The sequence below is a fragment of the Triticum aestivum genome, chromosome 5B, assembly GCF_018294505.1.
Source record: "Triticum aestivum cultivar Chinese Spring chromosome 5B, IWGSC CS RefSeq v2.1, whole genome shotgun sequence".
Classification (NCBI taxonomy): Eukaryota; Viridiplantae; Streptophyta; class Magnoliopsida; order Poales; family Poaceae; genus Triticum; species Triticum aestivum.
The window spans coordinates 95835198-95907286 of record NC_057807.1 but is presented as its reverse complement, the minus strand read 5'-3'; positions in this window follow the sequence as shown (position 1 = coordinate 95907286).

Genomic DNA, 72089 nt, shown 5'->3' with positions numbered 1-72089 from the left:
GAAGGGAATCCATATCCGACGCACCCAAGGACCCGCTCGACGAAGCGGGAAGATCATCCTTGGGCGGACTGCAGGGTTGTATGCGGCATTAGAAAGACACCATGTGGCGAAAAGAAAAATCATGAAGTTATTCGGGAGTCCGGATACTTACGATCTCGCCAGGGGCTTGGCCCTTGGAGGCCAATCCTCGTCGTCGTCGCCGGCGTTGGCAGAGCAGTCCGGGGGAAGAGTCCTTCCCTTCTTGGACCCTTCGGCCTCCCTCGTTGGGGAGGCCTTCCTTTTCTTCCCTCCCCCCGCTGGGGGAGAGGCCTCTTTCTTCTCCTCCTCGCCTTCGTGGGAGGAGTCCGCCTCGGAGCACCGGACGATAAGTCCGATGACACCTGAAAACGGGAACTCTTTCGAGTGCCCGTGGCCTTCTTCTTGGCCTTCTTCTCCGGCACCACGTGGGGTGCCGGAACCAGCAGCCCCGTTAAGCGGGCGTCCGCTGGGTCTTCTGGCAAAGGGGCCGGACAGTTAGTCTGCTCGGCCTTCTTCAGCCAGTCCTGTCAAAGGAGAGGGAGTTTAGATCCCGCATAGAGTCAAACTATGGAAAACAAGTGTCCCGTAAAGGGTAAAATCGCTTACCTCGCTAGCCGGACGCTGCGAGCTGAATCCGCGATCTTCGGTAGCGGATGCGGGAGCCTCGGCGCCCTTAAACAGCACCCTCCAGGCCTCTTCGTACGTAGTGTCGAAGAGCCCGCTCAAAGTCTGGTGCTGCGCCGGATCGAACTCCCACATATTGAAGTCCCGTTGTTGGCACGGGAGAATCCGGCGGATGAGCATGACCTGGACTACGTTGACAAGCTTGAGCTTCTTGTTCACTAGCTTTTGGATGCAGGCTTGAAGTCCGGTCAGCTCCTCCGAATCACCCCATGTCCGGCCACTCTCTTTCCAGGAGGTGAGCCGTATGGGGATGCCAGATCTGAATTCGGGGGCCGCTGCCCATTCAGGGTCACGCGGCTCGGTGATGTAGAACCACCCCGATTGCCACCCCTTAATGGTTTCCACGAAGGTGCCCTCGAGCCAAGTAACGTTGGGCATCTTGCCCACCATGGCGCCTCCGCACTCCGCTTGGCTGCCCTTCACAACCTTCGGCTTGACACTGAAGGTCTTGAGCCACAAGCCGAAGTGGGGCTGGATGCAGAGGAAGGCCTCACACACGACGATAAACGCCGAGATGTTGAGGATGAAATTCGGGGCCAGATCATGGAAATCCAGGCCGTAGTAGAACATGAGCCCCGGACAAAGGGATGGAGTGGGAAGCCCAGTCCACGGAGGAAATGGGAAAGGAATACTACCCTCTCATGGGGCCTGGGGGTGGGGATGAGCTCCCCCTCGTCGGGGAGCCGGTGCGCGATGTCGCTGGACAGATATCCGGCGCTGCGCAGCTTCTGGATGTGCCCCTCCGTAACGGAGGAGGCCATCCACTTGCCTCCCGCTCCGGACATAGTTGGAGAAGGTTGAGGTGAGATGTGCGGACTTGGGCGCTGGAGCTCGAGTTCGCGGAGATGGATAAGCAAAGGAGGAAGAAGGCGTAGGTAAAAGGGTAGATCTTTATCCCCTTATATGGGCGGACGAAACCATGCGTCCCCACCGGCCTGATAAAACTCGCTTATCTCCCAAGCGCCGCAATCAATGGCGCGGTTGGGTTACCCACGTCCGTATTGATGGGAATCCCGGAATAAGGGGAACACGATCTCTGCTTCGACAAGACGTGCCAAGGAAACCGCTTCGCTAAACGCGCTGAGGTGGTACAATAAAAACAATTCGAGTAAAGGCTTGGTGGTGGTGTGACGTCACGCCACAAAATACGTCAGCAGATTGAACTTGTGTAAATATTATTCTCTCTACGGTGGTATGTGGAATTTATTTTGCAGAGCCGGACACTATCCTGGTGTTCACAATCTTCTATGAATTATTCGGAGGAGGAACCCGCCTTGCAATGCCGAAGACAATATGCGCGCCGGACTCGTCGTCATTGAAGCCTGGTTCAGGGGCTACTGAGGGAGTCCTGGACTAGGGGGTGTCCGGATAGCCGAACTATCATCATCGGCCGGACTCCAAGACTATGAAGATAGAAGATTGAAGACTTCGTCCCGTGTCCGGATGGGACTTTCCTTGGCGTGGAAGGGAAGCTTGGCGATACGGATATGGAGATCTCCTACCATTGTAACCGACTCTGTGTAACCCTAGCCCTCTACGGTGTCTATATAAACCGGATGGCTTTAGTCCATAGGACAAACAACAATCATACCATAGGCTAGCTTCTAGGGTTTAGCCTCCTTGATCTCGTGGTAGATCTACTCTTGTAATACCCACATCATCAATATCAACCAAGCAGGACGTAGGGTTTTACCTCCATCAAGAGGGCCCGAACCTGGGTAAAACATTGTGTCCCTTGTCTCCTGTTACCATCCGCCTAGACACACAGTTCGGGACCCCCTACCCGAGATCCGCCGTTTTTGACACCGACAATGTTCCTTTTTGATTTCTACCTCTGCTGATTTCAGCATTGAAAATACCTCAGGAATAGTTTTCACCATCCCCTGCATATTGTAGTTCATTACAAAGCTCTTGTAGCTAGGTGGGAGCGACTGAAGGATTCTGTCAATGACCGCTTCATCCAGGAGGTTAATGTCCAGCTGGGACAAGCGGTTGTGCAACCCAAACATTTTGAGTATGTGCTCGCTGACAGAACTATTTTCCTCCATCTTACCACTGTAGAACTTGTCGGAGACTTCATATCTCTCGACCCGGGCATGAGTTTGGAAAACCATTTACAGATCTTGGAACATCTCATATGCCCCGTGTTGCTCAAAATGCTTTTGGAGCCCCGGTTCTAAGCTGTAAAGCATGCTGCACTGAACGAGGGAGTAATCATCAACACGCGACTGCCAAGCGTTCATGACGTCTTGGTTCGCTGGGGCGGGTGCTTCACCTAGAGGTGCTTCTAGGACATATGCTTTCTTGGCAGCTATGAGGATGATCCTCAGGTTCCGGACCCTGTCCGTATAGTTGCTGCCATCATCTTTCAGCTTGGTTTTCTCTAGGAACGTGTTGAAGTTGAGGTTGACATGAGCGTGGGCCATTTGATCTATAAGACATTTTGCAAAGGTTTTAGACTAAGTTCATGATAATTAAGTTCATCAAATCAAATTATTTAATGAACTCCCACTCAGATAGACATCCCTCTAGTCATCTAAGTGATACATGATCCGAGTCAACTAGACCGTGTCCGATCATCACGTGAGACGGACTAGTCATCATCGGTGAACATCTCCATGTTGATCGTATCTTCTACACAACTCATGTTCGACCTTTCGGTCTCTTGTGTTCCGAGGCCATGTCTGTACATGCTAGGCTCATCAAGTCAACCTAAGTGTTTTGCATGTGTAAATCTGGCTTACACCCGTTGTATGTGAACGTTAGGATCTATCACACCCGATCATCACGTGGTGCTTCGAAACAACGAACTTTCGCAACGGCGCACAGTTAGGGGGAACACTTTCTTGAAATTGTTATGAGGGGTCATCTTATTTACTACCGTCGTTCTAAGCAAATAAGATGCAAAAACATGATAAACATCACATGCAATCAAATAGTGACATGATATGGCCAATATCATTTTGCTCCTTTGATCTCCATCTTTGGGGCGCCATGATCATCATCGTCACCGGCATGACACCGTGATCTCCATCATCATGATCTCCATCATCATGTCTCCATGAAGTTGTTCGCCAATGATTACTTCTACTACTATGGCTAATGGTTTAGCAATAAAGTAAAGTAATTACATGGCGTTATTCAATGACACGCAGGTCATACAACAATTAAGACAACTCCTATGGCTTCTTCCGGTTGTCATACTCATCGACATGCAAGTCGTGATTCCTATTACAAGAACATGATCAATCTCATACATCACATATATATCATTCATCACATCCTTTTGGCCATATCACATCACAAGGCATATGCCGCAAAAACAAGTTAGACGTCCTCTAATTGTTGTTGCAAGTTTTTACGTGGCTGCTATAGGGTTCTAGCAAGAACGATTCTTACCTACGCCAAAACCACAACGTGATATGCCAATTTCTATTTACCCTTCATAAGGACCCTTTTCATCGAATCCGATCCAACTAAAGTGGGAGAGACAGACACCCGCTAGCCACCTTATGCAACTAGTGCATGTTAGTCGGTGGAACCTGTCTCATGTAAGCGTACGTGTAAGGTCGGTCCAGGCCGCTTCATCCCATGATGCCGCCGAAACAAGATAATACTAGTAGTGGAAGTAAATTGACAAAATCTACGCCCACAACGAAATTGTGTTCTACTCGTGCATAGAAACTATGCATAGACCTAGCTCATGACGCCACTATTGGAGATCGTCGCAGAAAATAAAATTTTTCTATGCATCACCAAGATCAACCTATGGAGTCATCTAGCAACGAGAGAGCGGAGTGCATCTACATACCCTTGTAGATCGCGAGCGGAAGCGTTCAAGAGAACGGGGTTGATGGAGTCGTACTCGTCATGATCCAAATCACCGATGATCCTAGCGCCGAACGGACGACACCTCCGCGTTCAACACACGTATGGTTGGGAAGACGTCTCCTCCTTCTTGATCTAGAAAGGGGGAAGGAGAGGTTGATGGAGATCCAACAACAAGCCGGCGTGGTGGTGGAAGTAGCGGGGAATCTCGGCAGGGCTTCGCCAAGCTCAGCAAGAGGGAGAGGTGTTGTGGGGAAAGAGGGAGGCGCCAGGGACTAGGGTGCGCAGCCCTCCCTCCCCCCTCTTTATATAGGGGCCCTGGGGGGCGCCGACCCCCTAGAGATCCAATCTCAAGGGGGGGCGGCGGCCAAGTGGGGGGACTTGCCCCCCAAGTCAGGTGGGGCAACCCCCACCCCTAGGGTTTCCAATCCTAGGCGCAGGGGGAGGCCCAAGGGGGGTGCACCAGCCCACCAGGGGCTGGTTCCCTTCCCACTTCAGCCCATGGGCCCCTCCGGGATAGGTGTCCCCACCCGATGGACCCCGGGACCCTTCCGGTGGTCCCTGTACAATACCGGTGACCCCCAAAACTTTCCCGGTGGCCGAAACTGGACTTCCTATATACAAATCCTCACCTCCGGACCATTCCGGAACTCCTCGTGACGTCCGGGATCTCATCCGGGACTCCGAACATGTTTCGGGTTACCGCATACTAATATCTCTATGCCCCTAGCATCACCGAACCTTAAGTGTGTAGAACCTACGGGTTCGGGGGACACGTAGACATGACCGAGACGACTCGCCGGTCAATAACCAACAACAGGATCTGGACACCCTTGTTGGCTCCCACATGCTCCTCGATGATCTCATCGGATGAACCATGATGTCGAGGATTCAAGCAATCCTGTATTCAATTCCCTTTGTCAATCGGTACATTACTTGCCCGAGATTCGATCGTCGGTATCCCAATACCTCGTTCAATCTCGTTACCGGCAAGTCACTTTACTCATTACGTAATGCATGATCCCATGACTAACCACTTGGTCACATTGAGCTCATTATGATGATGCATTACCGAGTGGGCCCAGAGATACCTCTCCGTCATACGGAGTGACAAATCCCAGTCTCGATTCGTGTCAATGCAACAGAGACTTTCGGAGATACCTGTAGTGTAAACTTATAGTCACCCAGTTACGTTGTGACGTTTGGTACACCCAAAGCACTCCTACGGTATCCGGGAGTTACACAATCTCATGGTCCAAGAAACTGATACTTGACATTAGAAAAGCTTTAGCAAATGAACTACACGATCTTGTGCTATGCTTAGGATTGGGTCTTGTCCATCACATCATTCTCCTAATGATGTGATCCCGTTATGAATGACATCTAATGTCCATAGTCAGGAAATCATGACTATCTGTTGATCAACGAGCTAGTCAACTAGAGGCTCACTAGGGACATGTTGTGGTCTATGCATTCACACATGTATCACTGTTTCCGGTTAATACAATTATAGCATGAACAATAGACAATTATCATGAACAAGGAAATATAATAATAATCATTTTATTATTGCCTCTAGGGCATATTTCCAACAACTGGTACATACCCTCAACCCTGAGGGTGAACTACTCCCTCCTCGTCATGGATAGCGCCGGGATGATGAAGATGCCCACCGGTGATGGTTTCCCCCTCTGGCAGGGTGCCGGAACGGGCTCCCGAGAGGTTTTTGATGGCTACAGGGGCTTGCGGTGGCGGAACTCCCGATCTATCTTCTCCGTGGATGTTTTTAGGGTACGTGGGACTATATAGGTGAAAGAGGTCGGTCAGGAGGTGCTCAAGGGGCCCACGAGACAGGGGGCGCGCCCAGTAGGGGGGCGTGCCCTCCTATCTCCTAGCCTCCTCGAGGCTCTTCTGACGTGAACTCCAAGTCTCCTGGGTGATATTCTTCCAAAAAAATCACGCTGCCGAAGGTTTCATTCCGTTTGGACTCTGTTTGATATTCCTTTTCTTCGAAATACTGAAACAGGCAATAAAATAGCAATATGGGCTGGGCCACCGGTTAATAGGTTAGTCCCAAAAGTAATATAAAAGTGTATAATAAAGCCCATAATCATTCAAAACAGATAATAAAATAGCATGAATACTTCATAAATTATAGATACGTTGGAGACGTATCAGAGCCCAAGACGGCATCATCGCCAGTACCTTTGGCAGCCGAAGACCAACTTTAGTCAGGATAACTTGTACTAGATATTCCCCTTCAAAATGGTTGTTGTTGGCTCCCTTCCCGCTCAATTATTGGGTAGAGGACCAGGGCCTCTATAAATAGGACTAACCACCACAGAGTAGAAGGGGAGAGGACTCATTAGACCGAGAGGCGATCGAACTCACCCTCGCAGTTCATCGCACCAGCTCAAGAACACCTCGCGCGAGGCTGTTCTTCCCTTGTATTGTTCGTCATCAGCCCCAGAGGCAATCCACCACACCACACACTGGAGTAGGGTATTACACCACAACGGTGGCCCGAACCAGTATAAATCTTGTGTCCCTTGTGTTGTTCATCATTTAGCTTAGATTCTCATGAGGCGATCGAACGTGGATCGGTAGGGGGAAGATCTTCGTGCGCACCCTAGAGCTTGAACCTTAAGGGTCTGCCGGAACCCAACATCCGACAAACACCAGGGCAGTGGACGACCGCGAGGCCTAGGAATGGGATGACGCAGAGTCGGGGAAGACGCGGTAGTGGATGCCCACGCGGAGAGGAGTACGAGGGTTCACAAGTTCGGCTTGGGTGTGAGGCTGTCATTGCCGCAGAATAACAGGGGGTGTGGGTGAGTGGAGGGATGGCCTGGCCAGCGGTGGGAGTAGTAGGGGGCGGTGAGGCCGCCGCGGTAGCACAGCCGGCCACGGGAGGCAGGAGCAGGCGGCACGACCAGTGCTGCTTTGGGAGGCTGGAGCAAGAAGACGAGAGGTTGAAGAAGCACGATGGCCGTTGGATGGACATCGTACGATCACTGGAGCTAGAATCGTTCATATTGACTAAGTTGACAAAGCCCTCCATTCCCGTCAACTTAGTAGGCCCACATGTGAGCCTCCCACTATGCTGGGTCCCAGCTAGCAGGGGGAGTATTCAATTTTTTGTGCGTAATAAGGAGGCACTTCCTTGCGTGCGAATATATAGCTGGTGGGTCTGACCTGTCAGCGGGGGGAACGTTTTTTCATGAAATACAGAGGCACTTCTGGTGGGTCCCAGATGTCAGCTGGTGGAATCATTATTTTGTGCATAATAAGGAGGCATTTCCTTGTGTGCGACCGTGGACCCAGCTATCAGCCTCTCCACGTACAGTCACGTCCGATGGAAGTCGTTCCTTGTCCACGTTGGCCACGCCGCGCCAATAGCACCAGGGCGATGGACGACGGCGAGGCCTAGGAAGGGGACGACGCGGAGCCGGGGAAGACGCAGTAGTGGATGCCCACGTAGAGAGGAGTATGAGGGTTCACTGGTTTGGCTTCGGTGTGAGGCTGTCGTTGCCGCATAATAATAGCGGGTGTGGGTGAGTGGAGGGATGGCCTGACTAGCGGTGGGAGTAGTAGGGGCGGTAAGGCCTCCGCGGTAGCACAGCCGACCATGGGAGGGAGGAGCAGGCGACACGACCAGCACTGCTTTGGGTGGCTAGAGAAAGAAGACCAGAGGTTGATGATGCACGACGGCCGTTGGATGGACATTGTACGGTTACTGCAGCTAGAATTGTTTATATTGACTAAGTTGACAAAGCCCTTGGTACGTGTCAACTTAGTAGGGCCACAGGTCAGCCTCCGAAATGGTGCACCCCAGATGTCAAGGGGAGGAATCATTTTTTGGGCGACTGATGCTAGAATATCCGAGATTGAAGAAGAAGCACGACATTCATTGGATAGACATCCAACGGCCACTGCTGCTAGAACCGTGTGTTGACTATAAGTTGACAAAGCCTTGCATATGCGTCAACTTCTTGTTTTAGGGGACACGTCAACTTAGTAGGCCCACAAGTGTGTGGCAAAGAACTTATAGCCCATTTGCGATTTGTAAGAATGTACAACCCATTTTTGAATTCTAATGGAATTTACTACATCTCATTTATAGTTTGTTAAAAGTACAACCCATTTTCTAGCTAGGACAATGATTAATAATTTCAACCAACCGTTCAAAACAGAATTCAATAAAATTTCCACATTTTGATGGGATCTAAAATATTTTTATACCGAAATTTCTAGTCAGATTAAATATAAATTTGTATTACGTAAAAATCTAACGAAATATTGCGCGTGCAACAATTAAAAAATAAAATTTTCCAAATCCAAAAATAATATTTTATAAACTAATTACGTGTTTGGTGCATTTTTTATAGTTACTGCCCAGTTTTTATAATTACATCCCATTTATTATTTCTTAAAGCCCATTTTCCTATTAAGCCTAATGCATCCCTCCTAGGTAAGATTTGCCATCCAGCGGGGCAGAGAATAACAAGTTGACCTTGCCTGAGTATTCCTTAAAAAAAGTATAGCTGGGCTAGCCATTTTCATCTTGAAATAAATTAATATCTGGGCTGGATATCTGGCCTGGGCTAGACGGGCCATAGCCCACCCAGTTAATACCCTGCTCTCCTCTGAACAACAACGAAAACATCGCTCAAGAAAAACTCTACAGTGCTCATGCCTCAAAAACACAAATACTGCTCGAGCTGCTTGGTTCCAGCTGACGGCCGCTCCTTGTGCAATTGTCTCGTTTATATTGACTACATAGGTTGACAATGGTGTGGGACCGTGATGTCAGGAAACCAGGAGGAAGCAAAAAAATATAGTTGTACATAATAAGAAGGCACTTGCGTACGTACGGCTATGGCTCTAGTGGGTCCCTACTGTCATCCAGTCAAATTAAAGTCATCTCCTGAATCCTCATGTTCGTTGACCATGTTGACAATGATCGGTGCTACGGCGAACGCAACAACTCGAAGGACGACGGAGAGGGCCTCGCGGGCCCTACGGATGATCTGATACAGCGCACGCTGCTCATTTAGGAAGCCAGGATCATCGGACACCCATGACCACCTTTGAGAGACTGAGACGAAATGAAATGGTAAGGCCGCGCTTGGGAGCTCTGGTTTATTTCACACCTGTATAACAATGCGTAAAATACAGGCATAATGAAACCAAGGGCCCGAGGTCTGTAAGTAAAATCGGTGGGTTACGCATGTAATTTGAGAGACCAGTGTATATTTTACTAGTCGAAATCGACCAACCAAGCGCTTCGCCCGAGACCATCTGCTTTTATTTACAAGCCTTAGTTTTACAAGCGGTTTTGGATGGAAAACGAAGATCCAATCATGGTCTAAGATGATGAGTTGGTCGAAAGATCATATGGTTTCACGTCTAACCTACCCGACTTGTCATATAGGCTATGAATGAAACATAAGACGATGAACTTCTTAAGCACGGAAACAACAGAAGAGGATGATCTTATTAACAAGCAAATCACTGGAATTAGATCAACATGCAAAACAATATGAAGTATTATTCTCAGGAGGCACGGTGAACAGCTCGTGATGCCGCATGCCACAACATTCCAACCTCAACTTTGCAATCAAACACAAGGCCTGGCATTACATAGACAATTGTCAGAACAAACTCTTAAAATACCTTACATAAGTCAACACAGAGTAACTACTTACTTCTAAACTGAACACAGGAATAGGAAAAAAGATCGACGCTGCTCACAGCAAAGGGCATCATACTCAAAAATATCAAATGCATGTCTTCTGGTTAACATGAATGAGCAAAATTTGACAAGGTTTTCCAATTCCAATATATTAAACTAATGCCTTCTTGCTAACATCAATGATTAAACTTTGACAAGATTTTCCCATTCAAAATACATAATGCCAATGATCGTGGAACGGGCAGGGTTTTTCATCAGTTCGTCAGCTGATAGTCCGGTGGTTCAAGGTGATGACGAATGATTAGAGACCCATTCGATGTATTGTGCATGATGAAGTATTATGGAGGACACAAACCGTCTCAACATTTTGTGCAGTTCCACTAAAATCAAGCTGAGCATCCCTGTGGATTTCGTATTTATATGCTGCAAAAAACAAAGACACATCAACACACACATGAATATTGGCCCCATTGTCAACCCACCAATCGGTGGACTAACAAACTGAAAGTACGGTAAACAGATTACCATACCCAGATACCCCATCATTGTTTCTTAGAATGACATTGATAGACTTGGAGTCCTGTCATGGCTTCTTGTACTTGTTTGGGCACTTTTTGCCCAGTGCACTCCACGTGTTGTAGATTTGCCTATGCTCTCTGCGGACTAGTCATGTCATCAACGTCTACTAATACTCTGTAAAGCTTCTCGATCATTCCTTCTGTAATGTAGCGCAAACAATGACTATTTCTTTCTACAAAGTGTACGACCAACTGGACCCAGTAATGCAGCAGTTTGCCTTGGACACATTGGCTCCTTTTGTGCAGTTCAACTAAAATCAAAGTCGGAATAAAACCAAGCTTTAATTTTCATATCCCTGTAAGAAACAATAGGTATAAGGGAAACAATAACTGATAAATAATGGTTGATGACTTGTACTCCCAGAACAAAAAGATCTACTGATCTACCTTATCTTAATGGGAAACAAAGTAGGAGAGTAGCAATTCTCCATCAGTGTGATTCATTCATATTGACCGAGACATTATCTTAACAATGCCTTGTTTCAACATGTATAAAGAACGACAAAGAAGAAAAGTACCATTCCTGAAACAATGCGACTGATTCTTTTTAACAGAGACATTATCTTAACAATACCTTGGTTAAACATGTAGAAAGAACTACAAAGTAGGATAGTACCATTGCTAAAACAATGCGGCTGATTCATTTTAACAAAGGAAAAAAGGAATCAATTGCTGGCAAATAAAGGAGGATGAAACATGCGGCCACAAAAATGGTAATCCCGCCAATCCCTAACAAGTGTTGCAGTTTTAAACTAAGATTTGGTAGTTAATTAATTCTGAGAGTGGCATTGCTTAATTTTACCAGTGGCATTAGATTAACAAAAAGCATAAACAGTTCCAGGGGAGAGTGGGCGCAACAACAGCATGTGCTTCCATCTACTTATAAAGGGGGTGATGCAGAGTTTTGTTGTAACAAAGAAAAAAGCATCATGTCTAGGTTGGAACATTTTTTGCTCACTTGATGGTAAAAGACAGCAGTTCAATAGCTTCAATTCAACATTTATCCAAAACAATACCAATACAAGTAGCACAACATCTCAAAGCACACAGCAGCATCATGTGGATGAAAGTCAGTACTAACCTTTCTTGACCAAGATTTGAAACAGCTCCTGAGGAGGACTTGAAAGAAATCCCAACACATATATGAAATCTCGATCTCCTTTTGTGCAGTTCCACCAAAATTAAGCAAAGTCGCGAGTGTGACATTCAAGTTGAACTGCACAAAACACTCTTAAAACATAAGTGTTTCGTGTAGCAAAGCAAAATGTCGTAATAGCAACAAGTTGAATAGATTTCCCTATTTTAACAATGGCAAAAAATGAATCAATTACTGGCAAATAAAGGAGGATGAAACATGCGGCCGCAAAAATGTTAATCCCGCCAATCCCTAACAAGTGTTGCAGTTTTAAACTAAGATTTGGTAGTTAATTAATTCTGAGAGTGGCATTGCTTAATTTTACCAGTGGCATTAGATTAAGAAAAAACATAAACAGTTCCAGGGGAGAGTGGGCACAACAACAGCATGTGCTTCCATCTACTTATAAAGGGGGTGATGCAGAGTTTTGTTGTAACAAAGAAAAAAGCATCATGTCTAGGTTGGAACATTTTTTGCTCACTTGATGGTAAAAGACAGCAGTTCAATAGCTTCAATTCAACATTTATCCAAAACAGTACCAATACAAGTAGCACAACATCTCAAAGCACACAGCAACATCATGTGGATGAAAGTCGGTACTAACCTTTCTTGACCAAGATTTGAAACAGCTCGTGAGGAGGACTTGAAAGAAATCCCAACACATATATGAAATCTCGATCTCCTTTTGTGCAGTTCCACCAAAATTAAGCAAAGTCGTGAGTGTGACATTCAAGTTGAACTGCACAAAACACTCTTAAAACATAAGTGTTTTGCGTAGCAAAGCAAAATGTCGCAATAGCAACAAGTTGAATAGATTTCCCTATTTTAACAATGGCAAAAAATGAATCAATTACTGGCAAATAAAGGAGGATGAAACATGCGGCCACAAAAATGGTAATTCCGCCAATCCCTAACAAGCGTTGCAGTTTTGAACTAAGATTCAATAGTTAATTCTGAGTGTCATTGCTTAATTTCACTAGCGGCACTAGATTAAGAAAATCATAAACAATTCCAGGGGAGAGTGGGTGCAACAACACCATGTGCTTCCATCTAATTATAAAGGGGGTGATGAAGAGTTTTGTTGTACCAAAGAAACAAACATCATGTCTGGGTTGGAACAATTTTTGCTCACTTAAGTGGTAAAAGACAGTAGTTCAATAGCTTCAATTCAACATTTATCCAAAACAGTACCAATATAAGTAGCACAACATCTCAAAGCACATTGCACCATCATGTGGATGAATGTCAGTACTGACCTTTCTTGACGAAGATTTGAAACAACTCAAGAGGAGGATTTGAACGAAATCCCAACACATATATGAAAACCTGATCTCCTTTTGTGCAGTTCCACCAAAATTAAGCAAAGTCGCCGGTGTGACATTCAAGTTGAACTGCACAAAACACTCTTAAAACATAAGTGTTTCGCGTAGCGAAGAAAAATGTCGCAGTAGCAACAAGTTGAATAGATATCCCTATTTTAATAGAGGCAAAAAAAAGAATCAATTACTGGCAAATAAAGGAGGATCAAACATGCGGCCACAAAAATGGTAATTCCGCCAATCCCTAACAAGTGTTGCAGTTTTGAACTAAGATTCAGTAGTTAATTCTGAGAGTGGCATTACTTAATTTTACTAGCGGCATTAGATTAACAAAAAGCATAAACAGTTCCAATGGAGAGTGGGTGCAACAACACCATGTGCTTCCATCTACTTATAAAGGGGGTGATGCAGAGTTTTGTGTAAGAAAGCAACAAGCATCATGTCTGGGCTGGAACAATTTTTGCTCACCTAATGGTAAAAGACAGCAGTTCTATAGCTTCAATTCAACATTTATCCAAAACAGTACCAAAACAAGTAGCTCAACATCTCAAAGCACACTGCACCATCATGTGGATGAGACCAAGATTTGAAACAACTCATGAGGAAGACTAGAAACAAATCTCGATCTCCTTTTGTGCAGTTCCACCAAAATTAAGCAAATTCGCCGGTGTGACATTCCAGTTGAACTGCACAAAACACTCTTAAAACATAAGTGTTTCGCGTAGCGAAGCAAAATGTTGCAATCGCAACAAGTTGAATAGATACCCCTGTTTTAACAGAGGCAAAAAATGAAACAATTACTTGCCGATAACGGAGGATGAAACAAACAGCGACAACAAGAAGCATCTAACTTATCTTGATGGAAAACAAAGTAGGATAGTAGCATTTCTAAAACGGTTGCATTGATTCATATTAATAGAGACATTCTCTGAAAACAACATTCGTCAAAAAATGTAATTTACTTTTAGCAGTGGCATTGCTCCAATTTTTCGGCGGCATTCTTAGATTAACAATAGCAAAATAGTTGTATGGGACATGGGACATGGGACATGCCAACACCATGTGAGTCCACACGTATAAATGGGTGATGCAGAGTATGTAGCCAAGCAGCATATCTGCGTTGGTCCCATATTTGTTCTCTTTGAACCTTTTTCCTATGTGAGGCCAGCAAATCTAGTCCTGCACAAACTGCCCGATCCCACAGTTTCTTTCCCTTTTCAACAAAGACATCAGTTCCTTACAAATGTGTGTACTGGGTTAACCCCATTTTTCCCTTTTTGACCAACAAAGCGGCTGGATAGTGATACGTCTTTGTCGTATCTACTTTTACAAACACTTTTGCCCTTGTTTTGGACTCTAACTTGCATAATTTGAATGGAACTAACCCGGACTGACGTTGTTTTTAGCAGAACTGCCATAGTGTTATTTTTGTGCAGAAATAAAAGTTCTCGGAATGACCAAAAAATCCACGTAGCAACTTTTTGGAATTAATAAAAAATATTGGCGAAAGAATCAACGTCAGGGGGCTCACACCATGTCCACGAGGGTGGCCCCCCCCCTAGGGCGCGCCCCTTGCCTCGTGGGTCCCCTAAAGCTCCACCGACCTCAACTCCAACTCCATATATTCACGTTCACAGAGAAAAAAATCAGAGAGAAAGTTTCATCGTGTTTTATGATATGGATCCGCCGCCAAGCCCTAATCTCTCTCGGGAGGGCTGATCTGGAGTCCGTTCGGCGCTCCGGAGAGGGGAATCTGTCGCTGTCATCATCATCAACCATCCTCCATCACCAATTTCATGATGCTCACCGTCGTGCGTGAGTAATTCCATCATAGGCTTGCTAGACGGTGATGGGTTGGATGAGATTTACCATGTAATCGAGTTAGTTTTGTTAGGGTTTGATCCCTAGTATCCACTATGTTTTGTGATTGATGTTGCTATGACTTTGCTATGCTTAACGTTTGTCACTAGGGCCCGAGTGCCATGATTTCAGATCTGAACCTATTATGTTTTCATGAATATATGTGAGTTCTTGATCCTATCTTGCAAGTCTATAGTCACCTATTATGTGTTATGATCCGTTAACCCCGAAGTGACAATAATCGGGATACTTACCGGTGATGACAGTAGTTTGAGGAGTTCATGTATTCATTAAGTGTTATTGCTTTGGACCGGTACTCTATTAAAAGGAGGCCTTAATATCCCTTAGTTTCCAATAGGACCCCGCTGCCACGGGAGGGTAGGACAAAAGATGTCATGCAAGTTCTTTTCCATAAGCACGTATGACTATATTCGGAATACATGCCTACATTACATTGATGAACTGGAACTAGTTCTGTGTCACCCGATGTTATAACCCTTACATGAGGAATCGCATCCAACATAATTATCCATCACAGATCCAATGCCTACGATCTTTTCACGTATTGTTCTTTTCTTATTTACTTTACCGTTGCTACTATTACAATTACTACAAAATTGCTACTGTTACTTTTGCTACCGTTACTGTTATTTCCATACTACTTTGCTAGTAAATACTTTACTACAGATACTAAGTTATCCAGGTGTGGTTGAATTGAAAACTCAACTGCTAATACTTGAGAATATTCTTTGGTCCCCTTGTGTTGAATCAATAAATTTGGGTTGAATACTCTACCCTCGAAAACTTTTGCGATCCCCTATACTTTTGGGTTATCAAGACTATTTTCTGGCGCCATTGCCAGGGAGCATAGCTATATTCTTTGAGTCAATTGGGATTTATATCTGCTGATTACTATGAGGAACTTGAAAGATGAAAGAACTAAGATTTATCCCTCAACTACGAGGGGAGGTAAGGAACTGCCATCTAGGTCTGCACTTGATTCTCCTTCTGTTATGAGTAAGCTTGCGACACCTAAACCTGCTTTTGCTATGAATTCTGATTTGTCGCATGTTATTGATGATGCCACTTCTCCTATGCATGATACTTATGATGAAACTACTTCTATGCTTGATACTATTGTGCCATGAGGTGAATTTCTTGATGAATAACTTGCTAGGGCTAGAGAGAATGAAATTATTGAAACTGATATTATTGATGATAGTGATGAGGAAGGTTCTCCCCCTAAATATGAATTTCTTGTTGTTCCTGAGGGTTATGTTATGGATGAAGAAACTGCTAGAGATTTTCTTGCTTGCAATGATAGATCTGATCTTAAGAAGTTATTAGCTAAACTAAAACAGAAATCTCTGAATGCTAGAATGAAATATGACCCTGCTTTTGCTACTTCACCTATCTTTGTTACTGATAAGGATTATCATTTCTCTGTCAATCCTGAGATAATTACTTTGGTTGAATCTAATCCTTTCTATGGCTATGAATCTGAAATTGTTGTGGCACATCTTACTAAATTGAATGATATAGCCACCCTATTCACTAATGATGAGAAATCTTGCTACTACTATATCCTTAAAATATTTCCGTTCTCATTAAAGGGTGATGCTACAACTTGGTTTAACTCTCTTGATCCTGGTTGTGTGCGTAATCCGCAGGATATGATTTATTACTTCTCTGCTAAATATTTCCCTGCTCATAAGAAACAAGTTGCTTTAAGGGAAATATATAATTTTGTGCAAATTGAAGAAGAGAGTCTCCCACAAGCTTGGGGGAGGCTTCTCCAATTACTTAATGCTTTGCGTGATAATCCTCTTAAGAAAAATGAAATACTTGATATCTTTTATAAAGGACTAACTAATGCTTCCAAAGACCACTTGGATAGTTGTGCTGGTTGTGTTTTTAGGGAGAGAACAGTTGATCAAGCTGAATTGCTATTGAATAATATGTTGACTAATGAAAACAATTGGACACTTCCTGAGCCAATTCCTGAGCCAACTCCTAAGCCAACTCCGAAGAAAAGAGGTGTTCTATTTCTCAGTCCTGAAGATATGCAAGAGGCAAAGAAATCTGTGAAAGAAAAAGGTATTAAGCTAAAGATGTTAAGAATTTACCTCCTGTTGAAGAAATACATGGTCTTGATATAACCTGACACGGGTAGTAAAGGTAAATTCTCTCTATAGATATGATAAAGTTGAAATCCCATCTACTATGTTTGCTAGCCAATGCTTAGATGAATTTGATGACTTTATGGCTAGACAAGAAAATTTTAATGCTTATGTTGGTAGACAATTGAAGAGTAATACTTATATGATTGGACACTCGAGTGATTATATGTCTAGAGTTAAGGGTGAACTTAAACTCATTAGTAAACATGCTTCCATGGTTACCACTCAAGTAGAACAAGCGCTTAAGGCTCAAAATGATTTGCTCGATGAATTAAATAATAAACATGATTTTGCTGTTAGAGTAGCAACTAGAATGGGTAAAATGTCTCAGGAACCTTTGGATCCTAAGGGCCACCCTAAGAGAATTGAGAAAGATTCTCAAAGAAATAATGTTGATGCACCTAGTCCTTCTAAGAAGAAGAAGAAGAAAAATGATAGGACTTTGCATGCTTCTAGTGAACCTATTGTAGACATACCTGAGAATCCCAATGATATTTCTATTTCTGATGCTGAAACACAATCTGGTGATGACCATGAACCTAGTGATATTGTTAATGATGATGTTCATATTGATGCTCAACCTAGCAATAATAATGATGTAGAGATTGAACCTGCTATTGATCTTGATAACCCACAATCAAAGAATCAACATTATTGTAAGAGAGACTTTGTTGCTAGGAAGCACGGTAAAGAAAGAGAACCATGGGTTCAGAAACCCATGCCTTTTCCTCCTAAGCCATCCAAGAAAAAGGATGATGAGGATTTTGAGCGCTTTGCTGAAATGATTAGACCTATCTTTTTGCGTATGCGTTTGACTGATATGCTTAAAGTGAATCCTTATGCTAAGTACATGAAAGATAATATTACAAATAAAAGAAAGATACCAGAAGCTGAAATTTCCACCATGCTTAGTAATTATAATTTTAAGGGTGGAATACCAAAGAAACTTGGTGATCCAAGAATACCCACTATACCATGCTCCATTAAAAGAAACTATGTTAAAACTGCTTTATGTGATCTTGGAGCAGGTGTTAGTGTTATACCTCTCTCTTTATATCGTAGACTTGAATTGAATAAGTTGACACCTACTGAAATATCTTTGCAAATAGCCGATAAATCAACCACTATACATGTCGGTATTTGTGAGGATGTGCCTGTTATGGTTGCAAACGTTACCATCTTAACGGACTTTATTATTCTTGATATTCCCGAGGACGATAGTATGTCGATTATACTTGGTAGACCCTTTTTGAATACTGCATGGTCTGTTATTGATTGCAACAAAGGCAATGTCACTTTTCATGTTAATGGTAATGAGCATACAGTACACCCTCCGAGGAAACAACCTAAAGTTCACAATATCAATTCTATTGGAAAAATTCCATCGATTATTATTGGAGGTTTTGAATTTCCTCTTCCTACTGTCAAGAAGAAATATGATATTCTTATTATTGGGGATGTTCATATCCCCATTGAGGTAACCTAGTGTTATTCGAAATTTCTCCGGTTTCATGTGATTCGGAATGAGTTTGTTAACAAGACATGCGAAACCTTGTTAGTGGATTCCTTTTGATGAGCATGAGATGGATGAATTTAGAAAGCACAACCTTTTGTATCCTCCTTTTACTTTCTATTATTTATATTAAATAAAGCAAAAATTGTACTTTCTGTTTGTTTTTTGAATTATCCTTGCAAAAAAAATACCACGAAAATAAAATTTCTCCAAATGCCCTGCAAATTTAGTATGATTTTTTTCTGGAATATTTGAGAATATCTGGCACTGAGAACACAACAGGGCGAGCAAGCACCTGGCCTCGAGGGTCCAGGGCGCGCCCACCCCTAGGGGGCACGCCCCTGTCTCGTGGACCCATGATGGCCCCCTCCACTTATTCCTGCACCCACACACTCCTTCTTCCTCCCCAAAAAAATCACTATCCAACTCAAGCACGAGTTCTAGCTCATCTTGCTGCCATTTTCGATCTCCTTGCTCAAGCTCCATTCACAAAACTACTTTCGGGGATTGTTCTTTGGTAACTGACTCCTCCAATGGTCCAATTAGTTTTTGTTCTAGTGCTTTATTCATTACAAATTTTTGCTACTAAGGTGACCCTGTTCTTGAGCTTGCATGTCAAATTTGTATGGTCCCAAGTAGTTTTAATACATGATATAGTCCCTAGGCACTTGTGCGAGTAGTTGCTATCAGTTTTATTGAGTTTGGCTCACTTTTATTTTAAGTTACTAAATTTTTTAGAAATTTTCAGAAAATAATGAAGAGATTTTTTAGGGGTTCTTCTAGCCAAAGCTCGAAGGAGAACCAAAGTAAGGAGAATAAAAACCCCAAGTATAATCTCCCTCGCGTCGTGGAAGTTCGGCCGTGTGAATGGCCTTGTGATGATTTCTTGAGAGCAGCCGGGATTCATGATGATTTTTATTCTTTGGCTAATGATGCAGGCCTCACCGGTTTCCTCCACGACAGGCTCGAACAGTATCTCTTACTCACTAATACTTTCATGCAAAAAAATTACTTTCATCCTAAGAAATCACCTCCTTCAATAGAGTTTCATTTATATGATGAGGCTAGCTAGGGAGATGTCACTAAAAGAATTTTGTGCGGTTTGCAAGATACCCTTCGAGGGCGGCTTAGAGGAACCACATCGTAAAGATGTGGATGGATTTATTGACATGATTACTGTAGGGGAACAAGGAGGGTTTCCGATGCAAGAATTACTAGCATACATTTTCCTGTTTTACGTTACTTTGCAATATTTGCTAGTCAATGCTTAATTGGTCACGGAAACTGTGGAAACCTTAGTGTTCCCAGTATTATTATTTTGTGCCATGCTTTATTTCGTGATAACACTGTTAGTATGGGTGCTATTGTTGCTAAATGATTAAGCCTGAACCGTACAAAGGGCCCCATCTTTGAAGGCATCTATGCTTCACGCCTTGCTGAACACTTCAGAATACCTATTAGGCATTATGAGAAAGAAGAAAAGATGTTGCCCCCTACTTTTCTAGATTATAAGAGCATGGTAGCACGTGAGTTTATTGTTAAAAATGATGAGAATATGCTTAAGTATAATTTGAGATTTCATAAAACTCACAGTGAGAGTATTATCTTGCCTGCATTCTCTTTGTTTAACTTAACTGCAGGCACTTACCTCATCTTGCCGGAGGCCATGTATGCGTATCAGGGCTAGACATCAGCTCCAGAGCCTGAGCCGGAACCACCACTTGACCCTTATCGACCGTCTTTTTATTAGTGCGATCCGGAGGAGATCACCAGCTAGTGGTACTCTGATGAATACACCGGAGAGAGTAGCCGCGATCCATGGGCATAGACCAACTTAGGCCAAAAGCCTATGCTTGGGGGAGTACGTATTTCTCACCGACATTACATTCATGTTCACACACTCATTCTAGTTGTCGGTGCTCATACTTTTTCATTGTACTATCCATGCTAGTTATTTTCTTTTTCTATCTTTCTTCTTGTGTGTTTGTACAATCTGAAGAAAACCAAAAAAATTAGGTGTAGCTTTTAGCTAGTTTACTTTCCATGCCTATAGTAGCAGTAATTAAAAGAAAACTCAAAAAGATTTCTCGTTCTTCTTTTACTTGTTGGGAGCTTTCCTGTGTAAATAGTTTTATTTCTTTTCTTTTCTTGGGGGTCGAGAGGAGAAGACCATGATGAAAATGTTAAGGGGCTCTCATATGCATTATTGTTGATTTAACCAAGAGCCCATATTACCTTGTCTTCTGCCTTGAATTGAATGCTTGCAGATTCCAGCTAGTCCAATGCATGTGCACTATTATTATTATACACACCGTTCGGTTGTGCAAGTGAAAGGCAATAATGACGATATATGATGGATGGATTGAGATGAGAGAAGCTGGTATGAACTCGACCTCTCTTGTTTTTGTAAATATGATTAGTTCATCGTTCCTGATTCAGCCTATTATGAATAAACATGTTTGCAATGACAATTAGAGATTAAAGTTGCTTATGCCATGCTTAATTAGCTAGGAGCTTATAATGGTTTACCTTGCGTGCCAACATGCTATTAAAATGGTTGTGATGTGGTATGATAGGGTGGTATCCTCCTTTGAATGATTTGAGTGACTTGACTTGGCACATGTTCATGCATGTAGTTGAAACAAAATCAACATAGCTTTCATGATATTTATGTTCATGGTGGATTATATCCTACTCATGCTTGCACTCGGTGTTGATTAATTTTAATGCATGTTCATGACTGTAGTCGCTCTCTAGTTGGTCGCTTTCCAGTCTCTTTCTAGCCTTCACTTGTACTAAGCGGGAATACTGCTTCTGCATCCAAACTCCATAAACCCCAAAGTTATTCCATATGAATCCACCATACCTTCCTATATGCGGTATCTACCTGCCGTTCCAAGTAAATTTGTATGTGCCAAAATCTAAACCATCAAATGAAATGTTGTTTTGTATGCTCGAAGAGCTCATGTATTAACTAGGGTTGTCTATATCTTCCATGCTAGGCGGTTTTATTCTCAAGAGGAGTGGACTCCGCTCCTCATTCACGAGGAAATGGCCGGTAACTGGGATGCCCAGTCACATGCTTAAATCAAATCAAAATTATTACAAACAAAACTCCCCTAGGATTGTTGTTAGTTGGAGGCACCCGTTGTTTCGGGCAAGCCATGGATTGATGCATGTTGGTGGAGGGGGAGTATAAACTTTACCATTCTATTTGGGAACCGCCTAAATTGTGTGTAGCATGGAAGATATCGAGATCTCTCGGTTGTTATGTTGACGTTGAAAGTATACCGCTCAAAATGTTATTGATCTCTATTTCAAAATCAAGCTCTAGCACCTCTACAAATACCTAATTCCCTCTGCGAGGGGCCTATCTATTTACTTTTATATCGAGTCATCATCCTCTTATTAAAAAGCACCCGCTGGAGAGCACCGCTGTCATTTGCATGCATTACTATTAATTTATATTGGGTATGACTATGACTGGATCTCTTTTACCATGAATTACAATGTTTAGTCAGTCCTTGATCTTCAAAGGTGCTTTGCATTTATGTTTTGCGGTCTCAGAAAGGGCTAGCGGGATACAATCTTGTTATATCATATTATGATTGTTTTGAGAAAGTGTTGTCATCCGAGATTTTTTATTATTGCTCGCTAGTTGATTATGCCATTGATATGAGTAAACATGAGACCTAAGTGTTATTGTGAATATGATTAGTTCGTAATCTTTGCTGAAAACTTGAATGCTGGTTTTACATATTTGCAACAACAAGAGAAAACAGAGTTTGCAAAAGTTTTTGTTTATCACTTTCAGTTTGTCAACTGAATTGCTTGAGGACAAGCAAAGGTTTAAGCATGGGGCAGTTGATACGTCTCTGTTGTATCTACTTTTCCAAACACTTTTGCCCTTGTTTTGGACACTAAGTTGCATGATTTCAGCAGAACTGCCATGGTGTTATTTTTGTGCAGAAATAAAAGTTCTCGGAATGACCTGAAAATCCACGGAGCAACTTTTTGGAATTAATAAAAAATATTGGCGAAAGAATCAACGTTAGGGGGACCACACCCTCTCCACGAGGGTGGGGGGCGCGCCCCCTAGGGCGTGCCCCCCTACCTCATGGGCCCCCTAAAGCTCCACCGACCTCAACTCCAACTCCATATATTCATGTTCGCAGAGAAAAAAATCAGAGAGAAAGTTTCATCGTGTTTTACGATACGGAGCCGCAGCCAGCCCTAATCTCTCTCGGGAGGGCTGACCTGGAGTCCATTCGGGGCTCCAATGAGGGGAATACGTCGCTGTTGTCATCATTAACCATCCTCCATCACCAATTTCATGATGCTCACCACCGTGCGTGAGTAATTCCAACATAGGCTTGCTGGACGGTGATGGGTTGGATGAGATTTACCATGTAATCGAGTTAGTTTTGTTAGGGTTTGATCCCTAGTATCCACTATGTTTTGAGATTGATGTTGCTATGACTTTGCTATGCTTAATGCTTGTCACTGGGCCCGAGTGCCATGATTTCAGATCTGAACCTATTATGTTTTCATGAATATATGTGAGTTCTTGATCCTATCTTGCAAGTCTATAGTCACCTATTATGTGTTATGATTCGTTAACCCCGAAGTGACAATAATCGGGATACTTACCGGTGATGACCGTAGTTTGAGGAGTTCATGTATTCATTAAGTGTTAATGCTTTGGTCTAGTACTCTATTAAAAGGAGGCCTTAATATCCCTTAGTTTCCAATAGGACCCCGCTGCCATGGGAGGTTAGGACAAAAGATGCCATGCAAGTTCTTTTCCATAAGCATGTATGACTATATTCGAAAAACATGCCTACATTACATTGATGATTTGAAGCTAGTTCCGTGTCACCCTATGTTATAACCCTTACATGAGGAATCGCATCCGACATAATTATCCATCACTGATCCAATGCCTACGAGCTTTTCACATATTGTTCTTTGCTTATTTACTTTACCGTTGCTACTGTTACAATTACTACAAAACTGCTACTATTACTTTTGCTACCGTTACTGTTATTTCCATACTACTTTTCTACTAAATACTTTGCTACAGATACTAAGTTATCCAGGTGTGGTTGAATTGACAACTCAACTGCTAATACGTGAGAATATTCTTTGGCTCCCCTTGTGTCGAATCAATAAATTTGGGTTGAATACTCTACCCTCGAAAACTATTGCGACCCCCTATACTTGTGGGTTATCAGATAGCCAGTCTATACTACTTTCCCTCCCTCCTTTCCTCATTGAACCACGTCCTAGATTCATGCTCCACCCCACCGCTCCCTTCTTTCCTCTTTGAACCAAGACGTAGATTCGACTACAGAATCGAAAAAGATCCGCATGCAGCTAGAGCAATGACGGTTTCAAAGAAACTTATACCTTAGGGTCGTCGGGATGTGGCAAGGCGTGCAGCGGGAGGCCGGATCTGATCACCCTATGTACGACAACAAGGAAGAAGGGGTCGGTGGCCCTCCCGCATAGGCGCTGGGTGAAAGAGAACAGCGCAGCTGGAAGTGGATTGCCTCCCTCGCCGAAGGCGATAGAGTGAATGTCGCACCTCCTCCCCTTCCTGGTGCGATGGGATCCGGACGCCTCCTTCACTAGCTCTGAGGGGGGGGAGAGACAAGAAGCCAACGCAGCCTTGTTTAGATCAAGTGAAGAGGGTCAGAGACTATGAATATAGCAAACCCTAGCAAAGGAACACTGAGCCTCCAGCGTGTATATATATGTAGTGCGGCGAGAGTGTGGAGAGTGCAAACCCTAGCCAACAAGCACTGAGGCTCCAACTTATATATATACTGTAGTACGGACTGAGCTCCGGTGCCTTAACTGCAGCTGCTTTTGGCTGTATGACAGGTGGGCCAGCCACATTTTGGGCCCACCTGTCATAAACCCAGAGGCAGGTGCACTAAGGCAATGAAGCTGCGTCCATATAGTACTCGTGTATACGACTAATATATAGTGGAGTGGTTTTCTTATTCTCTCCATAACAATTGTTTGAAATTGTGTAAGTACGAAACAAAACTCTTTATTTAACGTATCAGTGAAGAAAACTACTATGTCCAATGAACTAACGATCCACGCATCCTGGTCGCACTTCCTGTCCTTCACGTGCGGTACACTACCCTGCCTTAAGTGAACAACCACACATGCGCCAAATTATCGGAAACGTGTGAGAGTGTGTACAAATAAAGAATTTTAATTTCAATTATCGGAAAGATTTGAGAGTATGTACAGTCTGCCCTCTCTAATAATTATGGTTTTTTGTGTTCGGCCTAAACTTGGTCAAACTTTACAAAGTTTGACTTCAGTCAAATCTAATATGCGGAGTAAATAAAAATGGAGGGCTACTACGTCCATCCGGGTTTTTAGTCCACACCATTTTTTAATCAAAGTTAATAGCTGGACAAATAAAATTATAGGGGAGCTGGAGACAAACTTGTGAGAAGGTTAGAAATCAATACAAAACTTATGCTCTTAGTACCAACGTCGATCCTTCTTCGAGGAAACATTTGGTTCATAGCCAATTGTGTGATAAAATTGCACCAACGTGAAAGACGATTGCGTCTCCAACGCAACCAAGGTGAACTGATGAAGGATATCATCTTTGTGGGTAAAAAGCAAAGAGCATTGATGGATGACAGCTTGTTTTTCATTGAAAATCGATCAGCTTCACTAGCCGACGCAACCATGAGGCGCAACCATGAGCATCGATAGGTCATCATGGTGATGCATCATCCATTTTGCATCAAGTTTGGGTGAGGCACCTATGAAGTTCAACAAATCCTCACTGTGGTCTGTTTCTTCTCAGTAATCAAGCTCGAGGAAGGAAGAACCACGTGGTAGAGGACAGTGAGGCGGAACAACAATGGCCATCCAATTTTGTGCAGTTCCACTAAAATTGAGGAAGACATGACGGGGTATGGAGATACGCATCACTGTTTGCAAAAATATAAAAAGGGATATAGTGTTGTTACATTGTTTTGGCAGTGGTACAAGATTAACAACGCCATCTCAATTGTCAATAAGAATTAATGAAAAGTACACCAACAAACAGAAGCATCATGATTATCTTGATGGGAACTAAACGAGGATACCCGAGAAAAAAATCATTTCTTCATTTAACAAGTGATAGTATTAGATTAGCAACAGCAATAGGAGCATATGGACAATGACCGCACAACCACCATGTACTTTTTGTCGAAACAACATGTATACCTCCACCGAGGCATAAATAAGGACAACTTTTTGAGTGGCATTTCCTCTATAATAGTAGGTGATGTTGGACCAGTCGAGGAACTCTAGCTACTACACATGGGGAGCTGGGGAGTAGTCGCATAGAAAAAAACCCGCGTGCAGCGACCTGGGGAGTTGGACCAGTACAGGGAGTTATACCTCAAGTGGGTGAGATGTCACTTAGGCAGGCGGGTGGGATATGCCCACACGACGGCAGCGAACAAGGGCGCGGAGGACCTTCGTCCGCGCCAGCGCCGGCTCCGAGAAGATGGTGCGCATGGGCTTCCTCCATCGCCGACAGCGACAATGTCAATGTTGCACCTCCTCACCCCCCACAGCGGACGGGATTCGGCCGGATCTATGACCACTGGTGAGGAGAGAGATAGAGTGTACACTGTCATCTTGTTTTTATATGGAGAGGGTGAAAGAGCAAGACACGAGAAACCCTATCAAACAAGAGGCTATAATGGGGTAATAAAAATCTCAATAGCAATGGTTTCAAATAGAATATGCGCATTCCTAGAAAAAAGAAACAAAAACTGGCGGACAATTTTTTAACGTACCAAGAAAGAAAACTCGATCAAAACCACGCTCCTGCTTCCAGGTCGCGAGAGTCGCACATAGACATAGACATGTGATATGTCTCAAACGTATCTACTTTTACAAACACTTTTGCCCTTGTTTTGGACTCTAACTTGCATGATTTGGATGAAACTAACCCGGACTGACGCTGTTTTCAGCAGAACTGCCATGATGTTGTTTTATGTGTAGAAAACAAAAGTTCTCGGAATGTCCTGAAAATTCTCGGAGGCAAGTTTCGGAAAATATAAAAAATACTGGAGAAAGAATCAAGACCAGGGGCCCACACCCTGTCCACGAGAGTGGGGGGCGCGCCCACCCCCCCCCCCCCGCCCCCCCCCCCGGGCGCGCCCCCTGTCTCATGGGCCCCCTGAGGCTCCGCCGACCTCAACTCCAACACCATATATTCCGTCTCATGGAGAAAAAAAAAACAGAGAGGAAGTTTCATCGCGTTTTACGATACGGAGCCGCCCCCAAGCCCTAATCTCTCTCGGGAGGGCTGATCTGGAGTCCGTTTGGGGCTTCAGAGAGGGGGATTCGTCGTCGTCGTCATCATCAACCATCCTCCATCACCAATTTCATGATGCTCACCGCCGTGCGTGAGTAATTCCATCGTTGGCTTGCTGGACGGTGATGGGTTGGATGAGATTTACCATGTAATCAAGTCAGTTTTGTTAGGGTTTGATCCCTAATATCCACTATGTTCTGAGATTGATGTTGCTATGACTTTGCTATGCTTAATGCTTGTCACTAGGGCCTGAGTGCCATGATTTCAGATCTGAACCTATTATGTTTTCATGAATATATGTGAGTTATTGATCCTATCTTGCAAGTCTATAGTCACCTATTATGTGTTATGATCCGACAACCCCGAAGTGACAATAATCGGGATACTTCTCGGTGATGACCGTAGTTTGAGGAGTTCATGTATTCACTATGTGCTAATGATTTGTTCCGGTTCTCTATTAAAAGGAGGCCTTAATATCCCTCAGTTTCTGTAAGGACCCTGCTGCCACGGGAGGGTAGGACAAAAGATGTCATGCAAGTTCTTTTCCATAAGCACGTATGACTATATTCGGAATACATGCCTACATTACATTGATGAATTGGAGCTAGTTCTGTGTCACCCTATGTTATAGCTATTACATGAGGAATCGCATCCGACATAATTATCCATCACTAATCCATTGCCTATGAGCTTTTCACATATTGTGCTTCGCTTATTTAGTTTTCCGTTGCTCTTGTTACAATTACTACAAAACCCAAAAATATTACTTTTGCCACTGTTACCTTTATTATCATACTACTTTTCTACTAAATACTTTGCTGCAGATACTAAGTTATCCAGGTGTGGTTGAATTGACAACTCAACTGCTAATACTCAATAATATTCTTTGGCTCCCCTTGTGTCGAATCAATAAATTTGGGTTGAATACTCTACCCTCGAAAGCTGTTGCGATCCCCTACACTTGTGGGTTATCAACATGCATATCCGTGTTTACGTAAAATTCCATCTCCATCTCCATCACCAATCATATGCAGCAATATTAATGTACATCATCTCTTGTTTGCGGGCATCCGGACCGCTGCCACGCCTGCTCCTGACAAACCCGAACCCTCTTCATCACCTGTGTGTGCTTCCCGCCCAAAACGGTCAGTGCCGCATTCATGCCCGGCCAGAGAAGACGCGACCTCTCATTGGCACCAGCATTGAAGTGGCGCGCTGGCCGAGAGAGCGTCGCCCGTGCTGCTTCCTGGTGCACGCGACTACTCTGCGGTCAAAGGTCGCAATAGTCGGCCACAACATGCATGTAAAAAGTTCCCGGGAGTCTGTACTACAGCTAGTTGTCCTCCCCCAACTCGTCAATCTCTTCCAGTAGTGCTAGTACTCCATGACATGATCCATCGACAAGCAGGCGAGAAAGTTGTCGTATACTCGGTTTGCGGTGAGTGGCATGCCGAGCGACCATGTGGGGTCGAGCCGTGGAGGAGCGTGAGACACAAACGCGACAGACGTGATTTAAACATTGGTTTTGCTCGATGGCGCGATCGAACAAAACGAAACGTTGGTTTTTGTCCGTTTCCATTTTTCATTCCTACTCCAAGGTTGCCCCGTTACAACATTCCATCAAATACAAAGGAAAACTAACACGCATCTAAATGATTCACAGATCATAGCCAATATTTACTTCACAACTAAAGACAAAAGTTGTGAGAGCGTTTATGAAAGAAAAACTATTAATGGGGTCACTACGACTTAAACCCTAAACCCTAAATAGGATTTAATTTCCTGGCTAGGTAGAACCTGTCAAAGGAAAGACGGCTGGCACCCTCGGATCATACGATGCTTTTGTGCAGTTCCACTAAAATCGAGTTGAGCATCCCCGATGGCAAAGATATTAAAGAAGTGTGATTAGAATAATAGTACTGGCACTAGTTCATGAGACATAAACTCATCACAAGTAGAAGCTGGTAGAAGTAGAGAAATATCGACATGGAGATGGAGCTACATGGGGAGCTGCGGCAGTGGAGCAAGCCGGCTCCAAAAGGAAGATGTACTACCTGGGACGTCAGGCTGTAGCTAGAAGGGCGGTTGGGACGCGGCATCAGCCCATACAACGGTGATCCCTGATTGGGATGCACCGACTGTGGGTTTTCTCCCTCGGCGATGTCGACCACGTCTACGCAGAACATTGTTCCCTTCCCCTAGCTGCCGGATCAGGCAGGATATGTGACGAGTGGTGTGGCCATCATCATTCTATGCTTGTGAAGAGAGCAACCCAAGCAAGCAGGCTTGTAGCTTAGGCTCCAGCTAGTGTATATCTAGTGGTTTTCTTTTTCTCTCCATATCAACCATTTTATATTGCGTACATGTCATAGAAGAGTGAAATGATGGTTGCTTCTTCCGACTAACTTACTGTGTGATTTGACTGCTCCTTAGTGGCCCCTACACGTACTCCCCCTACGTTCCCGAGTCTCACTTGTACTTATCTCTATTTTCTTGCATGACACGTAAACAGGATGCGCATAGAGGAATTTTGTTACTGCACGTTGGTACATAGTAGCACTATACTACTAGTCCCTACTCCCTCCTTCCGGTTCACTACTGGTACTCCCTCCGTCCTGGCTTATTGGTCCCCTTTGTACTCAATTCATGGGCTCGTTTTCCTCAAGAAAATTGTCTTTACCAACATACTATTATCAGGAATTCATGCGTGAACAACGAATGATTAAACCTTGCACACAACATTTTGACAAAGCATTGACTTATGAACATGTGAATGTAAGGGACTACAACCTCGTGCATGCATGCAACAGTTGCACGTACACATGGACACAAAAATGCACACGACCCCCTAATGCATGCATGTCTGAGCACACGATGGAACACACACGATCACGCTCAAGTGCTCAACCTACACATGCATGCACACACATACTCAGCCAGGGTGAGCTAGTGACCGTATAAACATCAGAAAATGTATATACTGAGTGCAATGAGCATATTATGAAGTCCGCTGGCTGTATTTTTACAAATATACAGTGACATACAGTGTATTTATCTTGTTTGAAATTAAGCCATATTAACGGGAGAGGAGGCATATGGACTAACATTACTTTGTTGTGTCCCGTCAACTTGCCGAACAAGGAGAAGCTTGTAGGACGGAATAAGCTTGTGCACGGTGGCTCGCAGGACAAGGAGAAACTTTTGACTAATGCAAGATCTCCCTCGCTCAGGCAGTGGACATGCAATAGTTAATTTGGTGTCAGATTGCCAGAAGCATACACTATACTAGTACTATTATTGTTCGACTTCTCGAAGAGGCGAACATCCAAGCGCAAAGTTTACTAGTACTAGTACTACTACTATAGTATATAGAGGTATGTACTATACTACTAGGAACCGGATGGAGGAGCGTCTGCACTCTTATTATATTTAAAAAATGTGATAAAGCAATCTTCAACACATTTGGTTCTCTTCGAGGGTTCTCGCATGTGATAATGGAAGTTGATTGCATGGAATACTCGCCATAGTTCTCGCTTAATTCTGGCTCATATACTGTTACAAATAGGAGCGCTCGGTAATATTTCCTCTTTTTTTTGTTATTCAGCATGTAAACAGGTCAGCAAACCTTGCGGCGCATCTTTGTGCGAACCGTGCTTGCTGGACTTTGAATGTGGCCGAGAGCTGGCTTGATGAAACACCTCGCTTCCTACTTCTTTTTTGTGGGGTACCTCGCTTCGTAATGACCAGTGTCTTGGCTGATCATCCTAAGAATGCTTATATATGAATAAAGCTCTCTCATTTACCCGCAAAAAAGATTAAGCCATATTAACCGGAAAGGAGGGAGTATGGACTAGCACTACTTTTTGGTGTGTCCCATCAACTCACAGAACGAGGAGAAGCTTACGGGACAAGGTGAAGCTTGCTTACGCCTTTTGACTAATGCAACCTACCCTCGCCCAGGCGGTGGACATGCATCAGTTCATTCGGTGTCAGATTACCAGAGGCATACACTGTAGTACCCAACATGCGGAGTACCATCATTTGTTCGACTTCATGAAGAGGCGAAGAGCCAAGTGCAAGGTTTAGTAGTACGAGTAGTACTACTACTAGAACCGCATGGTGGAGCGTTTGTACTCTTTTCTTTAATCTCTGATAAAGTACACATTTATTCGGGAGAAGGGCGGAAAACAGCAGCCCAATAGTATAGTATTAAAAAACGTCGAACATATAATGATGCTATCGATCAACCATGCTCGAATATATATTAGCCTCTGTGCGGGCCCGTCTGTGTGTTCTCGCTTCTCGTCTCTCTCAAGGAACGGCGGGTTGGCCATTTTGCCGTCAATTGAGATCGTTTTGCTCACACTCCGGTCCCACATGTCAGTGACATGCCAAGAGGAGGTGCGTTGACCGACTGGCCATACGCGTACTTGGTTTTGCACCTTCATACTACTCCTCCCTCCATCACTGTTTACAGGGCACGCTTCATTATGATGCATTTCTCTCAGTGCATTTCCACCACCAGAGAGACTTTAGACGTGTTTGGTTTAATGCTTAATTAATTAGGGCGTGGTAACCGCAATCAAGTCCACAATTTTCTCTGATGTACTACGAGTGGAGTAAGTGCATGCATGTGTGTACCCGGGGTGGAAGCACGACATGCATGTGTGTACGCATTATTTCCTCTAGTAATAGATGACGTGCTATAACTACCAATGCTATTTTTTAGGCTGATTGCTAGTCGCCTTGGTCCCAGAGATATTTTTTGAAGCGCGCTCTATAAACAGTGACGGATGGAGTAGCATGAGCGGATTCAAAGAAGAGCGTATTGTTGGTTGCTTCTTCCGAGCAACTTATAGTGGGAAAGGTGGGGCTTATGATTTGACTGCTCATTACTCACTATAAATGCGGCACAACGACCTGGCCGAGTCTCCCATGCGATTGTGAACTACTCCCTCGGTTCTTAAATATACTCTGGAGTATCTGTCTTTCTAGAGATTTCAACGAGTGACTACACACGAAGCAAAATGAGTGAATCTACACTCTAAAATATTCCCATTTGAAATTCGTAAAAAGACAAATATTTAGGAGCGAAGGAGTATAATTTTGTGCATGGCACATGGACCCAGATGCTGAAGAGGCTTCTAGCAATGCTATCAAGCTTTCAGCATTTGTTTACATAATTGACGTACTACACAAATAATTTTCCTGCGACATGAAATTGTACAATGCTCTGAGCTTTCAGGTTTTGTTTCGTGTGTCTTGCCATCGATGCTCTTTTGGAAACAATAAAAAGTTAATACTGGAGATCAGAGCTAATATTCACATCACAACTGAAGACAAAGTTGTGAGAAGGTGTTAAATTAAAATTGATCCATGCTTTCATTGGCAGCAATGTCCCCCCGGCTCTGTCTATATCAACAAGGCCTGTTGGGAAAAAAAGTAGTTGTCTAGAGCATGCAACATTCCGATCATTTTGTGCAGTTCCACTAAAATAGAGCTGAGCATCCTTGTTCCAAAGATATTAAGTGTGATTATGATAATAGAGGATTGCTGATGAAACAATAAACACATAAATAGAAGCTGGTCACCTTTGTAGTCTCTCTTAAGACTAACTAGTTGGAGAAGATTAGGCTCGGAGTTGGATGAGGAGGATAGAGCAAAACCAATCTCCCTTTGTGCAGTTGCCCTGAAATGTAGAGACGTTGCCCGTGTGACATTTTAGTACAACTGCACAAAACACTCTTAATAAAAAATTGATTTGTGCAGTTCACAAAAAGGTCGCAATAGCAACGAGGTGAAATGGATAGCCCTGTTTGCAAAAAAGAGGTAGAAAGGAAACAATTACTGGCCAATAACAGTTGATGACACATGCGATGACAAAAAGGAAGCATATTCCATGTCCTAAGGGATGATAACAACACGGTTGTGTTTCTCTAAAATGGTGTGAGGACGAGATTGCAATATGGAAAGTACGTCGGACGAGCTACGTTTTGGGCAAAGAACTATGGAAGATCCACATACAAGATTTTCCACATGCAGACACGTGGGAAGACAGGCAGTGGATCAAGGCCAGAGGGGATACCTCGAGGTCGTCAGGATGTAACTGGGTGAGCGGCGGTGGGCGGAATCTGCCCATACTGCGGTAGCGAGCAGGTGGCGTAGGCCCTACCGTGCCGGAGCTTGGTTAGGGAGAACGGAGTGTACCGCAGATCGGGACGTGCTGCCTCAGCGCCGTCGAACGGAGAAACGATGCACATCCTCCCTTTCCGCCGGCAGATGGGATGCAGCCGGATCATTGACCAACGGTGAGAGAGAGATAGGCCACCGCAGCCTTGTGTGAGATACTCTAAAGAGATACAAACCCAGGAAGACAGGCTCCATTGTATATAGTGGAGCGGACTACCTTTTTCTTCATAATAATCGTTTTATATCCTATGTGCCATTGAGCGATATAACTTTATTTAAAAATAACGCGCCAACGCAATAAGTCGAACTTTGTTTCGTGCACGCGTGGTACACGAGCTCCGTAGGTAAACAACCGCTACACGCGTTCAAATTAGCACGTGGGCTACTATTTCGTATAGATATGAGCTCTACCATGTACCCACGCGGGTGTGGCTAGGCACGAAGGGTGAGTATGTGCACCTATTCTCTTCTTGTGTATGTACACCACCTACATGGGGTTGTGTGAGAGAGATACAAACATAGAGAGATATAGTGTGTGGGTTCGTGAGTGTTTTGGGGGGTGGGGTCAATCAAAAAATGTGACATATGCAATGTGTGTGAAATAGAGTCCTGGATATATCATATATATAGAGGGGGTGATCCACGAGAAAATAGTGGAGCTATCATTGGCTTGAGGTATCCATAGAATCGAAGAGAGGGATGATGTGTGTGTGTGCGCGCACGATCGATAAAGAGTGCCATCGAATTTGTGTGTGCCCATGTCAAAGGTATAGAGTGGCTGGCCTACTAGAACGTGGGAGGGGACAGGTGCAGTTTATCTCTGTGGCATGGATACCTACCTACAGCGCTCGACTATAGGTGTGTGGTGGGGGGAGGCCTAATTAACTATAGACATACAATGGTTGGTATATGTGTGGAGGAGGAGAGATGCCTACCTCTTGTATTAAAGGAGATCGATCTACCTCATGTATTAAGGGAGATCAATCGGCATCCATGCATATGTGTAGGAGAGGAATAAGGTTCGGAGAGAGACAAAGCTAGAGTGTTGGGAGGGGGTGGTAGTGGAGTTGCTTCTAACAAATGGTGGGAAAGGCTTGCTAGACAAACGGAGGGCACGCCTGCAATATCAATAAGAGAGGGGATGACTACCAGTCTGTGCATGTGCGTGTGAGAGACGGGTCAGGAGTCATGCACCAATGGTGAGGGGGGACGATATGGCTATGGTAAGCAGACGTAACTACATAGGATGCATCTAGGAGGTGGTGCGAGAGGCATACTATATCGAGGGGGAAGGAGTGTGCGAGTACGAGATCGATGAAAAGAGTGGTGGGAGTGAGCCATGGACGGTGATAAGAGAAAAGGGTAAGCTTGTGTTTGTGCTAGGCACACCTAGCTAGAGAAGCATATCGATCGATGTGTGCCGTAAAGATGGAGTTGGGGGGGCCTACACACACCGATGTGGGTGAACGACCTAAAGTGAAAAGACGAATTTGCACGATGGAGCTAGAGAATGTTGAGGGAGGGTGTGAGGGATGCGGGCGTGTGCATGCATGAGAGAAAGTTAGCGCTAGCTACAAAGATAAGAGGATTGTGTGGGTGTAAAAGACGAATAGAGATCGTAATTCATTATAAAAAGTGAATTCGGATATTTGAAGAATTTATCATAGTGTTTTAAACCGACCCGTGTGTGAATATATATAATGGTGATACACATGGTGTGTTTATGAACATGTTATACTACATATAATATATTTTATCTCTACTCTTATAAAAAATAGAGTTGTTGATGATGGTGTGCCTGCCATCCTGCAATATATGCCGTCCGATTTATCCCTGACGGATAGGAAGGAAACTATGGCAATTTTGAAAAAAGATACCCACACCCCTCTCCATATTTGCAAATTAGGCCTCCCCTTGATCATGTTGATGTTCTGTAGAACGCACGGGCATCTTGCTAGTACTACATATAACATATAGAACATTGATTATAATTTTGGCTAATGTGTGGCTTTTGCAGCTTAGGGCTAAATACTTGTCATAATGTAGGGGGCGGGGCACTATACTTTGTGCGATAAACACAGTGTACGTATGGAACATGGTTTAGATTATGAATATATAGTTAGTACATCAAATGTACTATTATTTGGAATCAACATCAAGTGTATTCAAAAAATAGAATTCGAGTTCATATAGTACACGTAGTTCATATCTATCTCTATAGTAATCATGTGGTGTGTTATTAAGGTAATACACGAATGATGGTTGAAGTTGGCAACAATCATGATTGTAGATTCTTATTGAAATAGAGAAACGAATTCAAATTCAGTTCGAATTGCAGAGGTAGTATAGACATTTGGAATGCACTAAAATGTTGGTATGAGTAGGTTACATGCATTATACAGCTAGCGAAAAAATTTAATTGGACATAACATGGATTCATACTCCCTCCTTCCATCTATATAGGGCGTAATGCGTTTTTTAAGACCGCCTTTGACTATTGACAAGATTAATAGTACATGACATGCACAATGTGAAAATTATATCATTAAAAGCTCCTTTCACACACAAATTTAAACGTGTGCTTTGTGTAAGTTGCATGTCATATATTATTGCTCTAATATTTGGTCAAAGTTAGCATCGAAAAACGCATTAGGCCCTATATAGATGGAAGGAGGGAGTATCTTTGAATAGCATTTGTATAGTAAAACGGGGCAAGACTCTCTCTTTGTATGGTGTGAATAGTTTTATTTTTTTTCATTTTTTTTGGTTGAGGGAAGTGCGAATTGATTTGGTACGTACAAGTACAATATTACATGTTAGGCTTGTCCCTAAAATTCAACCCGTGTGTTGTTATATCCCGAAAATTCAGATATCGTGCTCCCAAAACTGACGCCTTCACAACCTGCGCCTTGCTATCCCGAAATTACAACGCACGCGAAAACTCCCTCCAGCTGCCAAATCCCGACACGCGAAATCCCCCTTCTAACCCTGAGCCAAAAGGGCCGCTAGTTCAAATCGGTGGGGGTACTTTTGTAACACACCCTACATTTTGGACAAGCACATCCCTAAGTCATGGTTCATCCCCTCCATCGCCTCCTTTTTGCCATTCGAAATCCCAGGCAGCCATAACCTCTCCGCTCCAACCGCGAAACCCCACCCTCCTCCGTCCGCCACCTCACTGCTGCCCAGCCATAGCCTCTTCCCCGACGACGTCGTCCACCGCAACAGCTCGACGTCCCTCGTCCACTTCCCCGGATAAGGATCCGTCGTCCATCTTGTCGTCCCGCCGGTTCAGCAGCCCCGTCCTCCACCTCCAAGGAGCTGCTCCAATGATCGCCTGGTCTATCGCGGCTAATCCATCCCCACACCGCCACCTTAACCTGCTCCTCCGGATCCGCAGCATCCTCACTGACTCCTCGGACGAAGTCGGGGCCTACTCGGCGCCACCAAAGAGGTTGTACACTCATCGCATCGCACCTTCTCCTTAACTCGACCTCCCGGCGCCAACAGTGCTGCATCCCGCACCCCCATGGAGCAGCTACCTTGAAATCGATGCCGCGGGCGACATCTCCACAACGGCTATCCCCCAGTGCGAGGCCCCTTCACCTGCGTGGTCCATACCAGTCAGATCTACTGTTGCTGCTCCGACTCTCGCTCGCTCGCTCGCGCAGCTGCTGCTCCAGCTCTCGCTCGCTCGCGCAGTTGCTGCTCCAGCTCTCGCTCGCTCGCGCTGCTACACTGCTCTCCCTCTCGCTCGTGCTGCTGCTCTACTCCGATTTAGCTACACTTCAGTCGACTGAATCAACTTTTGGGTCAGTTGATTTTCAAGGGGTGGGGGGAGGGCTCGCCGTAGTTAAGGAAGAACCACCCGCAGCGGGGAGGGGGCTCACCGAAGAGGAACCCCACTATCTATCTTAGGGTTCAGGGTGGGGGCGTGGGGCCTAGAGGGCTGGCCGGGGAGGCGGCGGACCAGCGGTGGGGAGTTGTTTCGGGGCGGCAAGGCGGCACTGGGGCATGCGGTTGGGCCGGTGGTGGCTGGCGGCTCAGGGGGTGCATGTTGAAGATGAACTGTAGGCCCTCCCTAAACTACATGTCAAGTTCCTCTCTGCTATCATTGCATTCAGTTTCGATAGTTAGAATCATATTCCACAATAAATTTCAGTTTTGACAGTTAAGTTCAAAGTCAACAGTTTTTACCTCATCTGTTGTAGTCAGGTGGTTTTTGGTGATGTAAATTTTACATGTATTTTACATCATCTATTGGAGATGCTATTAGAATCCCACTTGAGATTAACGATGTCTGTCTTGTGCTGCTTCAGCCTTGATGTCTTATGGCTCACTGGAGCTTCTCTAATGACAAAACGATCCATCACAATAGAGCAGTGCCCTGGACGCCGTCTATAGATTCCTCAGATCTTCCTCCACACCTCCGACAGCCACCTCTACCTTAACTTCTTCAGCGACCAATCCAATGATGCTGAGGTTGACACGGCTATGGCAAAGAGGTTGTACACTTGTTGCATCATTTATTACTCTACATTCATGTCGATCCATTAGGGCTATTTTACTTCAACGAAAATACATAGCAATAAGAAATTTTCCTATGGCACTCTACTATTCAATTATTCATGTTTTTTGTTGAAAGGAATGGAGCAAAACATCCACCTGGACCTACTTTTCAAAATCTTATGCATGAAAACAAGACCAAGTGCACTCGTGGTAGAATAACATTCTAACTGTACACACTTTCATATGGTTTCACTTTATTTTGGCCATGTTTCTTTGCATTCCTCTCCTCTTCCAATTCATGTGAACCAAACACCCAAGTTGACAGAAATCTTGTGTTTACAAATTCTCTGTTTACAATATGCATTCCTATCCTATTCCATGTTTTTCCTATCCCTGCGTTTATAAAATCATGCAAGCCAAATGAGCCCTTATAGAATTACTTCAGTTACAGGTAGGTGTCGAAGGGAACTTTGTGTGGTTTTTCCTGCTCCTGCCGCAACATCATCCAACTCACCTGAGCTGCTCCATCAACAAAAGCATCCACCAAACCAGACATCATGACTCCTGACCGTCTCTCGCCGCCTCAGATCTCCTTCCCTGCCGCCGGCACCCACCGCAGCGGCATCACTATCATCGACTCAGCAGATGAACCTGAGGAGTACACGGGTCCAAAAGAGAGGTCGCACTCTTTTGTTTATTCTTATGTTATGCATTGCTTAAAATTATGTGCTACTTTATCATCATGTTCACCTCTTAGACTCCAAGTCAGGTCCAAATTAATGTTCAAACTTGAGTTCTAAATTAGTTGTGGGGTACATATTGAGGCAGCAGTGAATAGTATCTCTGTCTAATATCTAGTTCACCTAGGGTATGCCTATGTTGTTCATATTGGGTGGGAAACAAATAGTAAAGCAATCATCATTTGTATTTTTACTAAATTAAAATGATCATCGGCCTGCTATCATTTTTTTTGGATCCATCCACTGGTTGTTACCATCACTCTAAATTTCTGCATGCTCTCCTTACATAATCTCACCATATTTTTTTCGTATGCATGTCAGATATTGTACACAGTCATGCTGAACATGTAGAGAAAAAGAGAAGAGTTTTGCGCGGCAATACAATGTCATGCAGACATCGCTCCATGGTGGGTTCAATGGCAAACCCTCCCCCCTCTCCAGATTGTAATCCAGAGGAAGATATCTGTTCTGAGGCGGATTCAGACACAGCTGACCACTCCTATTTGCCCCCAAGTTGTTTGCTCTACCTTGGCATGATGATGTTAGTTATATCATGCATATGTTGCCTTGCAGTGCCTACTTTTGACATCATATATGTCATCTGCTTAGTTTAGACATGTTTTGTAATGCCACCTGTTTAGTTTCTATATCATATATGGGAATTATGCAGTCTCATGTCCTTTAGCCATCCATAATATATGTGAATGTGCAATGCCATCCTGTTTAACCATGCATCATGTATTTGAATGATATCTTGCCCATCCTTTTCTTCATTACATTTCCATTTGTCGACAATGTTTGTGCATTAAACTACTCTTCCTGTGAATCAGCCATTTGGGTGGGAGATGGAAAAACCTAGAGTGAAAACAAGGCCTTGAGAGCAGACAGTGCTAATTGTCGAAGAAGATCTCTTGTTGGGTCCCGATAGCTCCTCAGAGATGTATTCAGAGACAGATGACTAGTCCTATTCCCCCACCAAGGTGTATGCTCTAACTTGGCACGGTTGTACTACACATATCATGCATATGGTGTCTTGCATTGCATAGTTTAGACATCATATACATAGTATTCAACACCATATTCTTAGTTCAGACATCATATCGAATGCCCTCTATTTAGCATATAAATCACATATGTGAATTAAATCATGCGATCTTGATTACTTAGATAACATGTAGGTGAATTATGTCATGCGATCATGTTTAGTTATTTATCATATCTTTGAATTATGTTATGCTATGCTATCGAGTTTAGATAGACATCATATATGTGAAATTATGTGATGTTATCCATTTTAGTTAAACAATATACATGTCAACTATTTCATGCCCTCTTTTTTCACACTATATATTGCATCTATCTCTTATACAATGTCTGTACATTCAACTATGTTTCCTGTTTATTAGCCATTTGAATTGGAGCGGGTGATGCCAGTATCTAGCGGAGTAAAAACATGGTCTTCAAATAAAACAGTGCTACCTCTTGGTGGAGATAGCACCCCGGTTGTACATGCACGAGAACCAGCCCTACCACACATAACCCAGACTCTCGCAGATTGTACCCCTACTGTGATGGACAGAGAACCAGCTTCACCCAATCTAACCCCAACCTCAGTAGATAGTAACCCAGTTCCTGTTGACATAGCACCATCTCCACCAAAGAGCTCCCAAACAAGAGCAGTTAGTAAGAAAGCTCCAGTGCCCAAAGGGCCAGTACTACCACGATGAACCCCAACTCCACCAGTTAGTACACCTATTCCTGTGGAGGAAGCACAACCAGCCAGTCGTAGTTTAGCATCTATCACATTTGATGTTGTTAAATCCTATGTGCGTATCTTCCCATCTTGGAAATATTATACTAAAGATGAAGGAAAATGCCAGTTGAAGGTGTTTGTCCAGGAGTTATGTGTAAGTAATGTTATTCATGGCAATTACTTTGCTTTGTCCCATACATCCTACCTCCATGATGGTTATAATACAACAAATTTTCCCATTTTTCTCTATAGAGAAGGACCGATTTGGAAACTCAGGATGAGTTAACCTGTGCTAATACCTCTGCTATCTTCAACAATGCTTGGTGGCAGTATCGGAATTACCTGAAGAAAACGTACTTGACTGGCAAAGAAACTCATCAAATTCCCTTACGTTCTCCTGAGAAACATTTACTGGACAATGACTGGGAACACCTTATTTTGTACTGGTCCCGAACCAAGAATGTGGTAAGGTCTATGAGCTCATTTTCTATTTTAAGTACTATATTCTTGCTTCTTACTATACTCTGTTCATGTAGAACAAGTGCCTAAACCTGAAGAACAACTGTTCTAATTTAAGATTCCATTACTATCGTGCATACTGCTTTGCTCTTGTATCACTTTATTTACTCATACAAACTTATTTTTAAATTGAAGGATCCAATCGAAACTCCAATGGCACAGCAGGTATGTTCACGCATGTTTCTTTAACATTTTTGCTCTTATCAATAACTCTGTTGATTTCAATTTCAATTGTGTATACAGTTGACTTCTCATATCATGCACATTACTAGCATCACAACAGAGCCAATAGTGTTATTGTACATGTATACCTGTGGTACCCATCTGAAATATTGTTGTGCTGTGTAGTTTCCCACGCTTTGTATTCTTTCGCTGCTGATTTGTCTTGAACTGATATGATTTGAATCGTTTGATTTGAATCGTTTCTCTATTTTGATTTGGCAAGACAATGCAGTGAGCATAGGACATAGATATATGTTTGTTTGATGCTTTTATTATGTACTAGTACTTGGCAATAGAAGACTTGGTAGTTTAATCCTGTCCACCTTACTAATGAACTGGTTCACCCAAATGAGTTCATATACTAGTACATGCTAAACCTGTTATGTGTCTGCTTGTTTCTTCTTTTAGAATGTTGATAGAATATTGGGGAAGAGTTCCTATTAAGCAATGGTAAAGGAAGTAATGCAGATAAGGTTCAGGATAGTGAGACATCCTTGTTGGTCTCCAACAAAGCTGATAAAATAGCTAAGGAAGACTATCTTGAAGACAATGAGATAACCCCAAAGTCATGTCTTGGTTTAGTGTTCGAGTTACTAGCCACTACCGCTTGCACAAGCTATTCAAACTCACTGTCTGAATCAGTTCGGTTTCTTGAGTCTCAACTACAAGCTGAAAGACATCGATTAGCTATGCTGCGACAAGAAGCGGAAGGACTGCGGAAGTCCCTGGAGCATTTAGATGCATACTTTCTGGTGCAACAGCAAGCGTTGAAGGATTTTACTGCCAAACAGGACAAAGCTAATAAGCTTGCTAAGCTTATTGCCAGCATGGTGGATACCCAGGATAATGTTTCTTGAGCTCTTCTGAAGTTGTTTCAGTTATGGACGTGTTTTGCTACCTTGTTTATTTGCACTGGTGGCCAATTTTGACGGCCAGTGTATGTAATATGTTGCTTTGTTCCCTATATTTGCACTAGTGGCGAACGTTGATGCCCAGTGGATGTAATATGTGTAATGGATGTAATAGGCTAGCGTTAGTTGCTTGCTTATTTATTTTCTTATTGTCTTGTTTAGTTGTTCACTTGTAGTCACTACAGTTCTGTTTCCGCGTTTTTCTAGTGGCCACAATAACCTATTTTTGGTAACTAGGACACAATAATAATGGCAACACACAGACTGTTGTAACCATGGGCCTCCTGCGGGCCGTAGAATCCGTGGTCCTTCTACGGGCCGTAGGATCCATGGGCCTTCTTCGGGCCGTATGATCCATGGGCCATCTAGGTGCCGTAGGATCCATTGGCCTTCTATAGGTCGTAGGATCCATTGATCTTCTACGGGCCGTAGGATCCATGGGCCTTCTACGGGGCGTATATATAATCATTTCGCAGAACATGGGTCATACTATTCGTGGACCATGATGGGCCATTAAAAGGCCGCATTTGATAACACTATGAAAACAACCCAATGGGTTAACGGGCCACAAATAGGCCGAATGTAACCAAGGGCTGAATTTAGCCCACAAATGGAATAGGCCAGTAACGGACTGTAACTAACCGAATTCTAGAAATGAGCCCAAGAATAAATGGTCCCTCAAAAGGCCGAAAGTTAACATGGGCTGGAAACAACCGACGGAATAATGGGTCGTTAATGGGTATAAAGCGATACATTATTCATTATGGGCCAGTTTCATCTCGGGCTTTTAATGGGCCGAGAGTTACAGAGGGCCTCATACGGGCCGAAAGACATCATGGGCCATACATGGGCCGGAAGTTACAATGGGCTGGAATCATATTGGATGGACCAGATGAATGTAATGGGCTTAATTCTAGTAGGTCGTAACGGGCCGGGTGTTAGCGAGCCGTAAATGGGCTATATACAAACAGGCCATTAACAGGCTTTCCGTGGGCCCTCCCGTTACCTTTTGACCAAGTCAAACAGGCCATCCTTTTCACCAGAATGGGCCTCTGTTGGGCCGTGCCACGTGTTGACGTTTCATAGGCGCCTCCTATCCAATGAGTGGATGACATCTGTCCCAACGGTGAGGCGACACGTGATTCCTCTGGCCAATGAGAATTTTACACGTGGAAAATCCCCATTGGTCCTGGCTGTTAACGGGTTATCCGATCCAAAACTGGACCCAATAGCTTAACGGCGTCCCGTTTTGGTGGATGCCATGTGTCGGTCACCCATGATGAAAGCACTTCTGTGACGCGCGATTTATCGGCATGGAAATGGACACTTCTGTGATGATAATTTTTGTAATGTCATGGAACACTTCTACGATAGCACATGTATGACTATCTTGATTCTGTCATAAAATTGTCATGGATGTACATACATGACAGAAAACGCGACCTACGGTGACAAACACGTATTATCACGAAAGTGTATTTTTTTTGTAGTGTCCATAGGCTTTTCTTGGAGTCCATTTGTTGATTTCAAGGAGAGTTTGTGATGACCAAGGTGCTATTCAAGGAATTACCTAAAGATTGGTCATGTGAGAGGCTGATCAAGACTAAGTCAAAGAGTGAATCAAGTTGATCAACACACAAAGCATAGAAGATGTACCGAGAGGGACCAAGTGATCCCATGGTATGGTAAGCATTGTCAATTATGCTTTGTGTACTAACCCATGGTCTTCGTGAGAGTTCTTTGTGGGGTTAGGTTGTAGTGTGCACGTTCAAGCGATTCATCACAAAGAGATCAAGTGCTTGAAGATTGCCGTCCATTATGGTGACAATGGACTTGGGGAACGTAGCAATAATTCAAAAAAATTCCTACGTGTCACCAATTTCAATCTAGGAGATGCTAGCAACGAGAGAGAGGGAGTGAATCTTCATACCCTTGAAGATTGCTAAGCGGAAGCGTTAGAAGAATGCGGTTGATGGAGTCGTACTCGCGGCAATTCAAATCACGGAAGATCCCATCCAAGCGCCGAACGGACGGCGCCTCGGCGTTCAACACACGTACAGCCCGGGGACGTCTCCTCCTTCTTGATCCAGCAAGGCGGGGAGGAGAAGTTGAGGGTGAACTCCAGCAGAACGATGGCGTGGAGGTGGTGGAGTTCGTGGTTCTTCGGCAGTGCGTCACTAAGCACTACGGAGGAGGAAGAGGTGTAGGAAGGAGAGGAAGGGCAGCACCAGGGCATGTTAGGGTGTGGCTGCCCTCTCTCTCCCTCACTACATATAGGGGGGAAGGGGGAGGAGGAGGCGCCCTAGGGTTTCCCCTGGGGGGCTAAGGCAGATTGGATCTCCCTAGGGAAACCCTAGGGAGACTTGCCCCCCAAAGACAAGCAGGTGGAGGCTTGCCTCCCAAGCCAGGTGAAGGAGCCCCACCTCCCCAAGTAACGTGGGAAAGGGTGTGGGGGTGCACAACCCCTTAGTGGGCTGGTTTGCCCCTCCCCTTGGCCCATGAGGCCCTGCAACACTTGTTGGGACCCCCGAAACACCTTTCGGCCATGCTGGCCATAGCCTGGTACCCCCGGAACACCTCCGGACTCCAATGCCCTTTGTCCAATATATCGATCTTCACCTTCGGACCATTTCGGAGTTCCTCGTCATGTCCGGGATCTCATTCAGGACTCCGAACAACCTTTGGTAACCACATACTATTCCTATTACAACTTTAGTGTCACCAAACCTTAAGTGTGTAGACCCTATGGGTTCGGGAATCATGCAGACATGACCGAGAGACCTCTCCAGCCAATAACCAATAGCAGTATCTGGATACCCATATTGGCTCCCACATGTTCCACGATGATCTCATTGGATGAACCACGATGTCGGGGATTCAATCAATCTTGTATACAATACCCTTTGTCCATCGGTATGTTACTTGCCCGAGATTCAATCGTCGGTATCCCCATACCTTGTTCATCTCGTTACTGGCAAGTCTCTTTACTCATTTCATAACGCATGATCCCGTGGCTAACTCCTTAGTCGCATTGATCTCATTATGATGATGCATTACCGAGTGGGCCCAGAGATACCTCTCCATCATACGGAGTGACAAATCCCAGTCTTGATTCGTGCCAACCCAACAGACACTCGGACATACCTGTAGTTCACCTTTATAGTCACCCAGTTATGTTGTGACATTTGATACACCCAAAGCATTCTTACGGTATCCGGGAGTTGCACAATCTCATGGTCTAAGGAAAGATACTTGACATTAGAAAAGCTCTGGCAAACGAACTAAACGATCTTGTGCTATGCTTAGGATTGGGTCTTGTCCATCAAATCATTATCCTAATGATGTGATCCCGTTATCAACGACATCCAACGTCCATGGTTAGGAAACCACAACCATCTATTGATTAACGAGCTAGTCAACTAGAGGCTCACTAGGGACATGTTGTGGTCTATGTATTCACACATGTATTACGGTTTCCGGTTAATACAATTATAGCATGAACAATAGGTAATTATCATGAACAAGGAAATATAATAATAACCAATTTATTATTGCCTCTAGGGCATAATTTCAACAGTCTCCCACTTGCACTAGAGTCAACAATCTAGTTACATTGTGATGAATCGAACACCCATAGAGTTCTGGTGTTGATCATGTTTTTGATCATGGAAGAGGTTTAGTCTACGGGCCTGTAATATTCAGATCCGTATGTAATTCACAAATCTCTAGGTCATATTGTAGATGCTGCTTCCATGCTCCACTTGGAGCTATCTCAGGTCCTTAGAAGGCCAATACAGGGAGGTGGAGTTTCTTCTTGTTTTCCCCCGCCTCCGTGGGAGGAATCTGCCTCATCATCATCAGACAACGAGGGTATGACGGCCTTGCGCCGGGGGCCTCTCCGGGCCCCCTGGTCCGCCCTCTCAGCCCCCATCCTCTCCGGATGGGGCGGCCTCTTCTTCTTCTTCTTCCCCTTCGGGGGAGGAGTGTGCCTCGTCGTCTTCGAACGAGGCCTCCGGAACGACTTTACGCCGAAGATCCTTCCTGTTCCCCAAGGCCTTCTTCTCGGCCTTTTTCTCCGGTGCCTTGTAGGGCGCTGGAACCAGCATCTCCATCAGGAGAGCATTGGCTGGACCATCAGGCAGTGGAGCCGGACAGTCGATCCTCTCCACTTTCTCCACATAATCCTGACCAAATATGCACAATTACTTAAAGACTCCCCCACGAATACATTAAACTGAATCCGATGGTAGTCAGAAAACTCATCGAACGAGGAAGCCGTGCGGCGTGAAGTCCACGGTCCTCGGATATGGGAGGAGGTACTTCAGAGGCCTTGAACAGCGCCTTCCGTGCGTCTTTGTACTTCATGCCGTAGAGCCTCTGAACCGTCTGGTGTTCGGACGGAACGAACTCCCACAGATTAAACACCCGCCTTTGGCACGGAATAATCCGGCGAACGAGCATGACCTGGATCACGTTGACAAGCTTGATGTTCTTGTCCTTCATATTCTTGATACAGTTTTTGAGTTTGGTCAGCTCCGCAGGTTTGCCCCAGGCCAGGCCCTTCTTTTCCCAGGAGGTGAGCTGCGTGGGGGTTCCGGATCGGAATTCGGGGGGCGCCGCCCAGTTGGCGTCGCACGGCTCGGTGATGTAGAACCACCCTGATTGCCACCCTTTTATGGTCTCTGCGAAGGAGCCGTCAAGCCAGGTAACGTTAGGCATCTTGCCCACCATGGCCCCTCCGCACTCCGCTTGTTGGCCACTCACGATCTTCGGCTTCACATAGAAGATTTGCAGCCACAAGCCAACGTGAGGCTGGATACGGAGGAAGGCCTCGCATACGACGATAAACGCCGACATGTTCAGGATGAAGTTTGGGGCTAGATCGTGGAAATCTAGCCCGTAGTAGAACATGAGCCCGCGAACGAAGGGATGAAGCGGAAATCCCAGTCCATGGACGAAGTGGGCGAGGAAGACGACCCTCTCATGGGGTCCCGGAGTTGGAGTGACCTGCCCGTCGTCTGGTAGCCTGTGCGCTATGTCTGCAGCCAAGTATCCGGCCGCCCAAAGATTCGCGATATCCTTCTCCTTCACGGTGGAAGCCACCCACTTGCCTCCTGCTCCGGACATGTTTAGCTGTGCGGAGAAGACTTGGACTAGGGCGCTGGAGCTCGGGGAGGTAAGGATGAGCAAAGGAGGAGGAGGGCGTGGGTGAAAATGAGAGTCCTTTATCCCTTTATAGAGGCGATGAAAGTGGTGCGCCTCCCCACTTGCCCGTTGAGAATCGCTTACTTCCCAAGCGCCACGATTGATGGCACGGTGGGATTGCCCATACCTGTATTGATGAGAATCCCTTGATAAGGGGACACTATCTCTTCTTTGACAAGACGTGTCAAGGAAACCGCCTCACAATACGCGTTGTGGCTGGTTGTGGGAAAACGGTTCGAATAATGACCCGACCGTAATGACATATCACGCCGTCTAAAAAGTTGTCAGATGAAGTATCGTTCTCTCTACGGTGGTATGTAAAGATCATTTTTGTAGATCCGGACACGGTCCACGTGTTCGATAATTACTTTGGAGTATTCGGAGAAGGAACCCGCCTTGCAATGCCGAAGACAAGACTGCGCGCCGAACACATCATCATTGAAGCCTGGTTCAGGGGCTACTGAGGGAGTCCTGGATTAGGGGGTATCCGGACAGCCGGACTGTATACAACAACCGGACTATTGAAGCATGAAGATACAAGACTCAAGACTTCGGCCCGTGTCTGGATGGGACTCTCCTTTGCATGGAAGGCAAGCTTGGCAATTCGGATATTATATTTCCTTCCTTGTAACCGACTCCGTGTAAACCCTAGCCCTCTCCGGTGTCTATATAGACCAGAGAGGATGGTCCTTAGAAGGCCGATCACAATTACAATCATACCATCATAGGCTAGCTCTTAGGGTTTAGCCTCTATGATCTCGTGGTAGATCTACTCTTGTACTACCCATATCTTCAATACTAATCAAGCAGGAAGTAGGGTTTTACCTCCATCGAGAGGGCCCGAACCTGGGTAAACATTGTGTCCCTTGCTTCATGTTACCATAAACCTAAGACGCACATATCGGGACCCCCTACCCGAGATCCGCCGGTTTTGACACCAACACCCAGGTATTCCTTTGAAAAACTCCATTCAAATAACCCTTTATGCTTTCCAGAAATTCTACATCATTTCCAATCAACAAGATGCCATCCACATATACTTATCAGAAATGTTGTAGTGCTCCCATTCACTTCTTGTAAATACAAGTTTCTTGCAAACTTTGTATAAACCCAAAAGCTTTGATCACCTCATCAAAGCATATGTTCCAACTCCAAGATGCTTGCTCCACTCCATAGAAGGATCACTGGAGCTTGCATACCTTTTAGCATCCTTAGGATCGACAAAACCTTCTGGTTGTATCACATACAACCTTTCCTCATGAAAACCGTCAAGGAAACTTTGTTTTGACATCCATCAGCCAGATTTTGTAAATGAAAATGCAGCAACTGCTAACATAATTCTAACAGACTTCAGCTTCACTATGATTGAGAGATCTCATCACAGTCAACTCCTTGAACTTGTCAGAATCTTCTTTGAGACAAGTCGAGCTTCATAAATGGTGACATTACCATCAGTATCTGTCTTCTTCTTAAAGATCCATTTATTCTCAATGGCGTGCCGATCATTGGGCAAGTCCACCAAAGTCCATACTTTGTTCTCAGACATGGATCCTATCTCGGATTTCATGGCTCCTAGCCATTTGTTGGAATCCGGGCCCACCATCCCTTCTTCATAGCTTGTAGGTTCACCGTTGTCCAACAACATGACTTTTAAGACAGGGTTACCACTCAGAAGATGTATGCACCCTTATCGACCTACGAGGTTCGATAGTAACTTGATCTGAAGCTTCATGATCATCATCATTAGCTTTCTCTTCAACTGACGTAGGTGCCGCAGAAACATCTTTATGTGCTGCGCTACTCTCTAGTCGAAGTAAAGATTAAACAACCTCATCAAGTTTTATCTTCCTCCCACTCAATTCTTTCGAGAGAAACTCTTTCTCAAGAAAGGACTTGTTCTTAGCGACAAACACTTTGCCCTCAGATCTGAGATAGAAGGTATACCTAATCATCTTCTTTGGGTATTCTATGAAGACACAATTGTCCGCTTTGGGTTCGAGCTTTTCTGGCTGAAGCCTATCGACATAAGCATCGCAACCCCAACCCTTAAGAAACGACAACTTAGGTTTCTTGGAAAACCATATTTCATACGGTGTCATCTCCATGGAGTTAGATGGTGCCCTATTTAAAGTGAATGTAGTTGTCTCTAATGCATAACCCCAAAATGATAGTGGTGGATCGGTAAGAGACATCATAGATCGCACCATATCCAATAAAGTGCGATTATGACGTTCGGACACACCATTACGCTATGGTGTTCCAGGTGCCGTCAACTGTGAAACGATTCCACCTTGTCTTAAGTGATTGCCAAACTCATATCGTAGGAACTTGATCTTCTCGTTACGATGATTCTCAACTTCACTCTGAAATTGCTTGAACTTTTCAAATGTTTCAAATTTATGCTTCATTAAGTAAACATGCCCATATCTACTCAATTCATCGGTGAAGGTGAGAAAAGAACGATATCCACTGCATGCGTCAACACTCATCGGACTGCATACATCAGCATGTATGATTTCCAACAAGTCACTTGCCTGTTCTATTGTTCCAAAAAAATGGGGTTTTAGTCATCTTGCCAATGAGGCATGGTTCGCATGTGTCAAGTGATTCAAAATCAAGTGACTTCAAAAGTCCATCTGCATGGAGGTTCTTCATGCGCTTTACACCAATGTGACCTAAGCAGTAGGCCACAAGAAAGTGGTACTATCATTATCAACTCTACATCTTTTGGCATCAATGTTATGAACATGTGTATCACTACGACCGAGATTCAATAAACCATTCACATTGGGTGCATGACCATAGAAGGTGTTATTCATCTAAACAGAATAACCATTATTCTCTGACTTAAATGAATAACCGTATTGCAATTGTCGGATATCGGGTTCCGGCAAAACCCTTAAGGTTCGAACTCTGGGGTGCGCATGAAGATCTTCTCCCTACCGAAACACACCCAGAACCTCGCCGCGATTCTAAGCTAGCACGATGAACAGCACCAGAGACACAAGGTTTATACTGGTTCGGGCCACCGTTGTGGTGTAATACCCTAATCCAGTGTGCGGTGTGGTGGATTGCCTCTTGGGCTAATGATGAAAAGTACAGAGGAAGAACAGCCTTGTGAGGAGAGGTGTTCCTATGGTGGTGGTGTGTGGATGAGCTAGGTTCGGATCAGATTCTAGATGAGATCTCTCTCCCTTTCTACTGTGGTGGCTAGCCCTATTTATAGGGGCCCTTGTCCTCTTCTCAAATATTGAGCGGGAAGGGAGGCAACAACGGCCATTTTGAAAGGGGACAGCTAGTATGAGCTATCCTGACTAAAGGTGGTCTTTGACTGCCAAAGGCACTGGCGATGATGTTGTCTTGGGCTCCACGGTGACCTCTGTCCTGCCGCTCTGCTGATCTTGGTCTCATTGCACCGATATGGAAACCTTTGCATGATGCCTCGATACTCCGCTCCTGCGCTTGCCCCCTTTGCACCAAAGAGGAAATGAGGACACTGCGTAGGCTGGCGCCCGCCTGGTCTTGATCGTCATGGCTTGCGTTATGAGCACCTCGTGAGGTACCCCTCGCCTTGATCTCTCCGCCTCCTCCCGAGCCTGCCTGGTGAGGCCGCCCCTGAGGAAGCCTTGTGTCGTCCGCCCCGCGAGGCTTGGCCCCTCGCGAGGGTCTTGAGCTTGGGTTGATGAAGACGGGTCGTACTGGGCCACTGCTGAGCCACGCTGCAGGCCGCAGGGAGGCAAGTCTGGGGACCCCCGTTCCCAGAACGACGACAGTAGCCCCCGGGCAAAAGGCGTGCTCAGACTTGGCTCAGGAGCGAAGCCAAAGGGCAAGTGTGGAGCGCCGCGAGCCCCAATAGCCTGCGGCCTTGGTCGCCGCGTGGCGGTTGATTGGACATGGGCATCTACGCTTCCCCATGCTGCCTCGGCAACTGCCCGACTTGACGAGTCCCTGCTGCATGCAAAAAGAGTCATCATTACATGTGATCATGAAGGCCGGCAGTTGGCCTCCCTTGGGCTATAAAGGGGGAGGGTGGAAGCCCCCGTCGACCATCTCTTCTTGCTCTGCCTGCTTCTTCTCCCTGCTCCACCTCCATTCTTGATGCCGATGGCACAGATCCCCTGGTTCTCATCCGAAGAGAAAGGAAAGGCCCCCCAGGAGGGGCCTGACCCGCTCCCGCCGAAGAAATGGCCGGTCCCGCGCTGCCGTGACGAGGTTGCGAGGCCGGAGATGACGAGGCCTTGGTGCGAGCGACCACCTCCTGGGTTCCCGCTACCCCTGTACGCCCGGGTCGAGGGCCTTGGAGAGGGAGACGACAAGCGACGCCGCCCGTGCACAGGCGAGGTCGATGAGCCATGGCGGCGCGCCCCGTCGCTCCTAGAGTCCATGCTGCGGACTCCTCTCGCGAGATCGTGCTCCATGCCGCGATGCCTCCAAGCACCTGGATCCGCTTCCCTCCATTCTTCGCCTTCGAGATGCCGCCAAGGGGGCCTCTCGAGCTTTGGCTGCAACATGCCGACTGCGGTGCACCGGTGACCGGAGCGGAGGTTGAAGTCGTCGCTCCGGGCAAGGTCTTCATGACCCGAGGCTGGGGCGATATCGCCCAGGTCTGCTCAACAAGGGGTGCCCTCGTGATACATTTTGAATACGATGGCGCCTCCTTGATTCTCTTCAAGGTCTTCGATGCAGAAGGCCGCCGGCTAGAGTGCTGCCCTAGGGGAGGCAGCCGGGACCTTGTTGTGGCAGGGGCTAGGCCTGCCACCCGCTTCCCCAACAGCTCCTCTGGCAGAAGCGGTGATGCTTGGGAGTCCAGCGACTCTCCCGAGCTCCTCGTGACTCCGGAGACGAGCGAAGACAGCTACGTGCCCCCGAGCTTGCGTCGTTCCTGGAGCAAGGCCATTGCATCAGGCCGCCCGCGCAGCTGATCTAGATGGGGTTGGCGCCGGCCTCCCGTGGCCCACTGTTGATGATGGCGTCGGCCATGGAGGCGCGTGTAGTTAGGGCTCCATAGGATTCACGTCTTTTGTTCCCCGCGAGGAATCCAGAAAACACCTCGTGGGGGCATGTAAAGGATCCGCGATGTCTTTTGTTGATATTATCCTTATTATGAAGCGGTGCAAATGTTGGTCCTGTCCCGGCTTGGTTCCCCCTTTCTAACCTCGTGACGACTTGGTGCTCTACGCTGATAGGTCCCGGTCCCTAGGCAGGCTTCAGCCATCGCTAGTATGCCAGGTCGCGATGCCGTGGACAAGGCCAGGAGGTGAGCGGCCCGAGGTCTAGTAAGATCCCCTGAGGCGCGATGCTCAGGAGGTCCCATTTAGCACACAAGCAGCCGCCAAGAGGTAAGAAATGAAGGCAGCGTCGCCGTCACAGAGCCACAATAGGTGGAGATTCTGTGTCGCGTCAATTAGCTATTCCAGGTGCGAAACTTATCTCGAAAACATGGAGTCGTTTCTTTGTGTTGCGCCGGACTTGGACGTCGGCGGCTGGGATATAGCTGGGTTAGGCCTTTGCGAGCTTCCCCTCTCTTCCCCACACTCTCCTTAGTGCTCTACGTCCTCAGGTCCCGGCCCTCGAGCAAGCTCATCCGCCGCTGGTATGCCAAGTCGTGATGCCGTGAACAAGGCCAGGGGTGAGGGCTGGAGAGCCAGTAAGAGCTCCTAAGTCGCGATGCTCAGGAGCCCCCATTAATCGTGCAAGCGGATCACACAGGAAAGAAAGAGAAAGCTCATAGTGACACCCGCTGTAGACCTCAGGAGGTTCTTGCAAACCAACACGAGAAGAGCAGGGGTTGCCATTATGATTGCTGACCGGCCATTGGTTGCTCCGAGAGAGTGGTGAGGGCACTGAGGGCCTGGTGAGGTGACGCTTGCAGGGCTGCCAGGGACCAGAGCTCGGACACTCAGATTTGTTGACGTTGCAGGGACGGACCCATGCGCAAGCGCCATGCCAGAGTAAGCAGCTCCAGAGGTAGGTGTCAATCGAGCAGGCGATAATCATAGGCAGGTTAAGCATGAAGGGCAAATCAACTTAGATAAATGTAGGAGGGATACATGCCACTAGGTCAGGCCCAAGCGACTTGGGGATGATGCAGCCCGAGGGGCGCCCCCCAGCAAGGTAAACTAAAGATATAAACAAAAGGGGTACATGCCGCAGGGACGGACCCGTGCGGCCTGGGAATGATGCTGCCCTCAGGGCGCTCCCAGCTGAAATGAACTCGAATGATGTCACTTGGTACCATTGTAGAGGGGGTGTTGGAGTAGCTGAAGATGCGCGGCGAAGAGGCTGACCCTCACGAGCCGCCGGAGCCCTGAGCCTCGGGAGGCTCTGGTGGTCCGGGCGGTTCCTCGAGGACCATCTCCATCTCCGCCAGGACCGCGTGGTACCTGGCCTCCTGAGCCGCCAGAATGCTCTACAAGTGGCGCTGGTGAGTGGCGGCCGCATTCGGCAGGCCGAAAGGCATGCGAACGTAGCTGTGCGGCGGACCCTCACAATGTCCCACACGCGAGGGCCAGAGGCTCTCCTGAGATGCGGCTCGGTTGAGCCCTGGGAAATCGATGCAGACGCGCAGCCCGCCATCCTCGCCTGGATGGGGAGCTACGCTAGGCACACGGCGATCACCGTGCATGGCTCTTGCTTCCTGAAGCTCCTGTGTGGTCATGGTGATGAACTCCCGAGGGTTGGGCTTTCCACGCCCCATGCCTTCCTGAGGGAAACATGCTGTGAAGCACGCCTCCAAGTGATGCCCGAGCACCTCCCTCATGATCTTGGCAAAGTCTGAGGCCCTCCAGAAGAGAGCCCCCGAGCCCTGCCCGAGGAGGGCGGGCGCGTCTTCCTATGCGATGGAAGGAGGCATCGCTTGCACGGGCGTAGATCCTGATGCGACAACTCCTGAGATGCCAACTTCCTGAGGCCTTGAGTTGGGTGATGTCTTCTTATTCTTGGGAACTGCCTCAGGAGGGTTCTCGCCCTTGCTGTCCGGGTCCTCGATTGATGCAGCTTGGAAGGCGTGCTCGAGGGAGCACACCGCATCCTTCTCTTCGCAGGGGACCATGATGATTCCGCCACTTCCTGGCTTCTTGAGGACATGGTAGCTGTGGTGGGTCATCGTCATGAACTTGGCCACGGCCGGATACCCGAGGATGTCATTGTATGGCAAGCGAATGTGGGCGACGTCGAAGTCGATGAGCTCGGTATGGTAGTTGTTGCACTGCCCGAAAGTGAGAGGGAGGCGGACCTGCCCTATCAGGGTGGTGGAGCCGTCAGTAACTCCTGAGAAAGGCTTGGTAGGCTGAAGTTGATCATATGGCACTTGAAGGTTGTTGAACATCTCGACGGATAGAACATTGAGCCCTGCGCCGCCATCGATGAGGGTTCTGGTAACTTGCATGTTGCTGATGACTAGGGAACAAAGCATTGGGAGGACGCCAGCTGTAGCCGCACACTTGAGTTGATCTGTTGAGCTAAAAGTGATGGCGCACTTGGACCACCTGAGAGGGTGTGTGGCCTCGATCTTGGGGAGGACTGCATTCACCTCGCGAGCGAACTGCTTGAATATGCGCTGAGAAGCTGGGTCCTGGGCACCGCCCAGGATGCAAGCGATTGCACGTGGCTCCTGGAAGCCCCCAGCCCCCTCGTCCTGGTGGTGGTCATCATTCCTTCTTAGTGGTGGCGGTAGAGGAGGAAGGCTTATGTTGCCCTACGAGCGGTCCTCGCGAGGCTGATCGCTCCAGGCTCCCTCGCGAGGCTGGTCCACGCCAGTGAGCCTTGCGAGGTCGGTCACGCCACTCCTAGCGAGGGCCTCGGTCGTCCCATCTTCCTCCACCTCTTCCTCCTCCTCGGCCGTAGCCCCGATCGTTGCGCTCGGGGCATCAACTGATGCATCCTTCTCGAACGGCCCTGAGCTCCTAGCACTCGTTGGTGGTGTGGGTGTAGAGATTGTGGTAGGCGCAGAATCGGCTGCCCTTGGACGACTCCGGCTGGTCCCTGCCGTGCTTCGTGTCTGGTTCTACTACGAGCACGGCTGCTCCTTTGCGCTTCACGTCCTTGGGATTGGCCTTCTTCTCTTCTGGGTCAGCAGTTGGAAGCTTGAGAAGGGAGAGGCGCCCCTCCTCAGCTCTTGCGCACTTGGTTGGCAGGTTGAACAGCTCCAGAGATGTGCACAGATCCTCGTGGATGCCGAGCTCCTCCATCATCTTGACGTCACAGATGCCATCAGAAAATGATGAGATGATGGCCTCGTCCGTCACCTTGGGGATCTTGAGGCGAGCACTATTGAAACGCTGGATGTACTTCTGCAGGGTCTCTCCGGGCTACTGCCTGATGCGGTGCAGGTCACCCGCGGCTGGAGGGCGGTCGCGAGTGCCCTGGAAGTTGGCGATGAAGCAGCTACGCTTCTCGTCCCAAGAGGAGATTGAGTCGGGAGGTAGGTTCGGGAGCCAGGTGCGGGCACCATCCTTGAGCGCCTTGGGAAACCAGTTCACCATGACCATTTTGTCTCTGTTAGCCGCCTCGATGCCTAGCTCATAGAGCTGCAGGAACTCCGCGGGGTCGGCAGTACCGTGATAGCGAGGAGGCAGGTCCGGCTTGAACTTGCCGGGCCAGGCGACGCTACACAGCTCGGAGGTGAAGGCACGGCAACCTGCGGTGGCCACCAGAGCCTTTTGCAGATGCGGGGCCTGCTCGTGATGGTTCCCGCCCGCCGTCGCCAGGGGCAGCACGGGGTCTTGGCGTGTTGGTGCAGGGATGCGGTCTTGGTGTGCTGGAGCAGGGAGCACGTGAGCGCCTTCTTGAGGCCGAGGAATTTCTTGGCAGCTTCTTTCTTGCCGCGCGGGCGCCGGACACGGTAGGTCATGTCCAGGGGCTGCGCGCCTTGGGGCCAGGGCACCATCTTGGGGAGGAGGTGGCGAAGGCGCTCCCTAAGCAGCGTCGCCCATGCAGGACGGAGGGCGAGGCAGCAAGAGGGACGGCACAGGAGAGCCCCCCGCGACGCTGACGAGCTCGATGATGTGAGCGAGCCACTCCTTGTAGAGGTCATCGACGGGGTGGTAGTGCAGGAGCTCACGTGCCAGGAGCAACGCAGACTTCTCGTCTGTGGGGGCGCGATGAGCGTGAGACGATGAAACAGCTGGGGTCAGCGATGGAGTGGCGGTGCGGCCTTCCCGCCACACCGAAGGGTGCAGCGAAGATGCTTGCTGCTCGTTCCCCGCCGGGACAGTGGCAGCGTTGGCGGCAGGCGATGGAGATCGACGAGGAGGCTCGCCGATGGGAGCCGTCTGGGCGACGAGGGCGGCGAGAGAAGCTCGATGCTCGGCACGAGCTCGGCGAGCGTCTGCCAAGGATGCGACGAAGCGATTGGACGCAGATCAGCGGAGAAAAGATTTCGGTGCACCCCTACCTGGCGCGCCAAATGTCGGATATCGGGTTCCGGAAAAACCCTTAAGGTCGAACTCTGGGGTGCGTACGAAGATCTTCTCCCTACCAAAACATGCTCAGAACCTCGCCGCGATTCTAAGCTAGCACGATGAACATCACAAGAGACACAAGGTTTATACTGGTTCAGGCCACCGTTATGGTGTAATACCCTAATCCAGTGTGTGGTGTGGTGGATTGCCTCTTGGGCTAATGATGAATAGTATAGAGGAAGAACAGCCTCGCGAGGAGAGGTGTTCTTGTGGTGGTGGTGTGTGGATGACCTAGGTTCGAATCAGATTCCAGATGAGATCTCTTTCCCTTTCTACTGTGGTGGCTAGCCCTATTTATAGGGGCCCTGGTCCTTTTCCCAAATATTGAACGGGAAGGGAGCCAACAACGACCATTTTGAAAGGGGACAGCTAGTACAAGCTATCCTGACTAATGGTGGTCTTCGACTGCCAAAGGCACTGGCGATGACGCCGTCTTGGGCTCCACGGTGACCTCCGTCCTACCTCTCTGCTGGTCTTGGTCTCATTGGACCGATATGGAAACCTTTGCCTGATGCCTTGGTACTCCGTGCCTGTGCTTGTCCCCTTTGCACCAAAGAGGAAACGAGGACACTGTGCAGGCTGGCGCCCGCCTGGTCTTGATCGTCATGGCTTGCGTCATGAGCACCCCGTGAGGTACCCCTCGCCTTGATCCCTCCACCTCCTCGCGAGCCTTCCTGGTGAGGCCGCCCCTGAGGAGGCCTTGTGTTGTCCGCCCTGCGAGGCTTGGCCCCTCGCGAGGGTCTTGAGCTTGGGTTGACGAAGACGGGCCGTACTGGGCCACTGATGAGCCACACTGCAGGCCGCAGGCAGGCAAGTCTGGGGACCCCTGTTCCTAGAATACCGACAGCAATAAACATGATCTAATCATGTTCGTGCTCAACACAGACACCAATGCAAACAAAATTTATCTAGGTTCAACACTAATCCCGAAGGTAGAGGGAGCGTCCGATGGTGATCACATCAACGTTGGAAACACTTCCAACACACATCATCACGTCGCCCTTACCTAGTCTCCGTTTATTTCGTAGCTTTTGTTTTGAGTTACCAATATTAGCAACTGAACCAGTATCTAATACCCAGGTGCTATTAGGAGTACTAGTAAGGTACACATCAATAATACATATACTAAATATACTTTTGTTGAAGTTGCCAGCCTTCTTATCTACCAAGTATTAGAGGCAGTTCCGCTACGAGTGATCGTTCCCCTAATAGAAGCACTTCGTCTCGGGTTTGGGTTTTTGGGATTCTTCACTGGAGCAGCAACTGGCTTGCCATTCATGAAGTTTCCCTTGCCCTTGCCCTTCTTGAAACCAATGGTCTTGTTAACCATCAACCCTTGATGCTCCTTCTTGATTCTACCTTCACGGCCTTAAGCACAACGAACAGCTACGGGATGATCTTCCCTTGCATGTTATAGTTCATCACGAAGCTCTAGTAGCTTGGTGATAGCGACTGGAGAATTCTATCAATCACTCTCTTATCTGGAAGATTAAGTCCCACTTGATTCAAGCGATTGAAGTACCAAGACATTCTGAGCACATGCTCACTGGCTGAGCTATTCTCCTCCATCTTGTAGGCAAAGATCTTGTCAGAGGTCTCAAACCTCTCAACATGGACATGAGCCTTAAATACCAAATTCGGCTCTTGGAACATCTCATATGTTCCATGGCGTTCAAAAATGACTTTGGAGACCCGATTCTAAGCCATAAAGCATGACGCACTAAACTATCAAGTAGTCATCAAAACGTATCTGCCAGATGTTCACAACATCCACAGACGATGCTAGAGGGGTTGGCACACGGAGTAGTGCATCAAGGATTGAAGCCTTCTGTGTAGCAGTGAGGACAATCCTCAAACTATGGCCCTAGTCCGCAAAACTGCTCACAATATCTTTCAATTTAGTCTCTCTCTCTCTCTCTCTCTCTAGGAACATATTAAAATAGGGAGCTAAAGCATGAGCTATTGATCTACAACGTAATTTGCAAGGACAATTTAGACTATGTTCATCATAATGAGTTCAACTAATCAAATTACTTAATGAACTCCCACTCAGATAGACATCCCTCTGGTCATCTAAGTGATACATGATCCAAATCGACTAGGCTGTGTCCGATCATCATGTGAGACAGACTAGTCAGGAATGGTGAACATCTCCATGTTGATCGCATCTACCATACGACTCATGTTCGACCTTTCGCTCTCTCGTGTTCCGATGCCATGTCTGTACATGCTAGGCTCGTCAAGTCAACCTAAGTGTTTCACATGTGTAAATCTGGCTTACACCCGTTGTATGCGAACATTATAATCTATCACACCCAACTATCACATGGTGCTTCGAAACAATGTACCTTTGCAACGGTGCACGGTTGGGCGGAACACATTTCTTGAAATTTTAGTGAGGGATCATCTTATTTATGCTACCGTCGTTCTAAGAAAATATGATGTAAACATGACAAACATCACATGCAAATCATAAAGTAACATGATATGGCCAATATCATCTTCCACTTTTGATCTCCATCTTCAAGGCGCGGCATGATCACCATTATTACCGGCATGACACCATGATCTCCATCATCATGATCTCCATCATCATGATCTCCATCATCGTGTCTTCATGAAGTTGTCTCGCCAATTATTACTTCTACTACTATGGCTAATGGTTAGCAATAAAGTAAAGTAATTACATGGCGCTTATATTGACTCGCATGTCATACAATAAATTAAGACAACTCCTATGGCTCCTGTCGGTTGTCATACTCATCGACATGCAAGTCGTGATTCCTGTTACAAGAACATGATCAATCTCATACATCACATATATAATTCATCACATCCTTATGGTCATATCACATCACATAGCATACCCTGCAAAAACAAGTTAGACATCCCTAATTATTGTTGCATGTTTTACGTGGCTGCTATGGGTTTCTAGCAAGAACGTTTCTTACATACACAAAAGCCACAATGGTGATATGCCAATTTCTATTTACCCTTCATAAGGAACCTCTTCATGGAATCCAATCTGACTAAAGTGGGAATGTAGCGACCATGATCCCAATGGACCAAAGTCTCTGTGTTTAAGTGGCATCCCTGGATTGGTATGCTGACACACACAGTACTTGAGGAATTATAACAGAGTTCAATCACACACTTATTACATCAAGGTCCTCATAAAGAGTATTTATTACACAAATAATATGGCTGAAGGCCATCTAATTAAAATAATTGTGGAAGCTTCAAAGATAAATGAGTCCATCAGCTCCAACGGCATAGCTGAGTGCATGACAACGAGCTAGCACACCTTAATCTTCGTCGGTAAAGTCTGCAACATGAGATGTTGCAGCCGTGTAGGTCAACACATGGAATATGCTGGCAGAGTTACACTTGAGAGCAAATGAATGAAAGAAACTATATCTACATGCATATTTGGCTGGTGGAGGCTCTAAGTTTAATTTTTGCATAAAGCTATTTTTTCCCTACAACAAAGGATAAAATTTATTTACTACAAAGTTTATACCAATGATTGAGAAGGTTCCTCCAACTCAAATCCCAAAATTAGCAAGAATCATCATTAAACCCTATACATTAATTAAAGAGTGATGAGATCAACATAAATACCCACTTCTAGATACTCAAATTGTCCATAACCGGGGACACAACTAACCCTGATTAGTTTATACACTCTGCAGAGGTTGCACACTTTTCCCCACAAGACTCGACCGCTTCCATGATCGGAAGATCGAGACATAGTATTTCTGAAGCATTAACTCTCTACTGTGGGTAAACCGGTACACCTACTTTACCCTACATCTGCTAGTCCACCTCTTCAAGAGCTCACACAACTTCCTCAACTATGCCAGAGCCCATAATGGCTTGTGGATGCACACAGAAGTTTCTAGGCATGAAATATCATATGATCCCTTTGAGCCTGGGTGGCGACCCGAGGGAAAATCACACGGGTACTCCAGGATTCCCATGGGCAAGCACTGGTTTCTACAGGTGCCCCAACCAATTGACCCAGATGTGTATTAAAGTTGCCACCTTAATGTTGTCCAAAATTATTATCTCTCACAACTTCCATGAATCACAAACCAATCCCCGTCTACGAGCATCGCTAAGCAGTATATGAGCATAATGTATATTCTCGGGGTGATCAAAGGTAACAGGTTCCTACCTCAAGTACTACAACCAAACCACATGTTCCCAATCCTACTCATGCAAATCTTTGAGGGCCAAACTAATGCATAATAAAAACTGGGTATTGAAAATTATGATCAAAGTGTAACTTGCGTTGCCGACGATCGAAAAACTCTAGGGACTCGTTGTAACAAGCTTCGCACTCCGGAAAATCTAGCGTAGACAAACAATAGCATACATAATCACTCAAGCAAACCAATGTAAAGAGAAAACGAAGAAAAGATCCAAAGAACTAAAAAAGCAAATAATTAATCTAAACAGAAAACAAATTTTAGCAACATTATATTTTTTGGATCAGATCTTAACAGAAGGTACATGTGATTAGCTACGATTTGCAAAAAGAATAAACTCAAATGGAGCTAACACAAAATACGAACAAAACAAGATCAAATTCAAATCTGAGCCAAACCCAAATTTTAAATTGTCAAAAATGTTACTGGATAGATGAGATTGTTCTAAAGATTTAGGCGTTGGTTTCGTAGAATTTGGACAAACGAGCAAGAAGTTACGTGGGTTTGAAGATCAGGGGCTAATCTGCAAAGAAAATATTCGCGGATGTGTCCCTAGCCGAAAACTAAAATAAAAATAAAAATCTACTGAACGAACGTTTGCTACCGAAACTAATCTAACGAATCTGTTTGCTACACAACCAAAACGAACGAACATTCGCTAATTAACCGAACTAAAAAAATAAATCGGATCTAAAAGAAAAATGAAAAAAATAGATCGGACCAGGGCGGTTTTATACTGGTTCACGGCGGTTCGGGCGGCGGTGGCGCCAAACTTGACAGCTGCGGCGGCTGCAGAAGGTGGCGGCTTCGGGTGAGGGTGACGGTGGCGACTTCCGGCGACGACGACGGCTATTGCGGCAGCGGTGGTCAAGGTGAGGAGGAGAGTGGGCTGGGGTCGGTGACGGTGTCCTGGACTAGGGGGTACTCACCACATAGTCTCCCGACCAGGTGGATCGGGCCGAGGACCCCCATGGCGGTTCACTCATGGGCCACTTCGGGCAGCCCATGTCGCATACAAGGAGTATTCCACAAGACTTGGTGATCAAGACAAGGACTCCTCTCCACCAACGTATTCGGCTAGGACTCTTGTTATCCCAGGCCTCTGGTGCATTATATAAGCCAAGGCCAGGCTAGTCGATAGATCATTATGACAACCATACAAGCTAGACTTCTAGGATTTAGCCATTACAATCTCGTGGTAGATCAACTCTTGTAATACTCATATTCATCAAGATCAATCAAGCAGGAAGTAGGGTATTACCTCCATAGAGAGGGCCCAAACCTGGGTAAACATCGTGTCTCATGTCTCATGTTACCATCGACCTTAGACACACAGTTCGGGACCCCCTACCCGAGATCCGTCGGTTTTGACACCGACATTGATGCTTTCATTGAGAGTTCCGTTGTGTGATCGACAAAGGATCGATGGCTGGTCTGTATATAAACTGCGACGTCGACATCTTCGTCACCGGCTCGACTAGTCACCTTGGCTTGACCGAGGACTATGCCCTGCCTCTAATAGTCAAGTTCGGACGAGGGCCTTCATCAACATCATCTTCGATCTCTATCATGATCATGGAGGAATTATCCTCGGAGCTCGGGGGCTCAACGTCAACATTGCCCTCGGGCGTCCGTGTTGTTTTTCCAGACAGCGAACCTGTATCCACTGCCACCACCTCCTCGAGCATTACTTTGACAATTCCTTCAGTGGAATTGCGTGGAATTAAGTCAAAAACAACCATGCAAAATTTTGCCGAGTTCCGATGGAGGAATCTCCAGCAATCTACGATACACCGGAGCCCTGTCAAATCTGGACGAGAATCCGGAAGAGTTTAGGGCATGGTCTGCAGAGCCAAACTCGGAGGTCCTTTGGAAGATCCAACCGTTCATCTGCTGGAATTCCCATATCTACCATCCCACAAAATTTCAGCTCGATCCGACGGTTCAAACTCCGGGAACCTTCCAATGAGTGGACCAATTTTCTGATCTGTTTTCTGCCCGAGAACAAATCCGACCCAAGTTCATCTTTTTTATGAATCGGATTTCGGACATCCTTTATGAAGGAAGTTTTGTATGGGGTATTGTGTTTTGTTCCCAAACACATCCCACAAATTTTAAAGTCTTTTACAATATGATCTTTAGCGCGCCGGTGTCAAACCAGCCCGACAACGTTGCTCCACGACTGCCGACCTGCGCTAGACACATCGTCGCTTTGTTGAGCCGATCTCAACATCTTTGGATCATCATCTGGGCAAGCCGTACAAGAGTTCGGCATCGCGAAGGATAAATCATCACAACATCACCGCCCCACGGATTACATGGAGCGAGCACACCGGCATCGCCACACGGTCACTTCATCAAGCCGGCATTGACCGCGTCACAAGTTACGACCTGCGCCGGCATGACCGCACTGTTGCTTCTTCAATCCGATGTCCATCACACCAAACTACTTCAACACTTCGGCTGACATGGCAGCTGCAATATCTCCTTACCGACCTGCTCTGTCACCTCGGCTAGACCAGGGGCTTCGCCATCCCTTCTTCAACCTACTCTGGAGACTTCAACGTCGTCAGTCAACCAGCTTCGTCACGTTAGCTAGACTGGGGGCTTTGCCTCGGCAGCCAACCTTTACCAGCATCGCCATCCGTCGCTTCACCGCCCATCAGGCAATGGGGGTGTGGATCGATTCCCAATTTTGGGAGTCAATTTTCTTCAGACTCCTGCAACAAATAAACCAGGTGCTATTTATCCTAGCAATTTTTGCTTATTTGGGTTTATTTTTCTCAAGGAATTATTACTCTGGTTTGTTCCATCATCTGTACATGGGTCTATCGAATGGCGGCCACATTAACGACGGTCGTGTGGTGGTTCGGTTAGTTTCCGTACATAGTTCGGCGAACGCCGCATCCGGAACTCGGACCGACCTGTGAATTCAGGCTTTGCCACGCCTTTACCACATCACGCCGATGCCTTGCATCAACATTGACTTTGGCGCCAGGCCACATATTTTTAAATAAATTATCTTGCATAAATTAATTATGCGAGGATTCTTATAATTATTATTGTCGGCCTGCACTATTTTACATGTGTAGGTAATCGACTTCGACTGCGTCACGTGGTCACTTTGGCAAGCCGACGCCGTCCTCCCAATCGGCATAAATCAGCTCGCGTGATCACCTTGTTGGTCGAATTGCCATACGACATGCTCGGTTGCCTTGGGGACTTTGGCATCGCTAAGAGAGCTCTACCTCACTGAGTGTTCCGCACACAAGCCATATTTCTTTTATTACTCACTTTGCATACAACGATTTTTATTTATTCATTATTATTACTATTATCTCCGGTTTGCACTATTTTCTATGCACGGGTAAATGATCCGGGTCAGGCAGTGTATACTGTCATACCACGTCACCTCGGCTGGACTGGGGGCTTCGTCATCACTTCATTAACCCACGCCGGGGACTTTGGCGTCACTCTGCCGGCCTGCATTGGCTGAGCCGTGTCACTATCTCGGAGTGCGGAACTCCTTGCTCGGACACCTCGGGCTTGGAGGTTGGGACCTCGGCCATGCCTAGGACTACGAACCTTGTCGGATCTGTCACAGATCAATGGGCGTCTTCGTCCCGCCACAAGCCCGAATCGCGTCATCAACACCGAGCACATTAACCAGCTAAGTCGCTTTCATGCTCAAAAACTTTCAGTTTTAAATTTTGTTCGGTTCGACCAAGCATTATACTTTTTGGCAAAAAGTTGTTTATGACAAAATTCCTTGTCAAAACTTTGTTTGTGACACACAAAATCAAATACCCTATTTATTTGGAGGCTTCCTTTATGAAGCCTTTCCTCTTGCATACGATTAGACTTGTTTGGCTTCGTTCCTTGTTCGTGTATTATGCCACAATATGCACCATGTTGACTTAAGTGTTCCACAAGCTGGGTTGCCTTGATCCTGTGTTTACCCCTACGTTCCCAATTGTTCGGCTAGGGAGTAAAGGGAGCACCTCTGCGATTGTCATGATCGGGTCATCCGAGCTCGGACCTCAGACTGGGTGAAGCCGAAAGCTACTGTTCTTATTGTTTTTAATCATGGTCGGCACACAACGGAACTCATGAGTACAAAGAATCTATTGCACAAGTCTCATAGTAACAATGAGCAACCGAAGAAAGGTATCGATGGGGGTACTATTTTCTTCGAAGATGCTTCTTACACTTAGTCAGTAATATAGCATAAGTTCCCTGAGTGCACTTTGCCTGTTACAACCTTATGGCCTGATTGCCTGGTTATTGGAAACACCGTCAATATTCTCGACAGGTGGAGTACATAACACTTTTCGTCCCTTGACCGAAGAGGGAGAAGCCGACGGTCGGTTAAGACGCGTTTAAAGTTCGGGTGAACACAAATATGATATAAGTACTTTGGTACATACAATCATTATACATAAAATTCTTTTACCCAAGTCACTTGGGGGCTCTTAAAATTTATATGAGTTTTTTATAGTAAATCTGTTTTCTTCTTGGTCGTTGCAAAGTCTTTTTCTACCGCTCCTTTTTCGACTTGAGTGTATGGCAATAGCCGGATAGCCTATCTTCTCTCTAAAAGCCACTCGAGATTAGTTCGCTAAACTGACCTCGAAGAAGTACTCCGCCTTTGGGATAAGGAGCTTGAAGCCATAGGCTGACCCGCGTGAAGTCCTGAGATCGGATGTGTCATGTTAAAGCACGACAAAAGCACAATTTTTTTCCAATTTTCGGATTGGCACCGAACACTTGATCTTGTTCAGACGTCAAGTTTTTACTGACGTTTTTTGGTTTTCCAAGCTTATGGCACTTTTAAACTATTTGTGTGTTTCCCGCATAAGTCTCGCAGTGCAACGCCGAACACCTTTAGAGATTCGGCAAAAACATTCTCGGATATTGCTATATATGCATCGGTTTCAAATTGTGTCTTCGGTCAATAGTTGGGTTGCCCAACTCCTGTGCTTGCCTCCTACGTTCCACTTTGTTCGGCTAGGTGTGCAAAGGGAGAACCACTATGATTGTGCTTCCAGCTCGCATGGTTAAGCACCTCAGTGGAGAAAGCCGAAAACTGACTGTCATAATAAGCATAAACTGGTCAACGATCCAATGACTATGTTAAATGATGGGCCGTTCATAACATTGGCCGAAGTGGTTACAGGCTTGACCTCGGCTGTCGTGGAACACTAACTGAGGGCTCGTAGCTAGCTTCCCCAGTTCAAAGCTCCTATGACTAAGTGAAAGTTATAAAGCCCGCATATCAGATTGCCTCGTCTCCGCTAACACAACCGCCTTCAGGCACCGAGACATCGGCTAAGGGTTGTTGTTATTGCGGAAACACCCTGCGTAGTATATACAAAGGCGTAGAAGCCGACGATGGGCCACTTTCAACTGATAAAGGGTCGCAATGGAGTCAAAATAAACATATCATCGGCATTTGTATTTAACGCCTTCCGTAATCATTGTTATAAAGTCATAAATATGCATCAATTTGACTTAAGATTTTTGCCAAGCTGGGTTGCCTGGCCCCTCTGCTTATCACTATGTTCCCGATTGTTCGGCTAGGCAGTAAAGGGAGCACCTATATGATTGTTACTACCGGGTCATCCGAATTGTTACCTCAGACTAAGTGAAGCCGAAAGCTAGCAATCTTAAAGAATCACATTGGTCAGCAATGATGGAAGTGAAAATTTTGGTTCATTAATACCATAGAGTTCAGGAACTTTCCCTGAACTAAATCCTCAATATTTTCCTCCCACATTGATCGAAGGTGAGGTTTCATGATCATGATAAGCATGACGACCCAAAGAAAGGAACCGATAGCGAGACTATTTTCCTTGGAAGATGTTTCTTACATTAAGTAATATAACATATCTCTCCGCGTACCTTTGTTTATAAAACCGTATGACCGGATTGCCTTGTTTGTCGTAAATCTTTGCTCTCATGAAGGCTTTATAAAGAAGGACAAACACTCCTCGGCTGTTGGCCGAGGAGGTGGAAGCCGATGGTCGGTCAACAAAGTTTTGTACAATGCGGATCCGAGCATTAATGATGTAAAATACTTGGATATGTAGGATCATAAATTGCGAGTAAAGTTGATTTATTGCAGCTCATCTTTTAAAGACCAAGCGAGCAACTTACATAAAGCTCTCCTAAATCCCAAGTGGCATCGATTTCCTATCTATTAAGCCCCTTGGAGCCAACCTTGGTGAGCCCAGCTTCCGCAAGCTCTAGCTCCTTTAAGAGATCTTTATTCTCTTTCCGGGAAGTTTGTGTTAAACACAACAAAATTTTCTGTCACACGGATATCCATCCTTAATACAGCCACCCGTGCCCACATTAAGGCTCGGGGGCTACTGGGATTCGCACTCATTATTTATAAATATTAAAGGGGCTCATCGATCCCCTGATCTGGTGTTGCCACCTGACCAGTGTCTCGGGGGCTACTGTGTTGCCTGTTCAATGTAGAAAATTCAAAGTGCTTAGTGTTTGGCTTGACCGAACTATGGGCAAACGCGTCTTCGGACAACAATAGGTACCATCTAGACCTATCTGGTGTCAAGATAATATATTGCGGCAACTTCTCATGACCCTCTCTCTAGGGCTCGTTCGCCGATCACTATTATCTCTAATATATTACACTGTGTTTCTATTCCTACGTATGCTGCCGAGCTAGGAGTTGATCCTCGGGCCAATTTTGCAAATCGACCTGAGTCTCAGGGGCTACCAGGATCAGCAGTTTTATGTTTCCCTTCAGGTGCACCTCGGGTTTAGATTGACACACACCTTGAGGGCTACTGGATATACATTTCTGGCCATATATCTCGGCAGAGAGTAAATTGCACCAATCAAAAATATTCACAAAAACCAGCCCATGGTCAGGGTGGTGCATCACCTCGGAAGCAGTCTGACATAAAGCTCAGGCGCCAGTGGCTGGCTCCATAGAGGGCATTTCCGGCATTAAGCTCAGTTGAATTCGTTCAATCTTTTAAAAGACCGAGGTAGTTTACGACACCTCGGATGCTGACCATCGTTGGAGCTCGGAAGTGGTCCGGCATAAAGCCCGGATTCGAATGGCTCGTTTCATAGAGAACTTTTCAACGTTAAACTCGCATAACCTCCTTCAAACTTTTTCAAGCCAAGGTGATCTATGACACCTCGGATATAGTATGACGTTGGAGCTCGGATATAGTCCGGCGTTGGTGCTCGGCTACAAAAGATATCTCGAATGCAGTCCAGCGTTGGAGCTCGGATGCAAGAGGACACCGCTGCATGGGAACAACTTCAAACCCGAGGTGTGGCGTAAAAAATAATCCTAAGGCATTGATAAAGGCCGAGAACTTAAAGGGGCTCCTCGAATACCCGATGTGTAAACCATTCGGATTCACTTCGGCGATCCTCAAGATCGAAGACGAGAAGATTTGTTGAACCAGTTTTCAAGACCGACGACCGAAGATGAAGAACAGTTCAGAAGGATCGAGGAGCATCCCCAACTTGAAGACCGGTTCAGGGGGCTACTGACGGTGTCCTGGACTAGGGGGTACTCACCACATCATCTCCCGACCAGGTGGATCGGGCCGAGGACCCCCATGGTGGTTCACTCATGGGCCACTTCGGGCAGCCCATGTCACATACACGGAGTATTCCACAAGACTTGGTGATCAAGACAAGGACTCCTCTCCACCAACGTATTCGGCTAGGACTCTTGTTATCTTAGGCCTTTGGTGCATTACATTAGCTAAGGCCAGGCTAGTCGATAGATCATTATGACAATCATACAAGCTAGACTTCTAGGGTTTAGCCATTACGATCTCGTGGTAGATCAACTCTTGTAATACTCATATTCATCAAGATCAATCAAGTAGGAAGTAGGGTATTACCTCCATAGAGAGGGCCCGAACCTGGGTAAACATCGTGTCTCCTGTCTCCTGTTACCATCGACCTTAGACGCACAGTTCGGGACCCCCTACCCGAGATCCGCCGGTTTTGACACCAACAGTCGGGCTATTTAAGGAGGGGAGGGGTGGCTTCGGCTTGGGGGAGGGGGCAAAGAGGCGGCAGCGGGGACGAGGAGTCTGGATCGGACTCCAACGGCAGCGCGGCCTGGCGTGGCCGGACTCCTGGAGGAGTCGATTGCGCGGGTGAGGCGGGCTGGCTGGGCCTTGGCCTGGCGCTAGCTGGCCGGCCTAGTTCGGCTGCGGTGTTTTTTTAACCATTTTTTCTGAGACAAAAACATGCTAAAGTAAATATGAATAAAATCCGAAAATTAGCAGAAAAATTCACGTAGTAATATGGCCTTATTATTGACCTAGTGAACATTTTTGTAGGCCTAAATGCCTAAACTAAAAACAAACATTACAATACTAATTACTTTGCTAACTAATAAATAAAGTAGCGAATAAAATCAAATAAACTCTCCAAAAGTTAAAAATTCAATTTCCAATATTTCTTTGTTGATTTTGAGGAAGTCATTTTATCTTATCTCTTTATTTTAAAATAACTGGAAAATAATTTTGAAAAACAATTTGATCCAATTTGACCAAATTTTGATAAATCAAAAGTGGATTTTTGTGAAACCTCCAACTCTGTCAAATTGGTCCTTGAGTTGCTTAAGGTCTCTTGGATCAAAATGCAACAAAAACAAAACAACAAAATGCATAAATCATGCATGCATATGAATGATCTATGAATAACATCCAAATTGAAAATTGGGATGTTACAAACCTACCCCCCTTAAGATGAATCTCGCCCTCGACATTCGGGTTGGTCAACAAAAAGGTATGGGTGGTCCTTGCGGAGGTCTTCTTCTCGCTCCCAGGTGGCTTCCTCCTCGGTATGGTGGCAACACTGAACTTTGCAAAACTTGATGACTCCGCTGCGAGTAACTCGGCTGGAAAACTCGAGAATCTTAACAGGTTTCTCCTCACAGGTCAGATCACTATCCAACTGAATTGCTTCCAGTGGCACTATATCTCTCAGGGGGATATCAGCCATCTCCGTATGGCACTTCTTCAACTGGGAAACGAGAAACACATCATGAACTCCTGACAATCCTTCAGGTAATTCCAACTTGTAGGTAACTTCTCCCATACGTTCCAAAACTCTGTATGGTCCCACAAATTGTGGTGCTAGCTTTCCTTTTACTCTGAATCGCTTAACTCCTCGAAGTGGGGATACACGAAGATATGCTCTGTCTCCGACTTCATAAGCTGACTCCTTGCATTTGGTATCTGCATAGCTCTTCTGCCTGGACTGGGCTATCTTGAGTCTATCTCGAATCAACTTAACCTTCTCTTCAGAATCTCTAATTAAGTTTGGTCCGAACAACTGTCGATCTCCAACTTCATCCCATGACAAGGGTGTCCTGCACCTCCTTCCGTACAAAGCTAAGAAAGGGGCCATCTTCAAACTGGATTGATAATTGTTGTTATATGAGAACTCTGCATAGGGTAAATTGTCATCCCAACTAGATCCAAAATCTAGCGCACAAGCTCTCAATATGTCCTCCAGAATCTGATTGACTCTCTCGGTCTGTCCATCTGTCTGCGGGTGAAAGGCTATACTGAACTCTAGCCTAGTACCCAAAGTTTCGTGCAACTGATTCCCAAACTTTGAAGTAAATTGCATTCCTCTATCTAATATGATGGTCCTCGGAACTCCATGCAGACATACGATCCTGGTCATGTATATCTTCGCCAGCTTAGCAGTTGTATAAGTTGTCTTCACAGGGATGAAATGGGCTACCTTGGTCAAGCGATCAACTACAACCCAGATAGAATCATATCCTGAACAGGTCCTGGGCAATCCGGTGATGAAATCCATGCCAAGTTTATCCCACTTCCATTCGGGTATCGGCAAAGGCTGAAGTAACCTTGCTGGTTTCTGATGCTCTACCTTAACTCTCTGACATACGTCGCATACTTCTACATACTCTGCAATATCCTTCTTCATTCTTGTCCACCAAAAACTCTCCTTCAAATCAAAATACATCTTGGTGTTGCCTGGGTGAATCGAATATGGCGAATCATGAGCCTCCTGAAGAATTAACTTCCTGATCTCGGGGTCATTAGTCACATAGATACGATCCTCAAACCATAAAGTTTCATGCTCATCCTCATGAAAACCTTTAGCCTTTCCTTTACACATCCTTTCCTTTATCTCTGCAAATCCTTGTCCGTCTTCTGGGCTTCTCGGATCTTTCCCAACAATGTGGACTGAATTTCCAGTGCCACAACATAACCTCTCAGAACTATCTCCAAGCGAAGCAATCGGAGATCATCGGCTAACTCCTGAGGTAATCCTCCGGTTATGAGTGTGTTAACATAACTCTTGCGGCTCAACGCATCTGCTAGGACATTGGCCATTCCTGGATGATAATGCAATCTCATGTCATAATCCTTTATGAGCTCCAACCATCTCCTCTGCCTGAGGTTCAACTCCTTCTGCGTGAAGATGTACTTCAAACTCTTATGATCCGTGTAAACATCGCAATGGTTACCGATGAGAAAATGTCTCCATGTCTTGAGCGCATGCACTACAGCTGCTAACTCCAAGTAATGCGTAGCATAATTCAACTCATGAGGTCAAAGCTGACGTGAGGCATATGAAACAACTCTTCCTTCCTGCATAAGAACGCCTCCGAGTCCTTGACGAGAAGCGTCACAATAAACTTGGAAATCCTTGCGTATGTTCGGGAGAATCAGCACTGGGGCTATAACCAAACATTTCTCAACTCCTGAAAACTAGCCTCACAATCCTCAGTCCATCTAAACTTGGTGTCTTTCTTCAGTAACTCTCTCATGGGCTTCGCCATCTTGGAAAAATTCTCAATAAATCTCCCATAATAACCTGCGAGTCCCAGAAAACTTCGGCTCTCTCCAACTAAGGTGGGTGCCAACCACTCGGTGACAGATGCAACCTTGGTAGGGTCCACTGCTATTCCTTCTCCCGATATAACATGTCCGAGAAATCCAACTTCCTTCAACCAAAACTCACATTTGCTGAACTTGGCATACAACTGATGTTCCCTGAGCTTCTCGAGAACCAAGCGGAAATGTTCCTTATGCTCTTCTCCATTCTTTGAGTAGACCAATATATCGTCAATGAACACCACGACGAACTTGTCCAAGAACTCCATGAACACCTTGTTCATCATACTCATAAAGTAGGCAGGGGCATTAGTCAAACCAAA